The sequence below is a fragment of the Mya arenaria genome, chromosome 2 (assembly GCF_026914265.1).
Source record: "Mya arenaria isolate MELC-2E11 chromosome 2, ASM2691426v1".
Lineage (NCBI taxonomy): Eukaryota > Metazoa > Mollusca > Bivalvia > Myida > Myidae > Mya > Mya arenaria.
In genome coordinates this window covers 47,964,187-48,024,415 of record NC_069123.1, presented here as the reverse complement: position 1 = coordinate 48,024,415, position 60,229 = coordinate 47,964,187, and the positions used below count along the sequence as shown (strand labels likewise).

At 34.8% G+C, this 60,229-nt stretch overlaps 2 protein-coding genes across 5 annotated transcripts; both read left to right on the top strand.

Annotated features, from left to right (window-relative positions):
- The first annotated feature begins 1,135 nt into the window (after nucleotides 1-1,135).
- LOC128205062 (lethal(2) giant larvae protein homolog 1-like) lies at nucleotides 1,136-27,153 on the top strand. Of its 3 annotated transcripts, XM_052906472.1 has the most exons (26): nucleotides 1,136-1,242; nucleotides 1,420-1,529; nucleotides 3,996-4,093; nucleotides 9,966-10,047; nucleotides 12,440-12,555; nucleotides 12,841-12,987; nucleotides 14,321-14,393; nucleotides 14,911-14,994; nucleotides 15,565-15,691; nucleotides 15,916-15,967; nucleotides 16,211-16,383; nucleotides 16,615-16,832; nucleotides 17,007-17,074; nucleotides 17,240-17,390; nucleotides 17,537-17,680; nucleotides 18,169-18,353; nucleotides 18,645-18,733; nucleotides 18,864-19,002; nucleotides 20,094-20,260; nucleotides 20,468-20,751; nucleotides 20,904-21,130; nucleotides 21,791-21,979; nucleotides 22,144-22,266; nucleotides 22,914-23,035; nucleotides 23,765-23,820; nucleotides 25,326-27,153. In XM_052906472.1, the coding sequence occupies exons 2-26, from the start codon at nucleotides 1,446-1,448 to the stop codon at nucleotides 25,458-25,460; spliced, it is 3,333 nt and encodes a 1,110-aa protein (XP_052762432.1). In that variant the 5' UTR covers nucleotides 1,136-1,242; nucleotides 1,420-1,445; the 3' UTR covers nucleotides 25,461-27,153. The 3 variants fall into 3 exon arrangements, with proteins under 3 accessions (XP_052762432.1, XP_052762441.1, XP_052762448.1); XM_052906481.1 differs by lacking the exon at nucleotides 23,765-23,820 and having other exon boundaries at nucleotides 25,326-25,463; XM_052906488.1 differs by lacking the exons at nucleotides 22,914-23,035; nucleotides 23,765-23,820.
- A 3,382-nt stretch (nucleotides 27,154-30,535) lies between these two features.
- On the top strand, nucleotides 30,536-35,360 carry LOC128244564 (zinc finger protein 813-like). Of its 2 annotated transcripts, none has more exons than XM_052962560.1 (2): nucleotides 30,536-30,610; nucleotides 33,385-35,360. In XM_052962560.1, exon 2 carries the CDS (start codon nucleotides 33,402-33,404, stop codon nucleotides 34,875-34,877), a length of 1,476 nt encoding a protein of 491 aa, XP_052818520.1. In that variant the 5' UTR covers nucleotides 30,536-30,610; nucleotides 33,385-33,401; the 3' UTR covers nucleotides 34,878-35,360. The 2 variants fall into 2 exon arrangements, with proteins under 2 accessions (XP_052818520.1, XP_052818524.1); XM_052962564.1 differs by lacking the exon at nucleotides 30,536-30,610 and adding an exon at nucleotides 30,619-31,074.
- Nucleotides 35,361-60,229: the final 24,869 nt, after the last annotated feature.

Below are 60,229 nucleotides of genomic sequence, written 5' to 3'. Positions count from 1 at the left end.
AAAATCATCCATTTACTTTTGTAAAAGTCCTAATGGCCAAATTAACAAGGCGCTTTTTTTCGTTTTTTTTTTTAACTTCGCTTTACTACATGGCTTCGCATCCCACTAAAACCAATACACCTCATGTTTTATACTTCATCATATTTTTTTCTGCAATTTCGATATCACAGAGTAAAATAATGATGAAATAAGTGTTTTCAGGTGCATAATAATGCAAAAGGTATGTCTTTATTATTATTTGAAATTTAAAACAATATTAAACTCGGCTCAGATTAACTACTTCCTTCTGTGACTTTTTCCAGCTTGGGCGGTGGGGCAATAAAGATTAAGATCAATTAACAGGACTTATATGTGTAATTCAGTACTCGGATTGAGGGGTTGTCACTTTTATAGAAGGCTGAAACTCTTATTTGGAGTCTTCTGAATGGATTTGTTGGCTGATGCGCTTGTCAATATTATAAAGCTGGCAGGAGCGCATCTAGGATTCGACGTTAGAGGGGGCGTACGATATGGGCGTAACCTTTTGTCTTGCATTTTTAGCGTATTATGTTACTTGTTTCTCCTACATTGAAATAAAAAGTAAACTTGGACGACTTTATGGGGACTTAGACCCGCTAGCGGCTGGTCACTGCATGTTTATTTAGTTTTCAGGTTTATATTTTGTGATAAATCGAATCATCAGTATTATTGAGAGTGATCGTTGAGTCTCATCTATCAGATATACACCTGACTTAATTTATATAACATAATGAAAATAACTATTCAAGCACTTTTGAATTATGGCGTTCATTTGTGAATGAAATAAATTGTAAATTAATATTTAAATGGTTTACTGTGCGTAGAATTTGTTATTGGTCCCATTTTTCGTGACTCCAAAACTGGCGATCACAGCCGATACGATATCATTGTTTTGAAACGACCCCTCATTCAAATAATGGCACCTGTCACGAAAAAAACAAATAGTTCGTGAAACAACTTCAAAATAGTCAGCAAAATATTTATCATATTTATATTGTAGACAACCAAAAGCCGAAAATTACTTTTTTAAATATAAGTCGGGAAAAGTATCATCAACTATTAAGTTTTAGACTCGAGTAATTCTTATGCGAATGAATACACGACGGCGAAAGAAGAAGTACGGAGTTGACTGCGACAGCCCTCTGGCGGGGATTTAAAACGAAAGCAGTGAAAAGCCGGCTGTTTACCAAACCTGTGTTTTTCGGAAATATAAAATCATACGAGGTTTGCAATTAATAAGTTTCTGTTTTCTTCTTAAAAATTATGCTGGATCTATTTTCTCATTTTTATCAAAGAGCGCAAAATTGCCAATTAAAAGCTCATTAAGAATAATTTTGGATGCGTGTTACGTGTGCACGATGCGTGACTGGTTTTATTTACATCCTGTGTTGTTGATTGTAGGTTGAACATTGAAGACCTTCCTAAAAATGATGCGATTTTTGAGGAGGCATCCTCCTAAGGAAGGTGAAGGACGAGAGAGCCAGAAAAAGGAATTGTTTGGGTTTCGACGGGTAAGCGATTTCTTTGTTACGTCGGCCATATTGATGGAGCGATGACTCATTTATAATTTAGTCATTATATTTGCATAGTTCAAATGACAGCCAAGAACCATTCAAACAGTGGTTATTTCAATATTTAAATATAAACACTTTGAATTATCTTGTGAATTATCTTGAATCATTACAACCATTGATTCCTTTATATATTTTTTCTAAATATAACTGTTTAACCTGTACTGTAGTAATCATAATGGCATATGATATCATTACTATCCTGATTATGTTTAATTGTCATCGTTCTGATTATGTTTAATTGTCATCGTTAGGTCTAAAATATGACATATAATATTATTGTTGGGAAATTGTGTCTCTGATGATAGATTGAAAAGAGTAAAATTTGATGATAGATGGTGATTTGAACTTATCAGTTAATATGTTGATTTCTGTAAAGAATATAAAATATACTACTGTAGAGATGTAAGTGTAAAAATATTAAGTTTGCATTGAATATTGGCAAAGTAAACTCTGACTCAACCCATTCAGAAAATGCGGAATTATTTAAGTTTCGAGGAAATAGTAGAGTGTTAAAGTACTTCTTGCATATAAACTTTGCAAGACATGTTTGTCAATCAGTGAAACAAAGCATTATTGCACCAACGTGGCAGTCCAATGGTATTACATCAATCATTCAATGTTGGTTTCGTAAAGTCAGTTTCAGCTATTCAAAGATTTTCTATTGTCATAAATTTGGGGTATAATTGTAAGCTATGATTTAATTGGTTAGATGAAATGAAACCAACGCAAACCGTACATGTATGGCCGACATTGCAAAAGTTAAAAAAGTATCAGTCATTCGGTCCGACAGCCTCTGATTTGTTTAAGCCTGAAAGAATTTTGTCGATCTGAAAAAAAAATTTACAGCATGATTTTTTGACGGTCCTGGACTTGTCATTAAAATTGTGGAAATGTGTATTTCTCAGACCGTCCCGTCCTGAGTAATGGCATAGCATGTTCCAAGAGATGAATTTAAAAGTTTATTTTATTTTAAACAATGATTATTTGCACTTGTTTTATAATTAACAAATGAAAAATGTTCATTTTTTTACCTCATCTAAGCAGGAAAAGTGTCATGTAGACTGAACCCCTTAAAATTTAATTCTGACAATGTACAAACTTGCCGGTCAGGACAGTCAGACCAACAGTTTTCGCAATGTCTTGGATGCTTTGTGGTGTAATGAAGCTGTCTCGTTAGTAGTAAGTTTGACTTGAAACAAAAAAGAGTACACTAAATCGCTGATTTTTGATTTTCACTGATGTCATTGTGATGTAGATTGACAAGCCATACATAGTAAAAATTAGTTGTTGCACTTGATGTGAAATTCACACAGACCCATAACAATGTGCTTGAAACCATGAAATGATATTAAGGTCATTGGCACACAGTAGTATTACTTGAAAAAAGCTAAGTGAAGTTTAAACATCCAGACTGCTCTGATATGTCAGTGTACTATGAATGATTTTATTATTGACAGTTCCAACTGTGAATGCCAACAATAAATGGTGACTTTAAAGCCGTTTGAACAGAACAGAACAATGTATTTACAATTCTACTTTTAAATTCACTAATGAATGTATTAACATGTATCGCATTGGGATTATCAAACACATATGCAAAACCATAATTATTTAACAAAGTTTTCACATTTGAAACCCAGTTGGTATAACCCTTATTATTGTGATCATCAAGTGCATGATTATACATAGACTTCAGAAAAATATTATTGCTATTAACAATTTTAAACCAGTACTTAATAATGCGTACATATCTATTAATATATAGAGGATATCTTCCTAGTTCGCCATATACAGCAGCATTACATGTATTAAATTTCACTTGTAACAATCGTTTACAAAATTTCAAATGGATGCGTTCTATTTCTTTGGATTTACTAAAACCCCATATTTCGGATGCATAATTAAGTATAGAACCAACAAAGGCATCAAATAATTGACAAAATATTTTAGGTTTAAGATCAAATTGCTTGCATTTATATAACAATGTGTTCATAGCCTTGAGGGCTTTTCCAACTAAATGTTGTTGGTTCAATACAAAAGTACCAGTATAGTTAATAACAGTACCTAAATAATTAAAATTATCTACAACCTCAATGTTATGGTTGAACAATATGAATATCTGATTGTTCCATTAATGTCATTGGTGCAAAATTGCAATATGATAGGCTTTGTTTAAAGGATTGACAAACATTTTTCATTAAGTTTATTTGCAAGTGATAATAATGAATAATTACAGTGAACAATGTTACTTTGTTTGATTTGATATGAGTATTTTTCTTATCATTCTTTTTGTACTGAATAAAACAGATATCTTTTTCATGATGTGAGGATCATGTATTCACATTATTTTGTAAGAAACAAAATGACAGGGTGATTTAAGTGGAAACTTTCTGTCTTTTTCAGTTAGGTGAGCATGGTTTTCCAAGCAAGCCATCAGCCTTGGCCTTTGACCCTAAGCTGAAACTGTTGGCAATTGGGACCAAAACTGGTGCCATTCGAATGTATCCTTTGTGTACTTGCAAAACTTTCGCATAGTGACCAGAAGATAAAATGGTAGGTTTCTTGTGTACAGCATGGTTTCGCAAAAAAGTTAAAATCGTAGCAAGAGAATTCAGTTGATTTTTAATCTACTTAAGTGTCATTATTATTTGCATAGAAAATTGAGTTACTATTGTCAAATCTTATTAATGCATAATTGATGACAGGGAAAGTGCTTGTGACTAATCGCTCCTTTTATTGCTGTGCTAAGCTAGAAGTGCCAGGTAAAAATCAATGTAGCTCTGATTATGACAAATTCTTCTTGCATACCGTAATAAAGATATATCTTGACAGGATTTGTAGATGGCGTTTGTGACAGATTTTTGGGTTAGTTTGTCTGTCTTAGAAAAGATCCCTGTACACATGCAATATTTGCTGTAATGTCCAACTGCCGTTTAGCCTTTATATCTTGTTCTTATGTGGTACATGAGCATATTGATTTAAGAGTTAAATTGAGTCAAAAGAAATCTGTTATCTGTTACGTTTGTGTTAATGGTTATCTTTTTTGCGCAGTTTGATTCAGTATAATGGTTTTAAAGTCAACTCATTGTTAGCCTGTCATGTGGGAAAATAAAGTGTCGACTCAATGTGGGCTTTCCTATAAACAGAATAAAGGTTATCTGTCTGACAGTGCACTAGTCAATGGGCTGTTTGAATTCTTGTTAGAGCGGGGAAATTGTTTGATAGCTTTTGAATTTTCAGACATCAGAATTGATATTATTACTAGATGTTTTGTTAAGGCGGGTACAAGATGGTCAAGATGGAAATGTCTTGTCTTCCTTCTACAGTAGCTGTATGTCTAACATTAGCTTAATAATAGTTAGCAATTAAAGCCAATTAACCAGTTACAACTTAAGTATATAAATTAGAAGTGCTTAATGTGGCGAGGGCTACTTCAAAAGTCAAGTTACTGAAGCCAGTTGCATCTTTGGTTTTTAAGTAAAGTAAATTTTCACTTGATTTTCTCAATCTGCATTCAAAGCGTGCACAGTTGTGTGCTGAAAGCAATTATACTAACGGCCTGTTTCTAACACATACATGTTAATTAATTTTGTTAATTTATAATTATGCCCCTTCTGTTGTCTGATGTTTCTTTTTAAACTACAATTGCAGAAATAATGTGATGAAGTTAACAGATGGCTTCTGAACAACAAGTGTTTGTATAAAAGAATTATAGTATTATCTGTGACCTACATCAATATGGTACAATTATAGTCAATATTTCACATTCCATGCATAGCATAATCCAATGACTCCACACCGGTTGTGAGAGAAATCAACTACCTGTACAGTGGCTCTACAAGCTGGTGTTTATGCCCCCCCCCCCCCCCCATGCTGCATATCAGGACATACAGTTGATCAGTATAGATGGTTGTGTCCGGGGCTGTAATGAACTCATGTATGAACTATGGACAGATTTTAAATTAACTTGCCACATGTGTTCAACATACCAAGATGATGTGTTGCAACTGTCCAACCTGCGTCCTTACTTCTAAGGTCAAGGTCAAACTTAGTCAGTTAGTGTTTGTCTACTATGGAATGCTGCATTATAAGGACATAGACTTTAATTGACATTTAAATCACTGTTAGTACCACTTGGGGAGCATTTGTCACTTATGGTGACAGCTTTTGTTTTGGGTCAGTTTGACCTTCAGAATTGTAATTTATAATAAGACACATGTATGCTTTTTTGTGTTCTGATTGTAAAATCTTTGTGGTTCTGTTATAGTGGTTTAATATCAGCCATTAATTTTATCCTCTTTACAGTACTTTTAACCTTGTTCCAACGAATGATACAGAACAGATGCTATCTATAAAACAGTTTAAACATGACCACATTCCTCTATTGAAATATGTTTTGATTTAAAAAAGGATGGTCCCTCTAACATACTGTTCTATACAGAAACTGATATCATTAATGAAATATTTGTAGTAAGAATTGTATCTCTAAAGTATCCTTTAGCAGGAATGTAAACAATTCTTCTCTTTATACTTACAAAAAATAGGAGGTTATTTAATATTTATGACAATAATGTACAGTATACTTTACACAAATATCAGCAGTAATCTGTTATACATGTAGGTTTTAAATTCCTAAATATTTTATTGGTGTTGTGAACGCTGATCATTTTACACCCTATTTCCCCACCCCCCTTTCCCCCAATATATACTACTAGGTTTATTATAATGAAAATCAAAACATGAATGTGACACCACCATTCTATATCAATGCAGTCAAAAGTAACCTTGGCCCTGTGCCCAGTTTGTAACAGATGTTATTATAAGGTCATGTTGCCGTTGATGGAGCAAATAATCAGCCTGAGGCTGCTGTATTCATTGTACAATGTGACATGAAAGTATGTGGGGGAGACTAGACATCTTTTGTGGTAAAAAAGGTTCATTAATAGTTAAATCATGATAGTGATATGTTCCATTATGTATAATGCAATAGCAAGTATTTGGCTGATATGACGCAAGTCCAGTAATTACTCACTTACATGGTTCAAAGCTTGTACATTAACATTCAGTTATGGTACAGTAAGATTCAATTATGGTACAGTCTTCAGTACTGCCTGTTAATGTCATTGGTCAGATGTACATCTTAAAACTGTCATTAATTTTAAGTCTTTGTAGTAAAACCAGAGGGTGTTGGCTTACAACCTCATAGTTTAAGTCCTACATATTGAAACTTCAATACATGTTTTACAAGAAAACAAAAACCTGTAATATGTTTTATCATAAACACCAACCCACCGTCAATTATGGAAAGTCCCATTAGGGTAGATTTGCCTGTCTGAAATGAGTGTATCACTAACTTAATGGCCTCTGTCACAGAAAACTGTGCCATGGCTGGAAATGCCCTGGAAACTAAGGTGATTTTAACTGCATGCAAATTGAAGTAAGGTTCCGATAGAGAGGTGTTTTATTGATCAATGATGTTGGAGAAAATGCTAGTTTACTTATTGATTGACTTAGATTAGGTCAGGTTGTTAGTTGATGATGTAATCAGAGTAGCACATGGATGTGTCTAGGTATTAATGGGATAAACGTCCCAGTCGACATGCAAGGGGAGGCCTTTAGACAGGCACTGTACTGGGACAAACATGGGAAAACATATACATACCTGCCCCTACTCACACATGAGGGTAGCTATTCAACTCTTGGGGATGGGGGTAGGAATGGTATCCTACATTACCTTTCTGTTAATGTTTTATTTTCAACTTTTCAGTCTATTTACAGGGCTTTTCCTATTGTACCCATGGGTCCGACTATCGGACCCATTCACAAAGAATAAAATCCAAATCCAAATTATTATTTTTTAATTTTTTTATACCCATACTGGTTCATTTTCAACATCCTAATAAATTATGTTATGTGAATTTTTTTTGGTAATTGAACTCAGAAATCATTGATTTTCATCACATTCAGAGAACTGAAATATGAAATATTATCTGTCATGATTTATTGCAATAGATATTTACACCCCAAGGATTGATATTTCAGCCATTGTAGGTCTTTTAAAGGGAAAATAAACTAATATTAAATAATTTCCTAATTCGCAGGAGACTAGACAGCTTTTTCTTTTAACTGTAAAATTTCCCAATTTCGACTTTTCACGACGCAAAATTTCCAAAAATGTCTAGGGTCTTTTTCCCAAAATGGGCAGAAAAAGCCCTGATTTATGTAATGCTTAGGGGACAGGCCTTTGAAGGAACTAGACACCAGATGATTGCAAGAATAAAGGAAAATTGTCAAACACTTACATAAAATTGACATTGAATGCATCGAATCTTGCTTACAGATGTATCCCATTGCTTACTACACATGCGTCTTTTGTAGCTTTTGTGCATTTTTCTAATTCGAAATTTACTGGGTTTGTCAATCACGTAAATTCCAGTAATTTTAAAAAAGCCTTGGGACATTTATCTATGCTCATAAACCCTGGGAAACCATTGTGCACAATTTTTAATGGGGAAAACTCAGATAAGACAGCAACATGATGGTTGCGTTTTCTTATAATCATGTAAAATGAGGTATTATCTGTTTCCTACTAGCTCGCATTGACAATTCTAGGCTTGTTTTGAGGAAATACCAAATTTGCCGATTTTCAACCATCTGGTGTCTAGTCCCTTTAATAGAATGACACTTAAATGTAAGCAACATTTAATACTTAGAAAAAAGAGCTTAAATGCTTTTTTATATAGCAGATGTTTACAGTGTTTTATTTCATGATGAGGGCGAAATATAGATAGAGCTGCATTCTATATCTGTTAGATTTTATTACCTTCAACATTTGTTTCTGTAAAAATGGTAGTTTGTATGTTGGTTTAACTGCAGATCAATACATGGACTGGAGCAATAGTCTGACAAGTTTTCAGCCAAGGATCAATTGTTTTTCACCACCAACAGTTACAGGGCAAACTGTCTACATGATTTTTTTGAGAGAAAAAGTGACATGCTTTATAACTAAAAAATTGGTTTACTTTATCTTTCTTTGATCACTCTCCCAAAATCTATGTAAATTTATAATCTAATATCATATTTGTTTCTCACTTTATTATAAAATTGGCATGAGGAACAGGAATACTTACAAACAAGAATTTCATGAAAATACGAGAGAGCATTGTCCTACCTTTAGTCAGGCAATCTTACATTTGTTACTTACTGATCTTCATCATTGTCCAATTAGAATGGTCTTGTACAATTTATACTGTAGCCTGCAGTCATACTGAATCATTGCTGACCAATTAATGTCACATTAGCCAAGCATGGTGGGGACTTAATTTTAAACAAATGTCCCTATGATCTCAGCGCTCATGCTATTCACTGTCCTTTACTATTTATGTTAGCTAAGGGCCCCCTTTGTTGCTAGAAGTATGTTATCAGTGTAACTGGAGCCCCTTGTTTTTCATAGATGTCTATCATTATCCTGGTGAAAGAGCTGGTATAATAGAGTTAATTGACTGAAACTGTGAAAGGCCAGTGTATGCTCTGTCACCACAGTTTAACTTCATTAGAGGGGTTGAAAAATAAAAAAAATGATGAACATATGTGAAATTTGGGCATTCTAATATCATAAATATGATGTGTATATTTATTACATGAGGAGCATATCACATGTTGACTCAAGATTATCAATATGCTGATTATCAGCGCAATGACTCATGTCTGTACATAAAGTCATGATAAATTGGCCAGTGGACACTGGCTGACAAACCCTCTCAGTCAGTGACTAGGTTTCTGATTATAGGCCTGCTAAATGTTTACAAGGATACTACAACCTGATAGTAAAGTTTGTAAACTTAGTACCTTCTTTATCAGTCCTTGTGTGAGCTGTTGAGGGATAACAATTATTGCCAATTAAGGTGAGCATTGTCTAAAGGCCGCTATCAGTTGACGACCTGTAGTGAAGCTTCGGTCAAGTGTATAGAGCAATATTTATGGAAATTCATTAGCCCTGGTAACATTGCTCTGGTAGGAGTAATTGTCATCTAGGATAGTCCGAGGTCATGTGTGGTCCATAGCTGCTATACCTCTGGCTTAAAGTATCTTGTCTATTTGTATCAAGATAATTGCCCAGTACTATGACTAAATATGTTGTTTTGGTATGTCAAATTGTACAAATAAAGTGCTTCCATTTACAATTTTTAATAAAATAGCAAGTTCCTGTTTTAAGAATTAGGTACTAAAAGTAATTCATAGCTGGTTATGGAACATCAAAGGTACACAACTTTGATCCATCAAGGCAACTCTGTTTTTCTGCCCTGTAACTGACTATGTACTATTTTCCCATTATGAAGTGGAGCACAGTTTTCCTTAACTGGTCCTGTTTAGATTTGGAGCAGCTGGTGTCGAGTGGACTGGGCAACACAAGGAAGATGTTACTGTCGCAGAACTCTACTTCCTTCCGGAACAGGTCAGTCCAACAGAGATAAATGCTTTATGAAAAATCTACAGCATACATTATTAATAACAAGCTTAGCGTCAGATAAACCATGTTTATGAATATGAATTTTATGTGATAGGCTGCAGACAGTATTCAACTATCAAGGCATGATTATGCATGTTTGTCACCAGGATGTCCCATTAGCATGCGACTGACAATGAATTGTTGGCCAAGTAGGGTATTAAATGGGAAATATTACTGCTCTAAAATAATAAAAGTGGTTCAATTCATTAGGATACTCAGAACAATTATGTTTTCAGCATAAATGATTACGACAACTTCCGTATTGCTGTATTTATTTTCTTAGGGCAAGGCAATTAGGCAACAATCGATACCGTTTTACACTGTTATGTATGGAAAGAGCTGTTGCAAAAATGTTTTGAAAATGATGCTGTAATGGCCCATAAAATTCCATATTAGTGGAAAGCCGCTTTCCCTGAAGAAAAACACAAACCTCCGCTACTGCAATTTCTGGGTCTGTGTTACCTGATGTGTTGTCTAAATACAATAGAGCTATTGAATGGTGTAAAGGTCCATAAGGCCATTGTACAAATATTCACCTTTAGGGACAATGACTGGAAAATTTGTATTAGTTTTGGTCAAGTGTCTTGTTGCATCTGCTGTGACTTTTGTTCAATAATGCATTCTGGGCTTAGTAATTGAGTGCTATTCTTCAGTGCTTGTTGTTATTGAATTAATTGGAGCTTGTTAATAGATAAACAACAAAGAAGTGGCTTATTTAGGTTACTGTTTGAATCGGCAGTTTAATTGTACAATACCTGTATTAATTATGATAATGAATTACTGATTGTAATTCACTTTATGTTCTTCTGACCAATTTAAGGCTGAAATTTCCGCAAATTTCCAATGCTAAAACAATCTTTTCCCAAAAATGTAAATGAAGTTCTAAGTTTCTGTTTTCAAAATTGGAAAAAAGAAGATTTGACATCTTAAAAGAATTGGACCCCTAAACCATTTTCTTATGGAAGAACTAGTGCAATCTTCAAGAAACAAACTATGTAACATTGTTATAAATATATTTTCCATTTTTTAAAGCATTGTTGATCATTATGTTTTTTTGGACAAAATAAGAATTCCTCATTTTTTGTCAAAATAACTAATTTTTCCCAATCAAAAAGGCCCGGCCTCATTCCCAAAATGGTGGAAAAAACACTGCAATAAGTCAGAAAAACATGGTTTGACCAAAGTAGACGAATATCATTGTAATTGAAGGACATACTATGGTCAAAAGTCCTTGCATTTGGTAAATTTATTACAAAATAATAAATGTTCCCCTGTACCCCTCAACTACTGTAATTGAAGATAATTAATATGTATCTGTGGTCATTATAGAAAACTCCGACATTCCTATGTCTGTTTAATACAATTGATTGATATATTACTGTAGTAACAGCTGGCCCTGTAAAAAATGCTTCTTAACAAACATGCAGACTTTATGTATCTAGCATGATTCAAATCTGGTTATAGACAAGGTTCAAAGTCTGATGTGTCTGTAATTTAGCAGTTGTTCATTGCTGAGGTGTAAAATGAACTGTTTTTGCTGTTACTTGTATGTTATTGACCTCTCACTTATTTACCCTTCTTACAACCACTGTAGCAGTCACTACCACATTCTTTTGAACTAAACAATTTTAAAATTGGCCTGTAATTTGATACTTGCCCCTAGTATTTGATAGTCAGTTTTATTTGCTGAAAGTACTGTATCAGTTGGAAAATATTTTGTTGCTTTCATAAAACAGTCATTTCCATGGAAATATTAAACATTCCTTATAATTTTCATCCCATGATATTGTTGAGAATTCATTGGTATAAGAAAACAGATATTGTTGCATGCCAGCTACATTTGTATCTGACAGCTGTCAAACCCTTAATTTGAAACAATAAATCTGTCTTGGTGAAATACTTGCTTTGTATGTGATATATGCACTAACATGCTTGGATATTGAATTTTCCAATGTTCTCTCTTTGTTTTAATATTAAATTAATTGTAGGTCTGATTTAAAATTGAGAAATCTCTGCATATTTTTTGTTTTTCATGGCTGAACAGAGATTCCATCTTAGCTAACCTAGAGTTAATACCTGATTAAACATTAATAAACTTGACAAATACATTAATTTCATGGTAACATGCTGCATGTGGGGATTGTTTTTTAATACATAATTTAGTATGTTAGTAATTTTAAACATCAGAGCCTTCTGGAGACCCCACTTACAAAATTACTTATTATAAATCCCTACTTATATTTGTAATTACTAAATTACTAATTATTATTTTTGGAAGAATGTTGAGTATGTATCCATCCACTCATCAGGGCATATATATGTAGCTGTGTGTTTACAGGGTCGGTTGATATCGCAGTGCTCAGACAACAGCCTCCACCTGTGGGAGATCAACAATGACCGCGACGGAACTAACTCTTCCCTTGACGAGGTCAAACACTTTGTCATCGAGAACAAGTAAGTACTGGTTGGGCTCTTGCTTTCAGTGTTTAATAAAAGTTTGCTACCATCTTCCAGACAGAGTTATTCAGTATAAGGAAGCACTTTCCTACACTCAAAAGTTCTCTAAAAATCTATTGTGTTGAAGAATCAGTCTTTTTAACATGTACATCTGTTTATGCAATCGTGAACACAGTTTGTTAACTTATGACAAATTCTTATTCTTATCAAAGGTTTACCCTTTGTATGCATCAAAGGAAGCTGAATAAAGCTTTTGCAAGTTTACTTATGTTCCACCTTCAGCAAGATGAAGACTGTTTCGGCGTGTTGCCTGACGACGAACCATGAGCAACTGTTGCTGGGTACCGAGGGTGGGAACATTCTCATCCTGGACGTCAAGTCCTTCACACTCATGGACCAGATAATCTACCAAGACGTCGTCATGCAGAAGTCAGTATCCGTGAGGTTAACATTACCCCTTTTATATTTTCAATGTAGAGAGTTAACATGGCCCATTCAATATGCCAAACATGAAGTTAACATGACCCCTTTATTATGCTTAATCTGAGGTTAACATGACACCTTTGATATTCTAACATGACACCTTTGATATTCTAACATGACACCTTGATATTCTAACTTGACACCTCTGATATTCTAACATGACACCTTGATATTCTAACTTGACACCTTTGATATTCTTTCATGACACCTTTGATATTCTATTCTAAAATGACACCTTCGATATTCTAACATGACACCTTTGATATTCTATTATAACATGACACAGTTGATATTCTAACATGACACCTTTGGTATTCTAACATGACACCTTGATATTCTAACATGACACCTTTGATATTCTTACATGACATCTCTGATATTCTAACATGACACAGTTGATATTCTAACTTGACACCTTTGATATTCTAACATGACACCTTTGATATGCTCAATGTAGAGGAAACACTTCCCTTTAAATATGCCCCGTGTGAGATTAACATGACCCCTTTTAACACACACTATGTGGGATTAACATGACCCCTTTCACATGCCCAATGTGAGATTAACATGACCCCTTTAATATGCCTAAATTTGGAAATAAAACATCTAAGTATTATCTTTCATTTAAAGAAATAAAATAATAAGTAAACACATACTGTTATAAATATGACCATTCATTACTGCTCAAGAAATGTGGAAATTTTTGGAGATGTAAGAGGATTGTTGTCATTAAAGCCTGATTACTTACTTCCAGTTGACTGTTGTTTATGTCTCATACAGTTAATCCCATTTTATTTCATCAATTGACCGTTTAGGTATTTCGTTCTTGATGAACCTATCAATAAACAAATAAAGACAAATGTACTTTGTCCGATCTCAAAATAGCTTGCACAAAGTAGGTGCTGTTCTTTAAATCCAATTAAAGCTTAATTGAAGTTGTGGAATGTGCTGTAATAAGATAATGGGTCAAACCACTGTGGCTGTGGTCGGATTATGACAGGTTACTTTATCTTTCAATGGGACTGTTGACTAATTGTTATTTCTAGGTCTTAAATGGTTAATATTGCTGTATGCTTGCACTTTTTACGTGCAAATGGCTATTTGATCATGTTAGAATTCTTACATATTATACAATTATTCATATTTTATTATGCTTAAGATTTCATGGCTTAAGTGTTTAAAACAATATGTAATGAAATTATATATTTCTTAATATTTGAATCTGCCGGTACTACTTTTATGGGGGTCATATCAAAATGGTTTATCTTGACATTTCCAGTGTACCAGATGACTTCAAAGTAAATCCTGGTGCAGTGGAGTCTATTGCTGTACATTGTAAGGATCCTGACAAGGTAATGGGAATTTCAGAAATTCTGCCTCAGGAATAAAGATGTTAAGAACTGTTTTAACTGTAAAAGCTGCACTCTCAAAGATTGACAATGTTTTTCATTTTTTGTCTTGTCAATGGTTTCATATAAGTTTTATAGGATAACCAACAATAGAACAGATTTCAATTGTTTGGAAAACTGCCGAAATTTTCATTTCTCGTAAAGCGTAAGTAACGCTCTTTGCCACAAAACATCAATTTCAGAGCGTAATATTAAAAACTATGAACTTACTTTCATCAGCAGTACTATATCACCACTTTTCAGACATATACGCAAAATTGATTCATTCCAAGACAAAATATTAAAAAGTTGTCAAAACAGTCAATCTGTGAGAATGCAGTTTTAATAAGAATACAGAACAGTACCAAAATAATTTTTTTAACAAAAACATAATTGTTCAAAAAAAATATTCAGATGTGTGAACTTTGTATCATACTCCCTTTGTTACATGCAATGAACTTATGCATTCCTATGCTTTCAGTTTCTGATAGGTTACAATCGAGGGCTGATAGTTCTGTGGGACATCAAGGCCAGCAACTCTGAACAGACTTACAACTCAACACAGGTGAGCAAACTTCGGTTCTATGACCTAACATATACTCAATTAAGTCAATTTTGGACATTAGACCTGTTTAAGCCTAAAAGGTTACCAATCATATAAAAAAGTCATATCAACTGTAAAGAATACAGCAGATATTTACCTGTTAATTTTCTTTGCAACTTTAATTCTTGGAAATATTTGTGCTGATATGATATCAGCGATTAGTGGTAGTATAAGTTGATCTGTTGTCTTGTTTACTGGTGATTTGCCTTAGACTTAAGAGAAATCTGATAACAATACAAGGTTACAATTTAGATCATAGATATGCAATCATATGCACGACCAAGATAATCTTTTATTTATCTTTCCATATCGTCAGAATTAAAGGCCAGTGACGACCATTGTTTGTGATTTTTTGTTTTTCATCAGATATAGATTACAATTATAAATTATAGCACATTGTCTTAGTGCACTGCTTGGTCAACGTACAACTTTGTCTTTATAACATTGGGATGTAAATAAAATCTTAGCAAAGTCCTCTGAAGGAACATTAAGTTTAGAAGATGCAAACTGAAGTATTTACTTACATTTCAGCAACTAGAGTCGCTATGCTGGTCCCGCAGCGGAGAAGAGTTTATGAGTGCCCATGCCGATGGTAGCTACATCACATGGGATGCCGCTAACTCCTCAGAACCCAAGGAACCTGCCCAGACACCTTATGGTTAGATGTGCTTTTTTTGGAATGTAAATTCTACTGGCAGGTACTTAAATGTACAAATTGCCTGTCATTTAAGATAGAAGAGCCTGCTGGTAAATTTCTTAACAATTGATTGTAACAATAGTGTACTCATCTAGTAGCAATAGTGTACTTATTGAACAGAAGATTTTTATGCAGCATTGTATTTGTGTTCTGCATGAAATTAAAATTATTCCGACTCTTTTCAGGGCCATTCCCTTGCAAAGCCATATTCCAAATGGATTGGAAGACGGCTAAAGCGTTAGTATATATTGTTATCTTGAAAATATTGCACTCATGGATTAAAGAACATTACAATAAAGGCGTAAACAAATACACTTATAGGGCCACTGTTTTTTATTCTATATTATAAAGATTTGGTACTTCTTGTATTTGCTTCCCATATGTTGTCTTGTTGGACTTTATATCAGGAACCATGGCATCCGTGAATTAATGTTTAAAACTCTGATCAATATACATAAATAATAAACTTTTATTTCCCAGAGACTCCTTCATCATATTCTCTGGGGGAATGCCCCGAGCTAGTTATGGGGATAAGCACACTGTGAGCATCATGCAGGGACAGACCCACGTTGTCCTTGACTTCACGTCCAAGGTCATAGACTTTGTCACCATCAGTCGCGCCGATGAGAACGACACTGATGAAGATAGAGCTGGTGAGTTTCTTGTGATGGTATATTTGTATAGAATAGTCAGAATAGGTTTAAAACATATCTTAAAAAGTAATGTATCTTCGCTTTTAAGCAAGGAATTATTAGGTAAACAGTTTGTTAAATCTAAAAAGGAGATCAAAAGACTTTTATTATCAAGATGTATTTTTAGAGGCTTTTCTTTGTTAATGTGTTCATGCTATAATCTATTTTAATCTTGATCTCTCTTGTCCACAGAGCATGATGAGCCCCACACGTTGCTGGTGTTGGCAGATGAGGAGATAGTAGCAATTGACCTTGACACTGAAGGTTGGCCAACGTTCCAACTCCCATATGTATGCAGTCTACACTCGTCTGCCATCACATGCTCACAGCACATCTCTAACGTACCCGAACAACTCTGGACTAAGATCACTGATGTTGGCAATGCTCAGAAGAAGGGATTATCCAAGAGGGTATGATACTGTGTGGACTTTGTAATTGTGACAGGTGTATTGTTTAATTTGTAAATCCATGCTTTTATAACATATATATGATTAAATTTGTTAGATGCTTTAAAAACATTTCTGAATAGATGAATAAGGGTAAATATTGGTATTGTTTTGTCATCAGTGATTGTGTATTTTCAGGAATGGCCAGTGACAGGTGGAACTCCACAAACCATAGACTCTTTCACCAGGGATCTACTTCTCACAGGGTAATAGTCCGTGAAAACAGTCCTGATGGTGGAAAAGTTTTTAAAATCTGCCAATATAAGCCATGTCCCATGATATGATGTTCACATGATTATGACAAGAAGATATTTAAGTATTTAGTTGTAAAACGCTCTTAAAGAGTCACCAACAACTTATTCTTTTTCCAGCCATGAAGATGGTTCAGTGCGGTTCTGGGACGCTTCTACATCATGCCTGCAGTTTCTGTACAGACTGACCACATCCACCATCTTCCATGTGGATGTCCAGTCTCCTGACAGTAATGGTGAAATGGAGGAGGAGTGGCCGCCATTCAGAAAGGTAAGCTTTAAGATTTATGCCATGCATAACAAATGTTGCATACACCTAACTCATTTTGGCAATGGCTTAAAGTTTGAACTTATGAACAAATAAAATTTATCAAAGATTTTACATACTTTTAAATTAACAAAATTTCCTCTTGGCAGGTGGGCACATTTGACCCATACAGTGATGACCCACGCCTGGGCATACAGAAGATTGCACTGTGTCCACTCAGCGAGACGCTGGTGGTGGCGGGAACAGCAGGTCAGGTCATTATACTACAGATGGAGCGAGAGGAGAGGGAACAGGTCAGTACTCATGCTGGAAGTAATCTGCATGTATTCACTTCTTTATTAAAATATTCTTTAAAGATATACTCTTACTAAGATGTACCTTAATTAATGCAATTGCTTTAAATCACAGAAAAGAATGAATAAATATTGAAAACAATGGTTCTTATGATAATGTGTTTTTTTTGGAAGAAAGGTGCTGAAAACAAGTTATTTCTAACTTATGAGATGAGTGTTGATCACTGTAAATCTTTAAGGACTCACCAGTTACTGTATATTTTTGCGATTTCTGCTATCAAATACTCGGTAACAATCTTGTTATCAGTAAATAATTTTTTCCATAAATGCATTATTAAGTAAGTACTTCAAGGTTCGTCATTCAAAATTCATGTTTGTTATGCAGTCATGAGTATGTATTAATTTTAAATAAAAGTATGACTTTTATTAATGTTTGTGCCATTTCCAGGATTTATAAAACACTTGCAATCCCTCATTTTTCCCCCCAGGAGGTGAAGTCGGTGACGGTGAACATTGTTGGTGACCGTGATAACTTTGTGTGGAAGGGGCATGAGGCTGTGACCCCACGGGAGGGAGATGTGAAGTACCCAGCTGGATACCAACCAACCTGCATCATGCAGCTCTACCCGCCAGCTGCATGCACAGCACTTGCATTCCACTCCGAATGGCAGCTGTAAGTTTGGCGTTAAACATTTCACTATGAATGATGGTTGTATGTTGGGTGCTCTACGTTCCACACTTAATGGAAGCTTAAGTTGGGGGTTTGACGCTCCAGGCTGAATTGTGACTGTTTAATAGTATGGGACTAGATGTTTCACTCTAAATTTTAGCTGTAAGTTTCAGTTTAGACATTTCATTTGGAACTGCAGTTATAAGGTAGCGGTTAGACTGCCCAACATGAAATATATTTTCATCCATATATTTCCCCAATTTCTGTTCCAACATGTATTTCTGATTTATACAGGGTTGGAGCTGGTACAGCCCATGGTTTTGGTCTCATAGACTATGTACAGAAGAAGGAAGTAACCAGCAAGTGTACACTTAATCCAGATGGTAAGTCATGGTTTGAAACAATGGAATTCTGATTAAAGTGCACACTGTTTTGAGCAAATATGATTATACAATGTTGTATTATTTTGACATCTTATTGTACCCAAATTTCCAAGTATTGCATTGGTTCCAGATTTAACAGGCACGTCAGAGACCCAGATGTCTCGAACAAAAACCCTGAAGAAGTCTCTGCGGGAGTCCTTTAGGCGACTGAGACGACGGAGGTCGGAAAGAAGAGCCAAGGGTAAAGAAGAGGCTAAGGGGAAAAAAGTGTAAGCATTTTCAAATTTATTTTTAGGTTGACTATTGAAGAAAAAGAAGGCTATAAAACTTGCCCTGGTGTCTGTGTCAGTGTCCAGTTAAAGTTTTAGGGCAAGTTGGCATTTTAACTTCTTACTCCAATACCCTTCATTCAATTCACTCAATACTTCATGCAATTGTTCAGGACCATCACACAATGAGGTTACATAACTCCATATTATCCTAAATACAATTTATGGTCCCTGATTGACTTAGGAACTTAGGTTTTATGGCACATTGTGTCCTAAAGTTTTAGGGCACTAATTACTTTTACTGTTACCCCTCATTCAATTGTATTATAATTATATGCTTCACAAATTTTAATTTTGACATATACTTTCAAAACTTTCAAAACTTGGTTTACAGGAAGAGTTTATGGGTTTTGGGGCCCCTATGGTCAAGGTCACTGAATAATGTTAGTTAGGGAAGATATGTTGCGATCAAACTCGGTTTATTTGGTAGAGCTTATAGAGACTTCATTAGATTGTGTTTGGGACTCTGAGTCAATGTGACTATTACTGAAAAGAGAAAAATGGTTGGTACTAACACTACTGAAAAACTTAAGTTAGGGTTGCAAGACTTTTAGTTAGGGTTAAAATATTGTTACTTAACTTGGTATGTTGGAAGAGCTTATGGAGGATTTCCATGAGATTGCATTTGGTGCCCCTATGGTCAATGTCAAGGGCACTGTTACTTAAAATAAAACCAAAAAAAAAACAGTTGAAACTGAATCTCACAACAAAGGGTAGTTCTATCAATGCTTGAAAATCTGGTTACGTTGCATTGCAATGTTTCTTGTTTACTTTTTATTTGCTTTGACAGGCACATATAACAACATTGTTGTATTTATTTCTAAGACAAAGCAAAGTATAATATAGTCGAGTGCCTTGACCTACAAGCTCTTGTTTAAGTGAAGGCATTTGTAGAAAATAATGATTATTTAGTATGGTTTTGACTTGTTTTGATGATAAAACAACTTGTTACTTCTATAGAAATGCTGCAGACTGAAATGTGCAAATTTCTGGAAAATATTATTATGATCATTAAACAATGTTACCCACAGTGAGGAGGTTGCCACAGCTGAAGCAGGCCCATCAACAGCCATTGAGGTGTCACCAACCACACCCGAACCCAAACCTGTAGAACGCAGCGTGGAGTTCCGTAACACCGAAGACTCTATGGCGTCCATGGTCCGCTGCCTATACTTTGCTGATACATTCGTTGTTAATAGTGAGTATTCAAAATGTTTTTGGTATTTAACAGTAACATTGCATTGATAAAGGATTGCCTCGTTATATTTTGCTGTCAACTAGTACATAAACTACATATTTCTTGTTGATTGATTAATAACTTCCCATCTCAGAATGTAAAACAATAAAAAGCAAATAGGCTAATTGTGGATCATAAATGATAGCATTATCACATTTGTGTTTGCAGGTCATACACACAACCCGTCCTTGTGGGTAGGAACCAATGGAGGCCATGTGTTTATCTACAACATTACTGTCCCAAGTGGTGAGAAGCGTAATGAGGATGCTGTGGCATGCATTCTAGCCAAGGAAATCCGTCTGCGCCATGCAGCCCCAGTCATCTCTATCGGGGTAGTGGACGGGAAGGACCGGATCTTGCCAGACTCTCTTGAGGTCCAACACGAAAGGGCCAAGGCCCCTGATATGGCATCACACCATTCCGTCATTATTGCATCGGAAGAGCAGCTTAAAGTGAGTTCATAAATGGCTTAAATATTCTGCATGGTGATTTCTTCTTTGTTTTTCAATTTATCATAAAATATGTTTAATACAAATTAGTAAGTTGTCAATTACTCAACTGATTGAAATGTTGTGTCTCATCTTTTATGAATATTTGCTTTCAGATTTTCACCTTGCCCCACCTTAAAGCCAAGTGGAAGTTCAAGCTGACAGCAGCAGATGGTTCTAGAATTCGGAAGGTTGCATTTGTGAACTTTCGTAGCCGTAGTGATGACAACTACCAAGAAAACGATGTGGCTTGCCTCAGCAACCTCGGAGAGTTGAGTGTGTACTCCATCAGAACACTGCGCCAGCAAGTCCAGGCAGCTGCCATCAAACGGGAGGACATCAAGTGAGTTAGATTCGTTCAAGAATTTTGTTTCTTTTTGTGCCACCTCTTATGGAGGGTCATATAGTCTGTCTGTGTGAGGTTACATCTGTAAGTATCATGCAAACTTGTGTCATTCAAAACACCAAAACTATTTCACCAAGAGTCAAGAAACCTTAGTGGAATGTTATTTAAGTTAAAGTTGTGCACCTGGGATTTCATTTTCCACTGCACCTAGTAAAACCAGAGTTATGGCTCATTCCTTATCAAAAAATTACATTTCTGGTTTTGTGTCACTCAAAACTCAACTATATGACCAAGTGTCATGAAAGCTTAAGGGAATGGTGTTTAGGTGATGAAGTGGTGCACCTTAGTTTTCATTCCCTGCTACACTTAGTTAAACCAGAGTTATGGCCTGCTAAGTAGCAAAAATGCCAATTTCAGATTTTTTTGACTTGTGTCGCTGAAACTATTTCACCAAGAGTCAAGAAACCTTAGCAGAATGTTGTTGAGGTGATAAAGATGTGCACCTGGGGCTTAGTTAATTAAGAGCCTTGAATTAATAAAAATTTGCATTTCTGTTGCTGAAAACTCCAAAACTACTCGACATTCCCACTGTTTTAGTAAAACAAAAGTGTTATGACCCTTAAGGATAATAAATTAACCTTTGTTGCTTTTTTCCAGTGGCATCACATCCTTCATCTTCACCAAGTTTGGTCAGGGTTTTTACCTGTTCTCATCATCAGAGTATCAGCGGGTTACACTGTCAGCTCGCTACCAGGGGGAGCCCAAGTGCACCATGGAGCTTGCAGAGGGTATGAGGCCCGAACCGCCAGAGGAACTGGAGCCAGAGGCTGCAGGGACAGAGCAGGGGTGAGTGGTGGAAGGAGATTTCTGAGGTTCTCAAACCCAATGTAGAAAAATGTTAATTAGAACTATCAACTTATTAAGGTTGATAATTTCCTACAAAAAAAATATACATTTACAATTTCTTAGCCATGTTCAGCTATTAACATCTGTTTTATTTTGATTTTTAGAGTAGAGGGACCAGGTGGGGATGCCTATAACACGGGGGACATTGCTGATGCCCTGAATGAGACTGCCGACTCAAGAGCTGACATTACTATGGAAGCTGAGGTCACCCAGGACAGTGTGGCCATGTGAGTGTTCTAGGATGTTCCATCTCCATGGTTACACAGTATATAACTATATTGTAGACAGAGCCTTATATTGTAGACAGAGCCCATGTTAGTTCTCTGATCTCACAGAAGTCTTGTTACATGTACTGAGTGCTGTGTTATATTGTATGCATGATGAAGTTTTAATAAGATTTAATAGTTATAGATTAATTTTGAGTTTATAAGTACCAGTATATGCATTACTCACAGATCAGATATAGAAATATCAAGGTAAAATTTGAACTATTCATCTATATAGCCCATGATGCGGTGTAACAAATGTTGTGGCCTGCCATTACTTGAATATTATATTCTTCTAAATGATTTCAATTGTTTTTACATACTAGTGTATGGTATTGCTGTCGTATCTATCCAAGACTTATTCTTTGTATTTTTGCATCAGGTTCAATAGGCATGTGTTCAAGACATGTGTTTCATAACCATTAAACCAGGGAGAATTTGAATTTATTCAGTTAATTTATTTTAACTCATCAACAAAAGATGTGTGAAATCCTGACTCAATATGTATTTTAACCAAAGAACATAGGTTAGTAATGCCTGCCTAGCTGTAATTGTCTTGCTCCATGTACATACTGGTATATATCCAAGCCCTGTCCTCCCTTGTACAGAATTGACCATACAGGGGATATGAGCGTGACCAGCAGCAACTCGGAGGCCCTCGTTACCGAGGAAGCAAGCCCTGTCATTGAGACTGCTGCAAGCACAGAAGAGCCACCAACTGAAGGGGGAGGTAATACTGGAACAGCAGGACAGGCCATTTTCTGCACCCTGCCAGCACTGCATTTATTTCTGTGGTTATCTTGATGCATCCCTCTGACTGTTCCACAATATTTACAAAAATTATTGCAATAATTAATTTAATTGAAGTGCAAATGTAAAAGTTTCTTAAAAAATAAAAGTGGACAGATTTTGTCCCTAAATCTTATAAAACATGCATGTGTATGTGCAAAGTAGTCCCATGTAATGTAAGTTGTTTTCAACATGAATTGTGCACTAAAAGGATGTGTATTTGATTTGGAAAATTATATTCGCTAGTTCAGTAAAACATTTTCTTTGCTTTGTTGCTATTCTGTTATTTATTGCACTAACCTGCACGTACCATATTTATACCTCTACTTCATTCGTGGAGTTATGCTTATATCTACTTCATTCGTGGAGTTATGCTTACATCATTTCATTTGTCACTCTCAGTAGAATATATCAGTATTGTTTAACTGGAAATTTATATAAAGTCATATATAAATATTTATTTCAATTAAAGGCGCACATTATAGGTTGATGCAAAAAATAAATCCTAGTTAACATTCCAGAAAATAATTCCTGCTAGAAATCATTCCAGATATGAATTGCTGGTAGTATGGCATAAATATTTCCACCTGTTTGGTTTCATAAGCTATGCTAAGGATCTGTTGATGTTTGGTTGGCAAGTGTGTTGTAGCTTTGTTTGTTTTATGTCTAGATGTGCCTGCTGATAACACAACAGATGACGCGAAGGTTGAACAATCGTCCGTCGAGGTAGGACCCAGTCTAAATATTGTCCTCGTGAAAACCCCTCCTTAACACACACCATGGCTTGGACATGGTGCTCAGAACTAAAAAAATTCTTTGAATTTTAAATTGAAATTCAATGTTTAATAGTTTTTCAAAGACTTTAAAAAAATGAACAATTTTTATCTGTTATGTTTTTTAAAGAGAAAAGTTTGGCTTTTGTGATAGTCTTGGTGTCATAGTTGGCTTGGTGCAAATACTTGGAAGAGTGGCCATGAATTAAAATATCTTTAAAATTTTTAAAATGAGCCAGAGACAATATAGTCTTGTATAACAAGGCCCATAACTCGAAAATTTGATACACATTGCCAGAGACCATATACTCCAGTATGGCAAGACCAATAACTGGGAATATAATACTAGTTGAGTTTTGTCTCTTTTTTTACAATAATCAACATGCAAACATGATTAACCTTTGCCATAACTCAAAAGCAGTTTGAGGGATTCAAATGAAACTTGGTACACATGTTGCCAGGCAACACACATACCCCGGTATATAGCAAGGTCAATAACTGGGACTTGACTAATTGTCAAGTTATGCCACTTTTTCGATGAAAACATTACTAAGAACAAATGTTCAAGATTTTCAAATGAAACTTGGTACACATGCTTCCGGAGACAGACTTATGCCAATAACTCTGATTTGTTTTTTTTACGTTATGCCCCTTTCTTGAAAATAAAAACAACATAGATGCTTTAGCAATCTTGAGTCTGTTAATTTAAGGGCTCTATGTTTGCAGTCTGCGATTGTGTAAAAAACAACACACTTTGGCTATAACCAAATATCAAAGTATTCTAAAAGGGATTAAATATAGCGTAAATTGCATGCATATTGTAATAATATTTTTAATTGAGTACCTAAAGTTTATTTCAGAAGAAATAAAACAGTGACTACAGCATCAAAATGAATTAAATAAAGAATACATGCATACCTATGGCTATGAACTTATAAAGCTCCATTTCTCTTTTTTCATAGTTGTATGATAAATAAAGCATACCTCATATATCTTTTACTTACGGTTACTATGAAAAATATATAAATTTCCAGTATTTACATTCTTAAACTACCATTATCATCCACACATCGCATTTTTTCCCTGGCTTTGTCTTTCCATTCTGCTTTGATTTTTGAATGTATAATTTTGTTTGTCTTTTTCTTACATGCATATGATACAATATACTGAAATGATTTATAAATCTGTATTTATTATACTAGAGATTAAGAATGCTTTATTAATGTTTAATTTGGGCAATGCAACTTGATATAAGGACATAAACCAATACTAGATGTATGATTTAATGTTTTACTAAGCAGCCTTATAGCCTTTATTGCACGCATACATAGATCGCATGTATCAACATCTGTACCTGGTACTCCTAGCAGATATTTAGAATGTTACGGAAATGAACTTCATCTTACAAAAAACAGTTTGTCTTTTCAACAATTAACAGCCCGACATATTTCCTTGCAGACTGAGAAAGTGACGGAGAAGGTCGAAGAGCTGAAGATTTCTGTGAAACTGGCTGACAATGACGACCCTGCTCTTGAGAAACTGAAGAATGCTGGGCCCATGGAGAACGGCCACAATGAACCTGTCACAGCTTGAACTTCTAATGCTGTTGTGGTCTGCTAGTTCATGTCTGCATCTTGTGTCATTGACATACAGCTATTTATTCTTAGACTTGCTCATTTTGAGTTTTAACGAAGTTTTGTATGTAACAAATCTGGTCTGTCTGAATGTTTAGTTCCAATACAAAACTAGTGACAATGTTCTGTTTAAATTGCTTTTTATGATTTATTTTTTTGCATTGACCTCCATTAAAGTAGTCTAGATCACAGAATTTTACTTGCCATAGAATTAATTTTTGTAGATGTGTTTTGCTTGAAATGTTTATGTAAGTCTTCTCATGAAACGTCATGGGAAAGAGCAAAGGTACATGAAATCCAGAGAAAGAAGCCTAGAAATTTGCTCGCTAGCAATACAACATCTCATTCTTTCAGAAACATTAAAGTAGTACTACCCATCAGACTGGACTCCATTTTGCAGCTTAGCTTTGAGTACAGGAATACAAGGCTATTTCATTTCACTCTCATTCATTCCTAGACTCACTTTATGAATTGTTAATGTTCCCATCCATCTCATTTCATATCATTCATACAAAGTCTTCATTTCATTGTACTTAAACCATTATCAGTTTCATCATGTCATTGTTTGTGCTCTACATTTCTGTTTACTTGTGTATGTCAGTGTGCATGCAGCTTGTTTACAAATAATTTTATTTGAATGGATTAGTGCTTCATGCCATTTGAAATTGAATTTTAATTGATAGGGCCCCTGCAATATTGTCAACTAATGCAATCATGTCATTTCCTTAACTTTTTTGTTCAGCATTAAACCGTTGAGCATTTCGATTTCTACATATTACTCAATGTTTTATATAAAACAACATGTACATGTATGGGAATCATTTTTTATAATTTTCATGTTACTTTCTGTGTATTATATTCAATATTTACGGGCTTCTTTGGAATCCTGTGTATTGGTTATATGTAACAAATATCTGCATAATACACGTAAGTAACCTAATGTCTAATACTATTTACATATGGCCTAATACCTTGTATGTTAAATAACTGATCATGATAGAAATATTATAAATCCATATTGTTTGTGGTTGTCTCTGTATATATAAATGTGTAAACTATGTTGTGAAATGGTGGTGTTTACTTACGTCTTTTTTATTTAAAATATTTTTATATATTTCAGTATAAAAAGCGCAAAGTTGTGACTTATATACTTATAATAAAAACGAACATAGCACATAGCGTACATATACAACTTATTTTAAGCTGCAATATGAAATGTTTATTAAGCTGTTTAGGAATTAAGTCATTAATTTCCATATCTTTCTCTGACCGTAAGTATTAACTTGTAGGGCTGTGAATGTGTAATGTGTGGAGACTTACTCTACATGAATTGTCTGTGCCTTTTTACTGCTTCTTGTGATAAGGTCATTGATTTTTTATTTGTCAGTTCTTTTTGTTTGCTGATTTCCAGAGGTTGTAAATGTGTAATGTAATGATGTACGAATAATTTCTACCTTAAATAATGACCTTGATTCTGTCTTATTTAGTTGGTGTAGCTTTCGCATGGTTGTCTTTTTAAGGAAATAGTTGCTGGATATACGATATCACTTTTATTTCATTCATTCTTATGTATAATAACACCATTTTGGAGTTAATTCGCTGATCTGTGTAAAATGTGGTGGAAGTACACTAAATAAAACTGTAATTGTATAGTCAATGTTGTTATACTTATCAATAGTGAGGCAGAGGTATGATTTCATATGAAGTATTTGTAATGCAATGTCAAAACAATGGCTGAATGTATGTAATTTTACCATGTCCAGGATAACAGTCTTGTCCTGGATAACTGTCTGGTCCTGGATAACAGTCTAGTCCTGGATAACAGTCCTGTCCTGGATGGCAGTCTTGTCCTGGATAACAGTCTTGTCCTTGATAACAGTTTTGTCCCGGATAACAGTCTGGTCCTTGACAACAGTTTTGTCCTGGATAACAGTCTGGTCCTTGACAACAGTTTTGTCCCGGGTAACAGTCCTGTCCTGGATAACAGTCTTGTCCTTGATAACAGTTTTGTCCCGGATAACAGTCTGGTCCTTGACAACAGTTTTGTCCTGGATAACAGTCTGGTCCTTGACAACAGTTTTGTCCCGGGTAACAGTCCTGTCCTGGATAACAGTCTTATCCTTGATAACAGTTTTGTCCTGGATAACAGTCCTGTCCTGGATAACAATCTTGTCCTTGATAACAGTTTTTTCCTGGATAACAGTCCTGTCCTGGATAACAGTCTTGTCCTTTATAACAGTTTTGTCCTGGATAAAAGTCTGGTCTTGAATAACAGTCTTGTCCTGGATAACAGTCCTGTCCTGGATGACAGTCTTGACATGGGTAATAGTCCTGTCCTGGATAACAGTCTGGTCCCGGAAAGCATTTTTGTCCTGAAAAACAGTGGTCCTGGATAACAGTCTGGTCTTGGATAACATTCTTGTCCTGGAAAGCAGTTTATCCAATCAGGTCCTGGATAGCAGTCTCGTCCTGGGTAGAAGTCTGGTCCTGCATAGCAATCTTACTTACGCTGCTTGGATATATTGTTTTAGGCTGTGCAAAATAGCAGTTACTAGCCTTCTGTTATCCTCTAAATGAAATTGGGGAAGTGACGAAACGGAAACCGATCAAGATGCATAGACCGGTGACAAGAGCAATGGGCAACGACGATGGCAGCTCCGAGTCCGATTCGAGTTCATCTGACGTAAGTGTCATTCACTATGTGATTCCGCAACGGAGGAGCACAAACGTCAGACAGATACCTATCGGTACTCGGAGGCAGGAGTCTCGTACGTCAAACGCAAGTTTGACACCTAACGAGCCCCATCCATCTACTACCTCGTCGCTTCGTCCTTCGATCCCAGCAGACACGGCTATCGGGCCGGACGAGAGTCCACCAGTCTCGCTGATAGGGTCAAGGTCGACAGTTCCACCGTTAGCTTAGCAAGCGTCGCCGTCCATCCATAATACTCCGTCTTTGCCGCCTTCGCCACCGGAAGAACCTGTGGTGCGCGAAGCCCGGCCAGTAAGACACCGGAAGCCACCAGACCGTTATGGAGAGTGGGTTTCCTGTACGGAAACTAATGACTGTATTTATTACGTTTAGTAGTTAATTTCGTTTAATTTTCTACTATAATATCTCATGTTGCAGGTATTAAATTTCACAGTCCAGGTTTTTATCTATTTAATATTTTATTTGATTTCAGGGTAGGTTAAGCGCATTGAGATTGGAGATACTTATGTTTTTCGTCTTGTCAAACAGTTAACTTTTAGAAACAATAATTTAAATTAGTTTGCAGGATAATCATTTTGTTAAGGAAATTTTAGGAGACCGGTGTTCGAGTGATTTGCTGACATACATATATATACGTTAACTATTGACATTTTATTTTAGAATATATACACTACGATTTCATCTGTGTATCATTTAGAATTACAGAAATAATGTTTTTGTTTAGAAGCAATTTATGAATATCGTTTAGAAATCATTAGTTTTAATGATTTTGGAAATTCGAGGACGAATTTAACCCTGCAGGGAAGAATGTAACAACCTGATCATTTCATAAATTCATTATATTTATTAATAAAGCGCGATCATGTTCTGCCCGTAGTTAATGTTCTGTCAGTGTCTTGTTATGTATGTTACATGTATGTTTATGTTTAAGTTTGTGACGTATGAAAGTAGTTGGTTCAGTATGAGTGATTTACCTATTTATAGATTTATAGAGGGCGCTTTTACTAATCAATTTACCCGTGCTAACTTTCCCGGTCACTCATTCCTATACTGAACACCGCAACCAACGGACCACTATTCATTGTTTACGTAAAGTGTTTAATATTCTTGCAAAAGAGTATTTTGCTGCCGGCTTCATCTTCAACATCTACAATAAATATATATTCAATTCAATATATATTATACTTCTGTATAATTGTATGTATTTTTCCCATCAGGTACACATTTCAAAATCAAACTTTTCAGGCATCATGAAAGTAACAAATAATATCCCTTTTTGGATACACTTTTAGAAACATTAGTTGATTAAACATTTTAATTTGCCAAGTAAGTGGCTCATTGACGAACTCTCTGTTGCCTGACAATGGCTGCATGATGCATGTAACTCCGTATAGTGACAAAGACTGAAAGAAATAGGCGACATGGATCAAAAGCACGATAGAAAAGACTTTGTGAGATCAGATTTCTCAATTTTCACAAGAAGCTCATTGCTTTTGATGCCCGAAAAACAACTTCAAAGTTTCACTTAGCTATAATTGAACCGGGTCAACACATTTTACAAAATAGTTGCGAGTGATGAGATGGTACGGTCCGATTTATTTGTAACATACGGTTAAATATCAATGCCACAGTGACTTAAGCAATACCATTTATATATGATAAATAACTTGAGTGTCCTCAAATTTATCAGAACGTAGGTCAAAACAAGTAGATGGCCCCTAATATTTTTGTGGCCAGACAGTCAACATAATAGTGATATTACAAAAATAATTACAAAAAGGCTGGCAGTCCAATGATTCTTGTAAAAAAAAGTGGCTGGCAGTCCATTGATTCTTGTGAAAAAAAACGAGGCTGGCAGTCCAATGATTCTTGTAAAAAAACGAGGCCTGCAGTTCAATGATTCTTGTAAAAAAACGAGGCTGGCAGTCCAATGATGTAAAAAATGAGGGTGACAGTCCAATAATTCTTGTAAAAAAATGAGCCTGGCGGTCCAATGATTCGTGTAAGTTTCCTTTGCATTGAACGTACATGCATTCGAGACGTGTCATAGAAATTTAAACTGGCAGTTCGGACAAAACACTCAGTTGTATGGTGTTAAGATAAATTTGATTTTGAAAGCATAACGCCGAAAAGAATCATAGATGACATGTGTAACAAGAATGAGTCACAAAGGCTAGAAACATATTCTAGATAAAGAGTGACCATCCAGCAGGCCGGGCTGTGATTAACACCAAGCCGTGAGTGCTGATATTTGCCGGTACGATACTGAACGGGAAATCAGAATAGCGTAAATATTTAAGAAGTTATTTCCCTTAGATACAAATTAACCATGAATTCAAAATAAAGCCTTACTCAACTTCTGATTCACACCCGTTTTAATACAGGGACATTTCAATGTATATGTTTTCACAATTACAATTTGACTTCAATGTAAAGGGCTATTTTTATTGTTTATATTTCAAAATAATAATAAACATTCTATAAGGCAGGGGTGTAGAAATTAATTTAGGTAGGAAAAAGTAGGGGGGAGGTGGGTCTGGGTGTCCTCTCCCAGTTCTGGTCGAGGAGGCGACGCCCCTTGTGGGATGATTTAAAGCCTTTTTAATCAAATTTTCTAGTCTTCTGGTGCATGTATATTATGTAACAGGGAACCTTAACATAAATGTACTTGGAATATATTCTGAATTTGAGTAATGCCTAGTCTAAAATAATAGACGTGTTATACGGGATTCTTCCAATCCCTAACGTCTAAACGGGAATGTGCAAAAAACAGGCGTGTTTTAAAAATATTGAAATTGTTTTAAGTGAAGTATTTTATGGTTGAAATTGATCATAAAGAGTTATATTCATATTTTACCATGTAAGTGAAATGTTATTTTGCACTAAACAAGCATTTAGTGCATTAAAACAAGTTGTTTACCTTTCCAATAAAACGAAAGCTGACTGACACAGAAAACAATTATGCGAAGGGGAACAACTCGATACAATCGTAATAGCTCGGCCTCCTCCGACAAAGCTTCGAGATAGACCTCGTTATACAATCGTAACAACTCGGCCATGGCCGAAATGTTCCGAGCGATTTAAAACTGTGCCCTAAAGCCTTGCAGGTGCCCTTCATGTATATATCGTTATGTTTTGACAGAATGAAATGAAAAAAAGCCGTCAAACTCATAATTATAAGTTGGATATTTATTTTTTTGTGTACGGAACTAATATAAAATAACATTATCTGGTAATATTTCTTGTTTTTATGATATTTTATAGACGCTATATGCTTTAACCCGGAATCCTGATCGGAACAACTACCCACTTTTGATACTTAACAATTTGTACGTGAAGGATTTGCCATATCAAAAATCTAAAAAAAATCCGTCAACGTACAATTATTTGGACTAGAGTAATGCCCTACCCCCACCAGTGAGGGCTAATTAATGATCCAAATTACTGTCAAATTCAGATTCAGTATAATATTATAGCATTCCAGACCACATGCCTTGCCATTTACTAGCAATTCCCTCCTACTAATATATGTAATTTCTTCTCTACCAATCATACTTTCAGCCACTGAATCATCCTGAACCTCTAACATTTAAACACTTAATTTCATTTTCTGTGGGTCTAGATATTTCACCTGCAGCTAACTTATTCTGTTTTAACAACCAATAGAAATATCTGGACACTTTGTGACGTTTTAAGCATACAAAATTTCACCCAATGTACATCATCACTACATGTCAAATTCATATATATGGATTATTTTTAGCAGTGACATCACTGCAAGCTTGTTTCGTTTTGTTAACACCCGGGTAACACGCATATACATTAAGGACTGTTGCATGAATGGTAATGGGACTAACAGAAGGCCAGACACATCCATGTTGCAAACTTTTTTTGTGTCTGGAAAACAATATTCCTGTTGTATTTTATATATTAATATTTTTCACCCTCCATTGCTTCGCACATCATTAACTTCAAAACATCCCCAGAGGGGGATGCTACTAATGAGGTCATGTATTGAGCTTATGTTATTGTATTTGGAAGGCTGGGAAACCCAAACATAGTACTTGATAACATCCCAGAGGGGGATGCGACTACCGGTAATGACGTTACGTATCGAGCTAATGCTGTATTGTAGTCAGAATGCGAAAAAAACAAAAAAGTCATTACCACAATCAGGGTTTTAAACGGATCTAAACATAAAAAACATTACAAAAAATTAACAGATTTATTTTTGTTGATGCGAGGAAATTAGGCGGGTGAAGATGCTAAAGTTACCGGGTTATTTTACCAGCTTCCAGCCCATTTCTACACCGCTGTAAGGTATAAGAAATTAATGTTCAAAGTCAAACATGGACCAATAAAAAGCATACAGGTCTGTAGAATCTTCCTGTACATGCTGATTGCATACACCTAGGCTCAAACTTGCTGTTAACGGTAATTGGCTGGGATAAAAGACCTGGAAGAGCCGTTGAGAATCCTGAATGTTTGTTTTGAGTTGGGCTAATGGGCTGGTCCAAGCTTTTTAAGACTTCTTCGCTCATTAGGCTCCTGTTCAATCTAAGGCTAATGGTCTTTTAAGTTTAACACATTTGTGTACAAATTCTAGACAGGCGAGATTTTTTTTTGATCACGTATTATTTCTATTAAATAACTTTTATGGAAAGAGAAATATGTACAATGAGCAAAAAGCTTTTCATAAATGCATATAAAAGGTGAATTGTGATGATAGTCTCGTTTTTTTTTTTTTGACTGGTTAAAATCTACAATCCTCTTGGACACATAACAGTTATGATCCCACGATAGTTTTCAAATACTAAAATAGCAACATTTCCAATTCTAATCTGAATAAATTTACATGATAAAAGAATGACAAGTCACTGAGATTATAAAAATGTTATTAAAGTACTTTATATATATGGGTACATTAACTCTTTAAATTTGATTGCCTGTATATGGAGTAAATAGGAAATAATTTTTGGCTATTGGAGTGGATATGAAGGTGTACTCAACCAAAAAAAAATCCCAGCATATAAGTATATTTAAATTTTGCACAGTAGAACAAATAGGACTGATTGTTAAAAGTTTATTGTACTCCCTACTTATTGGACTTTTCAGTCCATCTTCATTTAGCCATGCAATAACAGTAACACCAACAACTTATTTGTTGCAGAGTGTGAACAAATTGGGATGGATGACATCGATCAAGCAGCAAACCCTGACACAGAAAGTAACTCAGCAATTACAGATGGAGACCAAAACAGTTCCAGCACAGTAGCAAGAAGTAGAAATGGATACTTCACTGAAATGAAAAATACATCACAAATGTTTGACGTTGTCATCAGAGCTCAGCCTAACACTATCACAGATGTGAGTAAGGCATCACCATCTGACGAAAACATTTCCCCTGGCCAAGTTATGGCAGTGAAAGCAGATGGAACTGAATATGAACATCAAGCAGATGACAAATATTGTCAAACTGAAACTGAAATTGAAGATGGTTATCCTTACTCCCCATCAACAGAAGCGGATGCTGACTTTGAAGATGATTTAACTGATGAAGACATGATTGAAACTTACTATTGTGATGCTCAGAATGAGGAAAGAGAAGATGTTCAGGGTCTCCCCCCAAATAAGAAAAAAAAAGAACAAGCAACTAAACATGAAAATAATCACCAGTTATCAGGCAAAAAAGGAACTGCTACAGGAAGGAGAAAACGTGAAAAATGTGACATATGTAACAAGGTGTTCTTAAAATCATCTCTTTCTGGACACAAGTCTTTTGCTCACAATGTATATGAAACTCCCCAGAAGTGTAAAGTATGTGGAATCACTAAGTATTCAATAACTCAATTAAAACGACATGAAAGACAGCATTTTACCTACAGTATGAAATGTGATGAATGTGAATATGAAACAAGATACCCGTCTACATTTAAAAGGCATCAAGAAATGCATAGATATCAGCGCGGAGAAATTGATAAGAAATTTGAGTGTGATATATGTGGAAACAGATTTATAAGTCTCCAGAATCTTAAAACACATTCAGTAACTCACCAGGAACTAAAACCATATTTGTGCTCTCTTTGTGGTGAACAGTTTGCCCAGAAAAATAACTGCAAACTCCACTGTATGAAACATTGCACTGTTTTACCAGGCAACAGTGATGGGAACAGTTTGGGAGATACAACTACTGTTTTAACTACAACCAGTGAAACGGCAAGTGGTCAGGCTGAACAAAACACTGAACAAAAGCTTGATAAAGCCAAGAAGAGGTTTTCCTGTGAAGATTGTCAAAAGACCTTTTCTTTTAAACATGACCTGAAGCGGCACATGAAGAATGTCCATCAAGGTCTCAAACAGTTTTCCTGCAGTGATTGTAAAAAGAACTTTGCAGATATATCAGCTCTTAAACTACACTTGGCAAGCTTTCATAGCAGACTAAGGAACTTCCCATGCACAAAATGTCCTAAAAGGTACAATAACAAGTATCGCTTACAGCGCCATCTGTCGGGGGTTCACGGGGAGCAGGTGGGACTTGACGAGCTTGAGAAAATGTACGGTGGCAAATCTTCCCTCAACAAAACTTTACTCAAGAGCTATACTATGTATCCCATGCCTTCTCAATATAAAATGGTGCTTGTTAAAGCACAAACATCAGAATGAAATAGTAACAGTTATTTTATGAAATAGTAAGTTATTTTGATAAATCTTCACTGTTTGAAAACTTGTCAAAATTGCAAAGACTTGTATTTGCATTCTGTAGAAAAGTGATAAATATATAGACGATAATTGTTTGTTTCAGTGTAAGTGTAAGATCGTAATATATTTCACCGAGTTAGAACCAAAAGCTTTATTTCACGAGTGAAGTATTTACCTCTGGTGCTCACGAGGTGAAATATATTACAATCTTACACTGAAACAATTTATTTTTTTATTTTATGCCTTAAAAGGATATAAAATTTTCAGAAAACCATGCCAAATTGATTGCAAACGTCATTTCTGTTGATATGTATATAATTTAAATAGTTTTATTATGAATGTTAAATCTAATTGTATAAATCATTTATTCATATATATGGTGATATATTTATGTATTGATTGAAAAGAAATCAACCATGAATTTTCGTCTGGGAGTAATAAAACTGAATGATTCGTACTGTTGTCCAATATTTCATTAGCAAATTATTTTTCATAGTTTTAATCTGTTTAATTTAGGTCCTTATACTACTAAAATTTAAGACCTAACGAAGTCCTGGATTTTGACCCGTATATAGGAATTGTTTTCTTTTTTGCAACGCCTGCATTGCACGCAGACCATGTCAGATTTTTAAAAACTATGCGTGTCTCGGCTTTAGAGCAAGACGGTTGTAATAACAATACAGAAAAAGAAAGCATTACAACAGTATTGGTTAAGCCATCAATGAGGACATACAATCATGGGAAATGCCGGTATTTGAACATGCTTATTAAAATTTTGAGCAAGATGGTATTTATAACATCATAGCTTAATATTTAAGTAAATTTCATACCCATTTATGTACTCGGAACAGTTGGCAATGATTTGGGTATATGTTTGTAGGACTGTTCGGGAGTGTTTTTCATGAAACATTTAGGGAAGAGTTCATACAAAACCCTTGACGGAACCTTGCTGGACCATTACCAAGGTCAACGTCACAATATAATGACAGCGGATCGGCCTGTTCGGTGTAATCGGTGTGCTAGAATAAATCCATCTGACCCTATGAAATTACAAATAAAGAAAACATTAAAATTGACTTTAATTTTTTTAGTGTAGAGGAACTACTTCTCGTCAACATTGAACGAAAAAGGCTACGCGTTACGGCGTCAATAAACAACGTCGCACTCATTTTGTCATTTTGTTCACTGAAGTATAAGCTGAGGTATGCTAGAATCACATCCTTAATATTAGTGGGTTCAAGGCTTTGAGTTTAGCGTTTCATGTAAGATCCATATCTGCTGTAGACATGGGCGGCTTGTAATGCAACCTGCTTCTTACAAAGGAGACGAGCTGACACCATAAAAGACCACGCCTTGCGCCCACTATTTTATCCACTTCATATTTATGTATTTCATATATTGAAGGATAATAAAAACGTTGGTAACTCCTTCTTCTCATTATCATGCAACGACATGAAGACTGAACGTCATCGTCACAGGGTCAAAGAATGCATTCGTTGATGGATCATGTATGTCTATTTTCCCTTAGCCATTAACTTATTTTAATGAAATTTCCTACATGATACACTATCAAATGGATCTGGAGGAACCAGTCTATGGTCAAGATCACAATAAAAGATATGGCCTGAACTATAGGGTTTAAGTGCGTCGATCTCACTAAAGTGTCAAGGTTACATTATTTGACAGTCCATGGCCTCGTAGAACCAATTTACAAAAACTTTATTCAAATGAATTTTTATCATGAAAACAAAATGAGAAATAAACCTGACTTGCTTGAATACCAATTAAGCAATTATTGTTTCCAATTAAATTGTTTCGCCACATGCGAAGTGATACCCGGGTATCATGTATTCAATTACCCTTAAATACATTTCACATAGCAGAAAAATAAACACGATACCCGAAACAAAACACGTTTTTTCCATCGTCCTATAAAAAGACGAATTTACGTCTATGTTTTTGTGAGCTCGCCACAAAGGTGGGGAACTTCATCTTTGAAAAAGCACATGCAGAAAAAACAACACCTTATTCATTTACTTCTACAATCAAAAGGAGACAATGCTGATGTAAAACACCAAAAGAAACACCAAACGATAGTTGATATTGCTAAATTGGTCAGGTACCGAGAACCCACCAAAAACCCTAACGCGAGTACCCATCCATGCCCTAGTTATAGAAGACCTGTGTAATAAAGAAAAAATACACGATTTATATATTTAACCGGAAATAAGACTCTGTGAACACGGTAATAATGACATAAAACAACAAATACGCGATAATGTTCCCTTTTCAAAAATAATAAAAGATCACATCATGTATAAGCGTGCACAAAATACAATTGATTAATGATCAATATGTGTTTAAACTAGTTTTGAATTGTACATATTGCGTAGAAATAGAACTTTCTTCTGTAACAACACTGTCAGGAAAGAGTATTCTCCGCTTGACAAGGAATGATCGACCGCTCTCAGACATCTCCCATATTCATTGATATTGATTTGACAAAACAGTTCAAATCCTAATGTTCACGGCAGTTTTTGCGCCGAAGGATCAAAACAGCCCTCGGAACTGTTTCCAGGCAAGTTATTTGCGCCGGTATATTGTACACTATCGGCTTGGCCAATTGCAGAGAGAATGACGCTTAAAATGATATACTGCACATCCAATTATACAAGAAAACACATTTCTTGCTATTTATTAAATATATTTGCATGCAAACCTATAAAATATGGCTGGAAGAAGAACACTACACAAAAAATGATCGTGCAAATTGTAGTATCAATTTGTCAACCTAACAATCTATAAAACATACAATCCTTTGACCGTAAACTAGAATGATCTTATTCGGCTGATGAAAAATACAATGTAGATTGACTGTTGTGTTCTGACTGTTCTGAATGTCTCTGTTCCACTGCACAAGACCAACATTGTGCATTCTCTTATATTAATCGTTTAAAAAAAGAATACTTTATGAGAATTGTTCCTTGAAATATCCAAGAATAGGAACTCAAATTAAAATATCTGCAAGGAAACCCTACGAAATGTTCCTCATGAGAATGCATATTCCAAAATTTTTTCATCAATTAAAGCGCGGAAATGAATCCGAACCGTCAAATGCATAGTTCTTGGAAAATAACGTTTTAGTGCTCAACCCACAGGAAAATTCGAAGAAGGAAAATAACACCCTGATTGATTGCTATTTTCACTGTTTGACATTTAAACAGGATCTCTTGAAAGTGTGTGGAGGACGGAAGTGCAAATAAAGTGTGAGTATTAATATTACACAGGCAAACAATATCCTACCTGATATAGAAACATATTTTTTTTTGTCATTTCAACGCAAGACGAATATTTTCGCCAAGATATTGGACTCAGTGTATAACAATGTGGTCAGAATGTAAATTATGTGCCAAAATGTCCACATTGTTAAAGTTCTAATGTCTAGCGGCTGTTCGTAATATATTGAATAATTGGCACTCGCTAAATGCATTTTCAAAAGAATCAGCAATTATAAAAGCCGAAAAAAATGAAATGCTTCATAACATCAACATCCGAAAAAACAACAACATAACAATAAGTTTTTATTGTTACTTCTGATTTTATTCCATATATATATAACATCAGATATTATACTTGCCAATATATCTTATTGTTTTTGTCATGGCTATGGATGATAAATGTTACATATGATAGCCTTACGCCGACAGAAATCCCGGAGTTGTGCCTGACAAGTTAGATATTCCTGTAGCTATAGGACTACTCTGAACTATGGTATGGATCGTACAGTACGTCGCTAGGAGTTTCTTCCCTTCTAACACTCAAGACAGAAATCAGTAAAGGTGTTTACTATGTCATCAAATATAGTTCACCGCACTTATCATTTTATTTTTGAAGTAGTACAAAATTATATCCGTACGAGCCTTAAATATCAATCAATAATTGAACTTCTGAAAACTGTACGACCGTCCGTTATTGAGACTGACCTCCCCACTACCCCCTTGTGGTATGCAATATATTTAGGGGCTTGTTATGAGTATTCGGGAATCAAGGAAGGAAAAGGCGGAACTCGGAATTTTAAACATTGGTATTTTTCGGTAAAAAGACTTACAAAATAGTTAAATAATATTTGGTATGCATGATTCAGGCAGAAAATGAACGAGTATATGGTAAGAAAATTGGAGGGTCGGATACTACCTTATAACATTCTCATAGCGGGGAATCATTGGAGCCACAACAATTTGTTACGCGTTGAAAATGCTCCAACGCGTGTTCTGCTGTGGTGCCGATTTGTAAAACGGAGGTAATGTTGTTGCCCAAAGGACTCCCCGCGATGATTATATGCAGAAATATAATGGTATTAGACAACAAATGCCCCATCATTCAATATCTCCATACCGAAAATGTGAATTATCAAATCAATTTTCTTTTTCAACGAAGACAAACAAATTCAATCATTGTAATTTATTTTGCAGAGGAATTCGTGAATTCGCGCCAATAACGCGGACAGATTCCGTGAATTAATCATTTATTATTCTACCGTAAATTTTTTTTCCTAAATTACCCAATCCGAAATCCTTTTAATGACTACTGCAAAGTGAATATTTAGAATTCTGATGAGGAATATATTTTTGCAGAAAATGAAAAAAAAAAACAGCTTCAAGAAAGCAAGTGGCATTTTGACTTAATATTTAACATTTCAGATTGGTCTTCGTTCTGGACGATGATTGACTATATCACATGTCGGTATTTTGAATTTCATATTGGCACGCATGATAAATTCAATCAATTTACTGAGCATTAATCTTATTAATTAATTAATTCGACATTTACACAATGTAGGCATTTTTTTACTTCAATATTTGGTTTTACATGTAATTTAATGTAATGTACTGTAATTTTAAAAAGTAGAAGTAAAAAATGTTCCCCAGTAACTTGTCCAAATAAATACGTCGGTGTGCTGATATAAATTATTCATCCACTATACTATATGATATATCATTTAGTAAAAATGGTGTAACAACAGCGATTTCTTTGTACATGTTTTCAGTTACCTACTGGTTGAACGATAAATTCAACAGAAGCAAATAGAAAACTAATAAAAACAACACAAGACAACACAGTAACGTGTGTGCTAATATGCGTATCAATTAAATGGAACTATAACTACAGACATGGTAATGTGTAATTACCCTTTTCTGGTTTGGCACCAAAACGCCCACCCAGTTTCCCATTAACTAATATGTTACCATCGAGGTGAGGTCAGCATATTGTCTTGACTTAATTCTTAGAGCGTGGAATTTATCAAATTGGGGATAAAACACAGAACATAAGTAAATGGCAGAAACGGTTATGAGATGGAAACACTCAGATGGACTTTTAAAAAAGGTCACATCCTAATTACCAGGCCAGTTTTAGCGTTGAGGAAACAAACGACCCCGGGACTAATTCCAAGAAGGTTATTAGTGCTAGTCTATTGGGCGTCCTTGTCTGGATCGACTGCTGAAAGTGTCTCCAAAAATATATTGTACATCCAAAATCGATCGACTGACCGCACCAAACAAAGTTCTTACTTTCTGAGACATACACTGGCATACAAACCTGCACAATTGTCCGGATAAAGAACAATAAACAGCTGTTGTAGAATCAATTGTTCAACATCTTTTTAAAAAGCATACTCACCATCATTTAACCATTAACCAGTACTGCCAGGATAACACTATTTGATAAGGCAGTCGGAAATACAATATATATTGAGTGTTGTGTACTGACTGATCTGAATGTCTGCTGCATCCCATAAAACCAAATGCACAGAAACAAAAACTCACCCATATCTTAATGTCGTGGATTCTCTTACACTGATCGCTTAAATGTTCTTTAAGATTATATATTGTTTTATGCCATGTAAAATGGAATCGTCGACTCAGGGTCCTAAATTACCATGTGCCTTTAAACAGGGTTTAAATGTCAATTTTAGACAACTAGGCTTGTCCCTGTAGTTTTCATTGTATTATTGATATTCACAGCAGATTTGTGGTGGAAGTCTGGAGGTCATTAAATGTCACCCCGTACTCACATTTTATGCTTTTGGTGTCCCCAGTCGTACAAAGGCCGAGTCCGGTAGTTTTTAATTCAAATCATTGTTTGGGCCCTTACATTGTGCCATTAAATTGGGGGGTTTCTTTTTAATGTTTGACAACTGGGCTTGTGAGAATTCAAATGAATTAAAGCATTGTAATAAACTCGAACCACCCAGACCCTAGTTTTTGGAAAGTAATATTGTAGAGATCAAACCTCAGGGAAGCCGGCGATTATTATTTCTTAAGAACCTGGTAATGTTCTTTTCTAAGCTTAAAAATATGCCTTGGTAAATTGCTTTCACCGTTTGACACTTAAAGGGGCACATATATATTTCCACTTTAAACGCACAAAAGAAAAGTATTAAATTTAATGCATTATAATGTTCCACTCATCTGAACTTAATGATCAAAACAAACCAAAAACATATATGGTTTGTGTATAGATAAAAAATATAAGCGATATTTTGGCGACGTTTTTACTGGGAAATTCGCTAATTACAAATCTTAAAAAGGCTGAACTTACCTATATTGTGTCCCTTTTAAAGTGTAGAGGAGAAGAAAGCAAACAAACGATATTAGAATATCACCCCAAAATATACGACTTAAGGAAGAAACCAAACTATTTGCTTCTGTGAAGTCCATTCGTTCTGAAATAAAGATAGTCAAAGGGGAGAATGCCGCTACCCCTAACCAAGTTGTGTTCTATACAGATCCTTAATACATTACGTGGGATAATTTGTGCATTTTATGGATATCAAAAGAAATAACGGTGTGTTTACATCGCGTTCACTAGTAAACTTCTCATGTATTGTGCTACTGAAGTCGCAGACACAAGAAAGGATCAAAGTAATGTGTTTGTTGCTAGAAGGTACCAGAGCCTTCTCTATTTTAGTGTCGTTTTGTACCATCTGGTATTAAATCCACGAAATGCACATGTTAATGAGCATGCTATCACTATATAATTATATCCATAGCCATTCTGTACATGTGCTGTAATTTGTGTTAACTTTCAACAGCGGTACTATGTCTAGCCGGTTACAGCCTGTTAGTTCCTTTTTACATGAAATTTATAACGTAACGAATATATTCTACCTAAACATTTGTACTTTATAAACGTCTGAAACCGAAAATATTGGAACGCCATTTTAGTTGTATTTGATTGTCGATGTAAAATATCGTTCCCTCTCAGTTTGATATTTACCTTGTGCCTCCAAACGAGGCTTAAATTGGATTTTGTTTGCTTACTGGGCTGTATCTGTATATAGTTTTATTGTATTACGGAAATTCTTTCGTGTTCATGCGGCTATTTTTCGCAACATTTTCTGGTTCAGTGTTTTGTTTTGATAAATGGGAAGTGACTACAATTTATTTTAAAAGTAGTTTTTAAATTTGATATTTTCACTCCTTATTTTGTTATTTCATTCATAAAACTCCATATTTCATCGAAAAGCATGAAAAAAGCATAATCTGGTAGATGCTTGCAACTTGGTTAAAACATTGGTTTCTAAATTCATACCAGTAAACAAAATGAAAATAAAATCAAGGTTTAGACATACGGATATTGTGGACAATCAATAACTTAAAACAATATTATAGACGGAACTGACTCGAATCACATTCGTTCTTTCATTTCGTATGGCGGGTCATATTTAAATTTTGATTCTTTAAAAAGTTGGTACCATTTCTACACGTATAAGCCTTGATGTTTAGTTAATCGCTATCGAAGTTTTCCAGACTGTATAACCGTAAGAAACTATTATTGATCATATTCGCTTATATGGTAGTTAAAAAGGCTCAGATGGTTAATTTGCAGAAAAGAAACCATCAACAAAACGCTGATATTAATTATGACTTGTCCTGTTCGTAAAGGCCAATTTAACAGTGCATTTAATTCTTAGAGGAAACACAACGCCCCCGGGGGTGTATTTCCTAGAAAAGACTATGATCACTGTTAACCCTCTTCCCCGGATCAGCTGCAGTAATTATGACACGCAAATTATATATTGCACTTCAAGATATAATTAAAACGATCATGCCAATTTTTAAAACAACAAAATGTACACTCTTGGAATTAACCAGCATATGTGTGGGAAAAATAATATAAGCTATTGTAAATGTGAACAGCTATTAGAAGAAAGGTTGTACAGTTTTGAGTGCCGTGTGCAAACCGGTTTGAATACCTGCGGCTGTCTAACCATATGAACAATACCATCAAAATACCTATACTTAAATTGGCTGCAATCATCACATTGATCGTTCAAATGTACTTTAAGAGAATTGCAATATCCACAAATAGGAAATCTTATTAAAAGCTTTGCGTGGAAACCGTATGTAATATCTCCATGCGAGAATGCAGATTTCAATCATGAAATACATCAATTAAAGCGCGGAAATGAATTCGAATAGTCCACTTTCTAGTTTTTGGACAATAACGTGTAAGTGCTCAAACTACAAGAACACCAAGTTGAACGATTAATTTTCTTTAAGAACCTCATAGCAGGAAAATTATTCTCTGGTAAATTGCTATTTTCACCGCTTGACATTTACATAGGCGCACTTGAAAGTGTGTAGAGGATGGATGAACGGGACGCTTGATTAAAAACCAGTTCCAGACGAAAATTCTGACCTAATAAGTAGAGTCTGTCAATAAGGAAAATCATCGATATGCTAGTTTATGAGTCGCACAATATATATTATGGACGTTCTTTCATGCGCCCAGTCACAAAAGAAATTAAATAGTAAAACGTTTATACCATATCCTCAAAATAGATTTACCAGGCTTTGTAACCAAAACATATATAAATATGTCCGTACGAGCCTATTTTATCGATAAGTATAAAACGTTCTAAAACGATACAATCGTGATTAAAGAGGCTGGAGCTCCCGCCCACTCCCAAAGCTCCGTAACCCTTATACACAATATTCACGTTTTTGAAGGAGTAATGATAGTAGACGGTACTCGGAAACTAAAACATTTTCTTTAATGCTTTTTGAAGAAATATTGAGTTTAATCAGCGAAATAGCAACAGTTAAAATATAAATTTTTGATATTTCACTACAACACAAGGAGTAAAAATATTAACTTTCAGAACTACAATCAAGTGTAGTTACTTCCCCATGAAAAAAAAACAAATACAAATCACTTTTGAACCAGTAATTTTTGCTAAAACTAATAATTTTATATTAAAAATGGTTGCATATTTTAGAATAAAGTTTTTTTTCGGAAATTGACATAATTTACCGTTTATAAGAAAAATGGAAACTTGTTTTTCAAACGTTTTCTTGAACTTAAAGCTGAATGTTCGAACATTTGCCTTCGTCCAAAACAAATGACAAACGAACACAACTGCTGCTTGAAAATAAATTTTATAGCCTTTATCTACACATATGCCTGATGATCGATGATGTGAATATACTACTTAACAAAACTCTAGCTACTAGCCGACTTGATTTCATCACATATATGGACTTAACTTAAATATCGTGATTAAAGGCCATATACTACAGGGTGAGGAATCACATGACTTCAACGGGGTTCTCACATATATCACCACGGTTCAAAACAAAAACAAGCAAGAAAGTGACAGTAATTCCTAAATAAATTTTATAGAGAAAAGATAGATACATATTTCTTAGCCTATAAAAGACTATGATCATTACTGCTTCTACACGTACAAAATATTTTAAATTTCGTTGTATTATTACGATGCAATCCTTGGCCAAAAATTCAACTTGACATAATTTTGTAAAACGATGCTACGCTGTGTGCGCCGTGATTCTTTGTTTTGTACATATTTCTTAGTCATTTGTAATAGTTAAGAAATCAGACATGCGTTAAAAAGTAAGTTTTGCTCATTACTCTCATAAAATGAATTTTTCGGTAAATTTTATCTTAGTTTTTTTTCAAATAATAATCGAATTTTCATGAACTGCTGTTGTAAACGTGAATGTGATATGTGCTGTCGTTAACGTAAACTTCTTCTCATCTTAATATAGCTGGCTATGTTAAGTTGTCATCCTTAACAAACTTATCATAACATGCTCAGTTTATTCTATTTTATGGTTTGTAAACGAGAATGTGTACAACCTAAATCTCTTATTCTTGGTATGAATTTACACCAATTTGATCGATTTGAAACTTCGAAATATTCAGTATCCCTCTGCAGTTTCACCAAATGTTTACAAAGATGGATAAATTAAATTAAATGGATGCAGAAATAGATACACTAACATGGAAGGCAAAATTCACTTCAGCCTGACCTGTCTCATGTTCGTTCCAAGGTAGAAGAAATTCAGCACCAACGAAACGACAAAATAACAATTAAAATTAAATAACAAAATTGCCATTCCTTAAGGTTAATCATAAAACTGCCCACGATCCAGTTAAATCTTATGCTTTGAAAATGGGTAAAATATCTTTATCTATAAGAAATCAGGAAATAATTAGAAGCACTGACAACAAATTTGACTACCATGAAAATGACCTTCTCTCGTGATAATTTGTATCTGGCATGGCCTTTTGTGTAAAAAGGTTCATCCCCAACCCGAGAATAGCGTGTTATGCGGAAACAAGGTTACTAAGTTTTCACTTTTCAAATAATACCATATGACAATGTTTCAACTGTGCTGCAGACGACGGTCTTCAACAAGGGAGGCAGGTATTTGATGACAATTATAGAAGTTAGAGTATACGTTTCTATCGTGTATTTCCGGTACGGATAGTAAAAACTGACCCGAGGACTCGCGCGTAAGCGTGCCCGAGGGTCCGATTTTTCGAACCGGACCGGAAACACATGATTGAAATTTTTTTCTTGCATATCTAAAATTTAAATTTATGGGAAAATTGTCGTAGAAAACGCTCTTTTGTAGATTGCACCAACATGTTTTGTAGCTGCGAGCACGATAGGGATGTCCAGAGTGGCCAAATATTTTAATCTACTTATCTGGGGAGGTGGGGGGGGGGGGGGGCGAGAGACGGAGAGAGAGAAAAATTGATAGCTTTAACGCCATAGAAGAAAATATCACCAACCAGACACCTTAAGTGAAATCACAAGCCTCGAGTTATGATAATAAAGTTTCATAGTTTATTCAAATGCATAAAGGTCATAGACCCATGAACATACATCAATGGAATTCATAACATATATAATTAAATGCACTTCTATCAATCGATCGTAGGTCACGATATATATTAATACACGTGTACTTATCTTTACCAACAAGATACTTTCGAAACACAAATTAAACACAGACAGTACACATACAATATAATATAACCATAGTGAGATGACAGTGGTTACAAATATCATTTAAATGAGTTATCTAACATCATTATAAATACAACAGGGACTCTAATTTAAAACGTTTTGTGGAAAACATTGCTGATTTCCTTTAAATAGTCTCATTGGTATTTGAAAAACTCAACAAATTTTGTTATATTTGGTCTATTTAAATAGTATTTATGTATGTATTGTCTTCTCAATAACTAAATAAAGTTCATTCAAACAAGAAATGAAACTTTTTTTTATTTTATTGCAAACTTGACTATTCCTTTCATATTCAGATATAGGAATAGGTTTGTGCCATCTACCGGCCTCAATTTCTTACCTGTGTGACGAAAGTCTATGTCTCGTCAGTGCTTTCCTAAATTTAACTATATCAACAGCACACAAAAGTGTCTGCGAACAAAACAAAAGTTTTGGCTGTAGATGAATGAATAAATTGAGCAAACCATTTTTATACATATACATTTTAGTCTTTGTTTCAGTTCACTTTAAATATATATAAAAATCACCAACACTTTGAAATTACCATGCATCATAAAATCCTAGTGATTGTAATATATCTATAATAACTTTTGCCCATGACCTACTATTTGGCAATCTTTCTAAATATCTATACGATTTTCTTAAAACAGCTTTAACATATTTAATATCATCACATTGTGAAATCTTTAACAAATTATAAATCACATCTACAATTCCTATAATCAGTAATGTCAAACAACACTGGTATATGATTATATTTTCGTAAACAGCAACATGACTTTACTTATGTTATATGCAAACATATATCAAAGAAATTGTTATTGCATCCATTACATCAATAACTTAAAAGGGTTGAATTTTTACATTATGAGCACGACGTTTTATATGATTTCACTCAAAGGGTTTGTCTTATATCATGAAAAAAAATAAGTAGTTTATAATGACTTCATATAAAAATACAATGGATCCAACCGGCAAAACATCAAATCACTATTTCTTATATTCAATAGTTTAATGATTAATTGTACATTAAAACGTAGTTCAATCATTTTTCACTGTTGACTTTTATTTACCGGGGGATGTGCATGGAACGGAGTTGGCTGGAGTATATCTTGTCTTCAATTGAATGTACTCATCACTGCATCAATTGAATTTATCCATCTTTTGTCAACATTTGATAAAATAAATAAGGGTTGACTCCGTCTCTTACAGAAGGATAATGGATAATTTGGACGTATCACCATAAATATATTAATATATACATAACCTATAACATAAATTTAACATTTCTAATCGATCAAATGGATGGATATTCATTTCATAAAAGAAATATCATTTGGAATAAAAGTATAATGTTGAATTATCGTCAAAGTTGAGAGAGTAGTTCAAACTACTTATTAAATAAATTAAGCATGTTATGAGAAGAATTCACGTTACGTTAACAACAGCAAATATAAAGTTCACGTTAACAACAGCCTTTCTTGAAATATCGATATTCATTAAAAGAATTTAAATAAATTTTACAAGCAATTCGTTTAATGAATGAACTGAGCAAAAGCAACATTTTAACACATGTTTGAGTCCTTAAATATTACTAATTACTAAGAAATGTATACAAAACAAAGACTCACGGTGCACACAGCGTTGCATCGTTCTACAAAATCTCGTCGATTCGAAATTTTGGCCAAGGATACCATCGTTAAAATACAAATAAATCCAAAATATTTCACACTTGTAGAAGCAGAAAGTAGCATAGTCTTTTATAGGCTAAGAAATATTTTCCCATCTTGCTCTCAAAAAAGTGATTTAGAAATAACTGTCACTTTCTTGCTTGTTTACATCGGTTTTGAACCGTGGTGACATATGTGAGAACCCCGTTGAAGTCACGTGATTCATCACCCTGTACTAGAACTATTTTTCCAAGAGCAGGAAAAAGAAATGACAGCTACGTCATCAGCGATCAGAAATTTGCGTGACGGGCGTCCCACAGGTAGCAGTGGTAAATAGATTGGTAATTTTGGAAGATAAATCATAATACAAGACAAACTTATGATCATAGTCTTCGCCACTCGTGATAACATGTTTTTAATGCCACTCATGAAACAAAATACGATCTTACACTGAAATCAACAAATATCGTTTATGTCATTTCTCTGTTCGTTAACTCCCCAAATAAAGTTAAATACCATTTGCAAATATTCTTCAGGAAATGAAGGATTATTCTGAACGCAAGGGAGAGGGGTGATTACACCCTTTTACATTCTGCGCATAACTATGTAAGAAGAGATGTATCACATTTGAAATAATTTGCGTAGAAAATGATAGACTGTACCAGGAAGCACTATAATGCATTCGGTTAAAATACATATCTTGTGAACTGTATCAGAAAGTTGATCTCTATGCAATCTATGTCAATGTTGAAGGTCTCTTGATCAAATATTTGAAAAAGAAACAACGTTATTTGCACTCTAGAGATCACTTTTCAATGCTCAATACTCACGCAACCTTATCAAAATGTCTGTTACTTTAAACTATATGCCAACCCCCAATTATCCGGTAAGGTAAGAAAACAACCCTCGGGACTATTTCCAAGAAAGTTATTCACGCTGGTATATTGAAAACCGTTGTCTTGTTGTCTGCAGAAAGTGTGTCATTTAAATGATATATTTCAATTTCAAAATTCGATCGACACACAGCACAAATCTGTCTATCTTTTTGAGACACATATTTGCATACAAACCTGTAACGTTTGTGTAAATTGTAGAACCAAAATTTGAACACATATTCCTTGAATCGACCACACTGGAAAGAGTAGCAGTAATCAATAAATCCAGAAATTTCATCAATTAAACTGCCGAAGCGAATTTATGTATTACGATGTTATGCTCAATAATACAATGATCACTACAGGGACAAACCCAGTAGTCGAACATTCAAAAATAAACCCTGTTTAGAGGCACACGAAAAGGACCCACACGACAACTATAGGCACAAACTTACAAAAGAACAATAAATAGAAATATGAACAGCACAAGCAACAGGAAATAAGCCTGGTAAGTTGCTATATTCAGCGTTTGGCATTTACACAGGATCATTGAAAGTGTGTAGAGGATTGTTTTGCGGGACGCCTCTTTACAAACTGTTCCAGATGCATGTTGAAGGTGTTCATTAATGGCACAAGGGTTACCAATACCATGCCTCGAGCTAAAAAATGCCTAAGCGCTTTTCCGTGACAGTGCATTGTTTATGCAACGGAAGTTTCAGATAAGGTTCCATATGCAACTGAGAATTACTCTAAACTTTTGTATCATTATTAATACTTAATGAGTTTTTTAAGTGACTGTTACTTTATGGTTTTAATTTAATCTAGTATCGGTATCAACAATTTTAAAGTATAAGCGAAGAATTTCTTGAGCATTCAAATACTATCTTAAGATGTTAATGTTTTATTTGACTAAACTTACAAAAAAGCAGGCGAAAGCCTTCCAGCGATTTTAGCGCTTTGATTCCTAATCAGAGACCATTTTACAACATAATTTGATTGTGTCCTCTTTTATATGACATTTGCGGGAAACTGATCACTATACTTAAAAGGTTACTTTAATAAAAATGTGAGTTCCGCCTGTATCCGGTTACGAGCGTATTTAGTAAGATGCTTGAGTCATACGCCGAGATCTCCTTTTTATTTTCGGTTTGGTTCCGACAAAACGATCGACCACCGATGACCCAGATTCTATGTTAAACCGATAGTTTCTAGACCCCCGCGAGTACATGCATGTACACGGAATCGAGTATCCGATATTTATTTTGATTCAGTTTGCGTTAATTTTGAAACTTTTTGCGCATTCTGCTTTTCAATATTCATTACACCCCTTCTTTAACAGCTAGTCATGCATAGCGCAGCGTCATAGCTATACGAACAGCTTATTAATGTAAACTAGGTTGTTGACCGCCGCATTTCTAATAGCATTTGGGTTGATACGCCGGTGGGCGCATTTATATTTAAATGTTATGTCGTAGAATCTGATAATAGTTTGCATGCCTAGGCGTCCTTCAGCCTAAAAACAACAAAATGTACACTCTTTAAAATCACAAGACAGTTTGTGTGAAGAACTATTTTGAGCTACGGTAAATATAAAATGCTATTAATTCTTAGTTGAACAGAATACGGAACAAAAGGTTGCAAAACATTCTAATTAAGCTGTTAAAAAGCTATTAGCAGATAGGTTGTACAGTTTTTAATGTGGAATGAATGGTTTCAATGCCTGCTGCTACTTAACGTTATGAACACCGACAAACACTTACCATACTTGAATGGCATTCAAACATCATATTGATAATTTAACTGTATTTTTAGAGAATTGTTCCGTGTAATATTCTAGAATATGAAATCCTATTATAAGCTTTGCATGGAAACGCCATGAAAATGTTCCCTGCGAGAATGCATATATCAATTAATTTCATCTATTACAGCGCGGTCAAAAGTCCACTGCCTTATCCTTGGGAAATATTTTTTATGCTCAAACCAAAGGAAACCAACTATTGAATTTTTGAAGCGAAATAAATTCTAATCTCACCATTTGACATTTACACGGACTTATTTGAAATTGTGTAGAAATTGAGTGTACGGGATGCCTGATTGCTAGCCAGTTGCAGATGCAAATTGAAGGTGTTAATAAGTGTCATATAGACAAACAAGCCCTAGCTTTAAGCCCCAGAATGATATTTAATCTAATGACCGAAACGACACAATTGTTTCCCTTTTGTTATTTCATAGGAAGACGAAAGTCTATGTGAATAAAGATACCCCAAGTTTTACTTATATATTATACAAAGTGCATTACACGGTGGTCAGAATGAAGCGATTCATTGTGGCAAAGTTCTGAAAATCACTTACGCGTGTGTGGTATGTTTGCGGTGTTTGTAAGCGTGTATGAGGTTAATGTTTCAATGTGTTAACAGTTTGTGATTGAATGCATATAAAACAATTGGAAGAGCGTAGAATTTTGATAAATAAATAAACGTAAAAATGGACTGTGAACGTGGCTGACCCTTCTTTTCGTGTTAGATGTGAATGGAATAGTGGAAATTGAGTCCATACATTTTGAATGATAACATAACTCAGAAATACCATGCACTGTGATGTCATTCGTTTTTTTTTAAAGAAAGACAGTAATTATCACTGCCCTGAGAAAAAACAATGGCACATTGCACTGGATTTAGTTTTCTTCCGAGCGAAAAACCCATACATTACAATGAGATCAAATAGGGTAATGGTACTCATAGAGCTCAAGGTTTAACATGGAATATGAAGAGTAATGCAATTCACAAAACATAAGTAAACATCCGTTTGACTATGCATGTATGGAATTTGAAACATAATAATTTAATGATTAGTATATAGACATAACATATGTATGAAATATTCGTTATAAGTAGAACGTTTACACATTCAAAACGACTAACGATGGTGTTCGATTATTTACAAATATTTCTCATTAATATTGCGCATCAATATAGCAAGCAGACTTATTTATTAATATTTGTTCTCAATTTGTAGAAGTTCAAATATGATACGATTTTGCCAGTAATTACTTCCAATGTAGCCTTTCCTTATATTGTTTATATCATTTAAGCATACAATTAATCATGGGCGTTTCTGCACTCACAAAATGCACATATTCGCGTATGTCTTTCCTTTCGGTTTACCCCATATCGACGAGATGATAATGGTAATTGACTCATTACATGTCGATACCACATTGAGCTCATTACGTCCTGATACTGACGATGAACAAAACTTAGCTTGGTTTTACATGCTAAGAGGTTTATAATATTGCAAAGAATCATGCCATTATTGACATAAACAGTCCACACTATGTTGTTTGAATAATTGCATAAAGTAGTTAATATTAATAGTGACAGGATATTCCCTGACATTTCAAAACCCTTGTATATATAGGAGGTCCTTTGCCATCGAGAATAAAGTACTTAAAACCAATATTTTAGTACACAGTTCTTTGAACTATTAATTAAACATTCGATTATGTCTTATTATATACATCGGATAGCGTCCTGACCTTAAACAGTTCTTGGGAAGGACAGGCGACTACAACAGTCTAAAACTGACGTCATTGCCTGAAAAAAATAATCTGTGCACTATCCCAGAATGGAAAATCATATTAAAAGCTTTGTATGGAATTCCTCTGAGATAATGCAAATTTCAATTTTAAAAATTTCAAATTAAATCGCGGAAATGAATTCCAACTATCCAGTAAGTAGTTCTTGTAAAGTAACGTTTAGTGCTCAAACAACAAAGAAAACCAACAATCAAGTGTCAATAGATACACAGGTTCACTTGAAAATATGTCGAGGCAGCGAATGTTGCTGGTTTAAGTCGAATCAAGAGAATAACTTCTGTTTTTTCCAGAAATATTTCGCGGCAGTGAGTGTTTAATAATGGGAGATTAGAATAATGGAAAATCAGCATTATGAATTAAAAAGCATTAAAAATAGAATAAATTGATGTTATTCGTCTATTTCAAAAGAAAGATAGTAATTACTGCAGACATGGTAACAACAAATGCTCATAGCTATCCATGCGAGCGAAATACAAACAATTTTTTTAATATGAACAAAGAATGTACACTTACTCGACGCGTAAACATAACAATCACATGATAAAAATGTATACAACTAAAGAATTGAGACTAGTCTTACATCGGCAAATATACGTTTTGCACTTTGATTTGAACGAAAGAAATGTTACACGGCTTTCCAAATGCAAACCAGATATTATAAAATAGAAAGGGAATCATGATGAATTAAACTTTCTTACAGATATTGTAGACAAACAAACACTTTATATTCGTGAATGTTGTGAACGTTCATTCCTGGTGTTTGTTTAATGTAGTCATATAGGAATTCCAACTTTTCTCCGTTTCTTAGCCATAATATATCAAAATATTCATGTGTTTTCAATCAATTCACATACTTGCAAAGCAAATTGGAAAATAATATCACACATAACCTTCATGCTTAACATATATTATAACAAAGTTGGTCAGAATCTATATCAGGTAGAGTAATGGGTACTATTCCGTTAAAAGGTAGTTATCAAGAATCATTTAATTGTAACTGTCACATTTAAAAAATGCAAATGGTCACCAAGTCACATGCAACACACGTTATAACAATAATTATATACGTGATAATATTGACAAAGATTTAAAAAAATATTTAAACGTTGTTGCATATTGCTGCTTAAAATATTTAACCAACATATTTATAACTGTTCCTTTTGTTTTCCGATCAGTTCACCGCTGAAAATGGTTCAAGCGCTACAGTAAATATGAAAATACCAGAGTATAAATGGATTGCACACGAAAGGCGAAACAATGGGATTGCCAAACACGCACAGTTTTATTGGAGACACATGTCAAACTTAAGGTTGTGTAAAAGTGTTTAGAAAATATGAAGCCTGATCTAATAATACATAATGGTAGACTATGTCTGTGAGTCAAAAACAGAAAACAGACATGTATCCAAACAAAATAATCATTAGTCTACCTATATTGCTAAATATATAATCAAGATTCATTTGTGCCAACTTTTTTGTACACAAAGTGCGCATTGTTTAAAAAAGATAATTTGCTAGGGATGGACACTTTCCATAGATAGTGGTACAAGGACAGATCGACCACCGCCAAGCACATTTCATACTGACTAGACAAATGGTAAATCCCAATTTTCACGTGAGGAAAAAAATCCATCGGAAATATTTCCCAGAAAGTTGTTTATGTTGGTATGTTTTACACCATTGTCTGGTAATATTCTAAACGTGTGTCATTTAAATGATATAGATCACTTCCAAAAATCGGTTGCCTGACCGCACAAAACACGCGACTTTCTAATTGAGATAAATTATTGCAAACAAATCTGTATCTTTACTGCAAAAAAATAGCATTAAAATTTCAACACCCAATCTTTGAATTGAGTATAATCTTAACTTTAGGCCTTATAACCTTATAAGGCTTTTCTAAACGCACGTCGAATGAGACCAAATGCACATAAACAAAACCTTACCTTTTTCACATAAGTATTACCTTTATTCGAATCTGTTATATTGATCTGTTATATTGATAGTGTACTGTTCAAGCAAGAGGTCCACTCAATATAAAAAAACAACAACAGGGAATCATATTAAGTGTTTGCAAAAAAAAACACAATTAAAATATCACTAACGAGAATGCATATACCAATTCATTTCACCAATAAAAGTGATGAAATTATTTCCAAACGCCCAATGCCTAGTCCTTGGAAAATAAGGTGTCAATGCTCAAACCACAAGAAACCTCACTATTGATTTTCCAAGCCTGGCTAATTGCAATTCTCCCCGTTTGACATTTACACAGGCTCACTTGAACGTTTGTAGAGGATGGTTGTACGGGACGCCTGATTACTAACCAGGTTAAGATGCGAATTGGAGGTGCTCACTAACGACACACAGGCAAACATTCCTAGTCTCCAGCACCAAAATGATATACAATATAATGAAGGAAACGAAACCATTGTTCCCGTTTTTTTTTCATTTCAAAGGTTGACGAATGTCTTTGTGTTTAACAAAACCCGTAATTTTACATATTTATTGTACTGAGTATATAAGACGGTGATCAGTGTGAAACGATGCATTGTGGCAAAGTTCTGCAAATTACTTGATGCGTGTGATGTCTGATAATGATGTTTGTACGCGTCTTTTTGGTATATATTTCACATGAGTTGGTCATTTGTTGGTCATTGAAAACATATACATTATTTTCCGACGAGTGTTTAATATAAATGATATAGATAAATTAAATTCATGTTTTGGAAAAGAAAGGCAGTAATTATCACTGCTCTTAGAAAAACAAGAGCACCATGAAGTTTATTAATATTTCTTCCGAGCAAAAACAGCAACATACATTTCAATGAAAATAAAAGGGTACAGGTACTTGATGGGTAAACAAAACATGGGAAGAGAGCTGAACGGCCAGCTGTAGTATAACCATAATTATTACACATACTGTCATAAAAAGCAACGTTATCACATCAATTTTTTTTATATTTGACTGCATATCTTCGCTTCATTTGAACTAAGTAACATTGAGCTTAATGTTATACATAGACTATGAAGGGTAATGCAATAAATTAAACATAAGTAAGCATTCTTTTCAAGATGGTAAAATATAGCACCGTGAAATATATTACGTATATTCCATACACGTTTAATACATGAGCATAGCATATATATGAAATATGCGTTATAAAGAGAAATGGTTTAAACATTTAAAACGAATAACTGAATTTACCAATTATTTATCAAAATACTTATCTTTATCTTCAATGTATCTGTTTACATATAACCATTATTGTAACATCCAAGTCTGTCTTTTTATGTTCATCGGACAGCGTCCCAATTCACTGTAAACTCCTATATTACTCGTGGAAATTTTAAAGCCTAACAACATCTTTAACAACTTTAAATGAATTCTATTAATATGTTCCTTCGCCTTGGAGTAGCCTCAAATTTCACATTCGTAGTTAAAAATCAATCATACAATACCATCAAAAACTTCTTTTGGTTAAAGTCATAACCCTTTGTCATTTAAACATTCAAAAACAGTCACGCCCACTGCCCTGAAAACAACAACTCTCATAATATCAGTGGTTTGACTTTCTTCCGAGCGAAAAAGCAATAACATATATTGTAATAAAAACAAAATTGTACAGGTTCATTGCGAGAAATAAAACAACTTTAGTTCTTCTTACGTACTGTCATATGAAAGCAGCATGCAGTAGATGACAAACATATCCTTTGTTCTCTGCCTCGAAGAAGGTAGTCGAAATTCACGCCAGACACTTTTGCGGTAGACAAGATGGAAAGTGATTCATAATGAATTTTGACAACATTCGGATATTGTGGAAAATCACGAATTTAGTGTACTTACAGTAGAACGCGTACTCGAATACCATAGATGCTTTAAGTTAAAAGGTTCAGATCACGTTCAGTTATCATGATATAAGTATTTGAATTGCATCATTTCTCCACGTGTTAGCCAGTCAAGAGTGTACTTTTTTTTAAATACAAGTTGTAACAAATCAATAACGTTCAATCGTTCTTCTTTCAAATCGTGCTATATGGTTGGTATAAACGTGTTTGTCTCAAATAGTATAAAATGTGTCTTTTATGGCCGACCGAACGACGTTGGAAGTGTAATATATCATTTGCATAAACATTTTCTTGGACTGATTTATTTCCTCGAATAATTTTCGGCAGATTAAAACAGGCCTTAAATAAGGATGTGACCATTTGTCATATCCATATGCAAGATGTCTGGACACGATCGACCATTCCTTGTAACTGTATTAAGTCAGTCCAAAATGAATGACTTTCATATATCGGGATATTTATACAAACACGAACTACTTGATAAACATCTTGCTCGACTATTCGCAACGCCTTATCAATGATTCCTGGAAATTGAAAAAAGGCCATGACATTATTTGGTTCTTGGGAGGACAATGAGACGACAACAGTCCGTGGCATTTCCCAGCATTGGTGATCGCATTAAAAGCTTTGCATGGAAACCCTGTGCAATTCTGCGATAACGCAAATTTCAATTAATTTTACCAATTAAAGCCAATGAACTCGAACCGTCCAGTGTCTTGTTCTTGTAAAATTACGTTTAAGTGCTCAAAAAAACACAAGATAACCAACTATAAATTTTCGTTAAGAACCTCATAGCAGGAAAATGATACCCTGGTAAATTGCTATTTTCACCGTTTGATATTTACACACGCCCACCGGGAAATGTGTATAGGATGAATGTACGAGACGCTTGATTTAAAACAGTTCCTGATGAAAACGTAGCGAGTTTTTTAATGGTACATAGGCACACGATGCTAGCGCATAAACAGTTTGTATTTAATCCCACTCATAGAATGTGTTGTCTTTAAAATGAAAACATTTATAGTGTTTATAAAGCGATGATCATTTATGGTTCATCTTTTAGTGATACGAGATGATACTAGGACAATACATGGATTATACCACTTAACCTCGGTTACAGCATCTATTTAGTAGTTTTAGTTCCTTCATACGTTAGAGTTATTGAGTCGTCTACAACTTAAATTGTTTACAGTGTTGATACGGGCTTGAAGCGTTTGTCTGTACAAGCCCTCTTACGGTTTGTACGTATATGCAAAGGACTACTTCTTTTTGTCGGAGTGATAGGCATTAAAAAATTGGGCACCACTAAACCATGGAAATGAGAACCAAAAAAGCTCGTCATACATTGTTTATATAAAGCGCGTGCATGCCGGCAAGCAAATTGTACATGTTTAGGGCGAAAATCAATACGGAAATACCCGAGGTACATGTACAATCCACCTTCGGCACTTCCATAAAAGGAGTGGAGAACAGTCATTATGAATACACGTCTAAAGAGTACTTCTTTTGACCGGAAATTATATTTCATAACTCTGCAATAATAATACAAAATGAACAGGGTTTGTCATAACAATTGTTTTTTTTACCCCACATCTTAAAAAATACCGTCTAAACCGGATATCTAAATAATTAAGATACATGTATTTATGCACATTTTACGACATCTGAAGTAAACAATGATTTGCATATATCAATATCATGATGCAAAACACGGATTTAACGTTGCTTTCACGATGAGTTGAACTAAGAATTATACTTGTTATTGTAAATTCAATTGTTCATACGTTGCTGTTTTTGGACACCATTATGACATAACGTTAGTTTTTTTTACGTAATTAACAAGCTAAGTTGATGCAATCGGTATCCACATCATCAATCGATATGACCTTCACGGCTTCAGGTTATATAGCCGGGACTTTGACTTTCGGTCCAGCCAACCCCGGGTAAAATCCCCGCCCTGCGTGGACGAATTGATGGTTAAACCCCGGTCAAATGCCCCCCGCACACCAGAGACTCTCTATATAAGGCCCAATCTCGGCTTAATTTGGCGCTATGACAAAACCACCGCGGTCACCACGCCCTGCGGGGCCACCTAGAAAGTAAAAACATGGCCCTTTTCCCGGTATACCCCCGGACCTAGGGGGGGGGGGGGGGGCGTGGTTAAAATTGACTGTTGCATTAGTGTGCATATGATTTTCAGCTTATGGACAAGAAAACATCTACTTCAACAACGACAGCAACACAATATGATCCCTATTTTAAAGAAATAATGCCACCTTTCATTAATTCATTCATTAATATTCATTAATTCATTCATTTATTCAGTTTATACATTGAAAAACTTCTCAAGGCCAACGAAATAAAAAAGTGAGCCGCTTTCATAAAGATTAGAGCCGTTTCCCTTCATGCATTAAAAAAAAAAACCTTAATACATTATAAATGTCTTAAAAACCCTAATTTATTGCTTATTTCAATAGCCAGCCTGGTTGCTGTAGCCACAGAGGAATTTTCAAGGACAAGAACCAGTGCTGGTCATAATGTGGTCTCGTGTGGTTTTCCATACCGGCTCTCTGCAAGGATTTCCGCGAAAGGAATACCGTCTCCATGTAAGAAGAAATTCTAAGCATGTCTGGTTTTAATGCTTTCAAAATGCATCTGGGTACTCAAAAACATTAACCTTTGAGCTGTTAAAAACTGATTGCAAAATGTCCAAAAGACTATACATTTCATAAAATTTGTCCTGAAAATCCTTGAATTCATGAACTTTTCTGCATATTCATCACATTTATGACTACATAAAAGGTTGTGTATGCCTGAAATGAGTGTTTACAGCCCTTTTTCAAACTGTAACAGTAGTGGCGGATAATATTATTAGTGCAAAATATTGCTTTTGTGTCTTGCTTGCAGATCATGATGTGCCAATAAGCTCCAGTTACCTGCGGCTTTTTTCCACCGTCTGAATCCAGGAGATGCATCTCTGAATCCAATATTTCAGAAGAATGAAGATGTTGGTCAACTCTGTAGTACTTGTTTGTGTGTACATGATTCCAAAGAGTGAGATTTATAGCAAATCAGGTGTAAAAAAAGAACTTATAGACAATGGTGAAGTGCTGTACTCTGAATTTAATGCCAAATCTAGCCTTCAAAACAGATACTTAAAGTATTTAAAGTTTTTAAATGGGCATAATAATGATATCTCTGCATTTTCTACATCATGTAGCCACCTGATAAATGAAAACACTAGCAGTTGTCATGAATCTTTCAGTGTAGGTGGGTGTTTTGCCATTTCCTTTGTTAAGCCATTTGTCCCAGAAGCAAACAATTTGGCATATAGTGGTGTTTAGACTGTCTATAAACACATGCTCACTAAATTTCTTTTGTTTAACTGAACAGTTCTGTTACCTTTGTATAAAAGTGGACCAGAAAAGCAAACTTTTGACAAGTTGAAGCATTTCAGTTTGGTTCTATGTCATTTTTTTATATAAAACACTAAGCTGATGAAGTGGAAAAACCTTATTTTGCTTAGAAAAAAATCTTAAAAGAGTAGGCAGGCCATTTGTTTGTAGTTTGTTTTATAGACACTACTGAAAGCTAAAAGGAAAACTTTACTTGGTCAAATTATTCCAATGCATAAGGAAATAATGGCTCTTCAGAGGTTTGCGGCTTACCATTTGAGGGAAATGGCTGTTTGTGCTATATTATGAAAATACCACAGGTGCTAATACTTGTCTCATTCATTTAGTGTTTAATATATCATTGCCAAACTTTTAGTATGAGTTGCATATAGCCTGAAGTTGAACTATAGGAGTTTTGAAGTCTGTTTCTGAAAAAAAAAATGTTGCTTAAAGAGGGTCAAGACCACAGTTATCCGGATGTGAATACAGAAAAAAGAGTGCTTGTGTTCTATATTTTATTAAAGTTGAATGGAAGAGAAGAAACAGGTGGCCTTTTTGCATTGAGCTTAACAAAATTTGACACTGTATG

Coding starts and splice junctions, on each gene's coding strand:
- LOC128205062 (XM_052906472.1), top strand. CDS start 1,446: ATGATGCGATTTTTGAGGAGGCATCCTCCTAAGGAAGGTGAAGGACGA. Junction 1,530..3,995: donor AATTGTTTGGGTTTCGACGG/GTAAGCGATTTC, acceptor TGTCTTTTTCAG/TTAGGTGAGCATGGTTTTCC. Junction 23,821..25,325: donor TTGAACAATCGTCCGTCGAG/GTAGGACCCAGT, acceptor ATTTCCTTGCAG/ACTGAGAAAGTGACGGAGAA.
- LOC128244564 (XM_052962560.1), top strand. CDS start 33,402: ATGGATGACATCGATCAAGCAGCAAACCCTGACACAGAAAGTAACTCA.